We start from the raw sequence: 72,089 nt of genomic DNA on the forward strand, positions 1-72,089 counted from the left end.
GCACATTGCTGGCTTTGTCAAGCCTGACAGCAATGTGATACTTCTGATGGTTTGTCTCTTCCATCCTGTAGTTGTTGGTCACTGATAAATATCTTGAACCCCAAACTCCGTGCTAGTCCCTGATTCTGGAGAATCCGAATTGTCCAAGAAAATGTGGGTCTGATACTGCACAATATCATATTTTGCAAAATGTCATTGCTCACAGAGAATCGCAGCTGTAAGACATTTTTGATAGAATCCTGGCCAATATTTTTAACTAATGGAGAAAAGGGTGGAAAAAAAAGAACGGAAAAGAGTAAAAAGAGATCAAATGCAGTTTCCTAAGAGCTGGAAACACAGAAGCAATATTTTTAGACATAGTTTATTTTGTTTTATGACATAGTTCCATAGGTTCTGGGATTACCCTTGCCCTTCCCCGAGGTCATCCCCCTCCCCACATACACAGAAGAAATATTATTCCACCTGAGAAAATTTTTAAAGAAAGTTATTTGAGTCATAAATGTGAGTTTCAGTGAATGGTGTGAAGGAAGGTAAACAGCGAGCAAGTAATCGGAATTTCTTTGATTAGTCTGAGAAACAGGTAAAGAACTCCTACATAGTACTCTTCATGCGCCATTCTTCTGTTTGAGGTGATGAATGTGGGACTCCATGAGGCTACATCTTTTTGTTGTTGTTGTTCATTTCACACAACTAATAAGTGGCACTGCTAGGAGATTGATCTAACCTCAGTATCTAGATGCAAGTTCTTTCATTACATTATTCTATCACAAAAAAAAAAAAAAAAATACCGTGACACATTGGCCATGAACTAGGAAACGTATTTAATAATAAACCAAAATATGATGGTATTTTTGGAGTAAAATTTTAAATGAGTGTGTCCTGAAATACTATTCTCTAAGCCTGTGATGCAATGATTTCACAGAGATCACTAGAGACAGGGTTTGGAAAGCCATGTTGCCCCAGGGTGGTTGTAACATATCTGGCTAAAGCCAGGCAGCTCTTGTAGAAATTGATCTATTGGGTATTCTTGCCAGAGAGTTAGATCAAATCAAGTGATGGATTCTAGACACACTAACCCTGCCAAATTGCTTTAGCGATATGAGTGTCTTAGTGAGGTAACTGAAACGTGTAGAATAAAGACAACAATCAAAGGTAAATAATGTACTCCTGTTGTAGTAACAGGGGAAGTCCTCTCCTTTCCCTTTCAGGGCATATTATCTCAGCTGCCAATGTTGATGGCCATGATGTACAACTCACGTTATGCCCTTGGATGACTTTGAGACATGCTTCATACATGGGCTTTCATACTTGTCTTACAAGGTAGGTTGTACCTGGCGTCACAGTGCAACTTTTTGTTTTTCTTCCTTTTTCTCTCAGTTCCAAAACCTCTTTGTTCATAAAAACAAACAAACAAAAATACCCAAATACCTGCTGTCAAGATATGTATTTAAACATTCAAGACTAAAAACAGTGGAGGTTTTCTTTTAATATCTACATTAGAATACTTCAAACCATAGTGGGGAAATAAAATTAAAAGCTAAGTTAATGTTGACACAAGAAAACTCGGAAGTTCATATCTGTTTCTTTTTTTAGTAACATGCATTTTCCATGAACTTTTGGAGGACACCTTGTGTGAAGTTTGAATTTTTAAAAATTCTGTGTTTTTTTTTGTCCTGGTATTTTCTATATTTATTCTTCAGTCATCTGGAGTCAGATACACAGTATTGAGCCATCATCTCTATACAAAGTACTGTCCATGGTTTATTAAAAAGCCTTTTTTAGATCAAGTTTCCTACTTTTCTTTGATGGATCTCTATTTATAAAAATATTATTTTAGGTGCGGGTGTGATTTTTGTTTTCAGACTCCCACACTGTGGTGCTGTGCTGAGGAGCTATCTCATGGTGTCCATGCCTGTCACCACCTGTGACGTCTTGGAAGAGCACAATCTATCTGACCCCATGAATCTGCCATCTTGAAATACAGGAGTGAAATGGGACTTTCAATTGGATTTTTCAGAAGATACATTGAGATATCTGAATTCCTGGAAAGATTTGAAAGCAATATGAATGAGATCCATCTCTTTGGCTTCTGATCTGGGTTTCTGTTGTACACAATGTAGGAATAGCAGATGAAGACTCAAGTATTTATATCTGTGACCCATATGGGTGAGCTGGACTATCCTTGGCTCCTGGCATTAGCTTGGTCCAGTTCCCACAATTGTTGGTACTTGGTGAGTGAATTAACAGATGGAAGATTTGTTTAATACACAAATAAAATGAAAATAAATCATTTTCAAAAACAAAATATGAGCATGATATATCTTGTATTTCTCAAATTGTTGCTGCTAAATATTTCAGAAATGCAAACATATCAAGTGGACTCTTACCTACACACACACAAGGCATGACAAAAGGTTGTACAATCCTGGACATACAAATAGATAACACTTCATGACTTGTTAATTTCTAATTTAAGTGTTTTGTCTGGACTTCAAATTTAAGTTGCAGTATAATAATGTAGTCCAAAATATACTATTGACTCAATTTGGTAATTCCTTGTCTTGCTAATGAGCAGTAACATTTTGAATTCCTGTTTAAAAATCAGACTTCATAAATGCCTGAACCTCAATTGTATATGCAAATTCCACACATTTTCATACTGCTTGGAATAACTGCATATGTAAACAGGTAATTTGACAGTTAATGATTCATTTGTACTCGCAAACCTACAATTTTAACTTACAGATGCCAATGTGGAGATGTAAATAGTATTCCATGTGGATTCTCTTGGCTATATCCTTTTTTTTCTCTTCCTGAAGAAACTGTCCATTAAATAAATGCTTTTATTTTCATTACAGAAAATATATTCATGTTGAAGTAGAACAGTATTTTTAAAATGTGAATACTGGAAAAAATTCTCATATTTCCCTATTTTATCTTTGAGAAAAAAAAATTCAGTCATGTTTGCCCCAAACATACAGTTTATACTCTCTCTATACATAGAGCATATGACATCCATATATTTTGTATTAGAAATATAAAATCATGATGCAGCTGACTCTGTATTTGTCACTTAACACTTTTCTACCTGAAATAACATAAAAGCTTTTTTTCTTCAAAAGACCAATATTTAAAGGGTGTTGATTTATGTAAATCAATAATTTATCAACTTGCTGTCTATCCTTGCGGCCAGCCAGATGCTTCCCGCTTTGCTCGGCCAGACAGTGTCAGCTGCAACACATAATGGCCTGTGCTTCATGTAGAAATAAGAGCATAAATATTTTAAAAATCCTGCTACAGGAAGTAAGGAGGGTTGGGGTGGGGGGTGAAAGATTTTACTGGTTTATTGTGAGAGTAGAACAAGTCTACATATTTTATGGGTTGGTTTTATCAGAAGTGGAGGCAGGGAAGGCTCTTAGGCTGATTTTTATCTCCTAACAAGACTGACAGACCAAAGTCTTTTCATAGCAATTTGTTGAAGACATCTGGTGAAGCTTTCTAGGGGATGAACACACTGCAGAGTGTTCCTCTGGTATCAGTTGGCATGGCAACCAGTAAAAGACTATTCAACATCAGTAGGTTTCAAAAAGGTTGAGGCCTAGTTGAAAATCCATTTGGGCTCCTACCTGCAAAATTCTTTTGAAAATGCACTAAATCTTTTCTTAGGGCTCTGGAGACTGAACCAATATGTACAACTGTGGCACCTTCAATCTTAAATAATTTTCAAAACATGGGATTAATGATTCCAGTTACCCGTGGTATTACAAAAGATGAAGAATTCCTGGCACCATGCTGGAGAGGGCATTCGTGGAAATATGGCTATTGTTTTGCTTTGTGTCTTATACAGGAACAAAGTGTTAGTTTCAAATATTTACAAATTTTAAACTAGTGGGGTCAAATGAATGCAATAGAATTATTGTAGATTGTTTCAAGAATCAAACATATGTATCCTAAAGAGTCAAATGCAACATTAGTGCTATAAATAAAGTATTTTAAAACATTTATGTCAATATAGAGAGTTTTTTTCAAAGTATAATTTTTTATGCTAGGCTATTCCAGTTCAGGAATTTTTTTTTTACATTATTAAACTGCTTACTTAATTTTTTTGCCTTTCATTAAGCTACATCTTCAAATGTCAAGTAAAAATCATAAAAGGCTTTGTGACATAAACAACACTTTTAAAACCTGTAACTGTGCAAATGTAAATTTAACTAAAATTCCTATGATATTTTATCCAAATACTTGATTACTGTTTTGCAAATTCACAGCTGGAATTCTAAAATGGAATGGAATTAGTGCATGTTTTCAGGAAATTCCTGAAAGCACATCCTTAAAGTGCATAAGTTGAGAAAAAAATTCAGATTGTGACACTTCACTGCCCTAACTAGAAGTTGGGACTTAAATATTTCATTTAAAGTACCTACTCAACAGACTCATCAAACTTAATTAAACTAATAACAGTCTTAAATAATTGAGTTTCCAATATGCCATAAGATTTGGGCACTGGAGCACAACAATTACCACCAATCACTACCACATTATTCAGAAGATATCTAGGGACAGTTTATATAATATTTGTGCTGTTATTTCTCTACATCAGAAATAGTGTGAGTTAATGAGATGTTACAGGATACTCTGTAAACTGTTTGAAATAATGCCACAAAGGCATACTCAAAGAGGATTTTTTTTTCAAATTATGTACAATTATTTGTGTTTACACAATGTTATATATATTTGCAAGTGATGACTTAGCCTATTTGAGGAGACAGGAAGGAAAAATATTTAGGAGATTTTTCTGGATTTAACTCTGATCTTCAAGACAGAAATCCCTGCTTCTCTTTCCTGCTAAATTTTTCATAAAGACAATGGAGTAAACAAGGCTGCTCGGTTGCTCCCATGAAATATATCAAATAGGGTGATTTTTGAGTGCCACCATTTTTTAAAAAGAAACAACACCACCATAAGACTCAGAGCTTGACAATTCTCATCTTCAATGTACTCTACAAATGCCTGCGATATCTGAGGGCGGGGCCGCAGCCCTGTGCAGAATCCGAGAAGACGACCCCCTGAGACATCACCTGCTGCCGCTCAAGTTGGAAGGAAACTTGAGTTGAGACCCAGACTCAGAAACCAAAATAAAGCATTCTAAGATGGAACCTGGCCTGCCCCAAAGCATAAATCGTTATGGTTGCAACAGTGCAAGCATCTATGAATATGGAAATGCAGAATATAAATATTCAATATAGTAAAATAATACCAGTAATGTTTGAAGACATTTGGAAATTCAGTAGTTTTATAGCTTCCCCGGGAATCAATTTTTCCTCCAGGCTCAAGAAGCAAAAGGTGTTTCAATAGGACTCTGTATTGTCTCTCTAGCCTGTCATTGTCTCACTGCCTTGAAAATCTTCCAGGTAACTATTGGCTGTTTCCCGATGACCATGAAGTAGCTAAAAACTAAAGACTTCGCTTACTGCACCTTCCTTTACAGGGTACCAATAAGCAGCTTAATAATTACAGCAGTTTATAAAGCATTTATTTAAATTATCGCAGGGGGATGAGACGTGAGAATCTTCAAAAAGAGGTCATGGAAAACATATATTAATAAAAACTGAAAACATGAATATAGTCTTCAAAATAAACCTTTGCACTAAAATAAATGTATCTTTTAATTCCAAAAACTTTTAGAAATATTTTCAATTTACCTCATTGATTCCTCACAGTGACCCCAAATAGAGTAATTACTATGACATTTTTACAGATGAGAAAAAAAAATGAGGTTGTTAAAAGGAGCAAAAACTCTCATGTCAATCTTATACGTCTAAATGGCGGTCAGTCGGCTCCTGTGCTTAAAGCAACATATACTAGCACTGAATGACACAGAAAGTTATGCTTCTCCTCCCCTGTCCCAGTCCTCCATTATCAGTCTTAGGGAAATGTTCTCCCTCTCCTGCAGCAGACACATTCTTCCTCGTCCCTTAGATGCTAGACTTCAGGTCGATGGATTGAGGAACAAAGAATGGGAAGAAACAATCAGTATAGCATATGAACTTAATGTAAATGGACAAAAGTAAATTTTTAATTGGCACATATGTTGAATGCATTCCCCCAGGGGACTGAGGGTTGTGCTTTGTGTCTTGTTCAATGTGTTTCAAACAGAGCTTGCTGAATGTGTTTCAAGTCTTTCTTCAAAGTGGAAATTTCTCAAAAGCCAAGAGTCTTCAGATATATGTTCTTTCAGTCATTTTTCCAACAAGCCAGGACTATATTGTTACAAAACTATAGATGCATATCAACAACAAAAGTTTGAGTGTTGTTGTTGTTGTTTGAGAGAAATGTGCCACACAATCTGGTATCCACTTGGTCATGTTTAGTCTTCAGATGCATAGTCCCATTACACAGATTCATCCAGGGGCCAAATTTAACCTGAAGACTTATCTTACATCCAAACTCAGTTGTCTCTTTCCTAACATCTTATTCTAGAAAATAACAACCACATCAACAACATGGATGGCAGTTTTTGGGAACTTACCAGCCACACAGGTGACAAATACAGCCCATTTAAACATGCAAGAAAGAACACTGTGTTGGCATGTATCAAAAGTATCCTGGGATACAAACAAACTACACAATGTACAATATTGTATCATTCTACTTTCAGAATAACTGAGGCACCAGTTCTAGAAAACTCTATGATGTCAAAGGGATCACATAAGAAACTGAGAGCTAAGGGAGAGATATGTGATAAGGAATGCCACACACACACACACACTGCGGAGGGACACTGCAACACAGGAGACTGAATATGGTCACATTATCACTAGATAGTCTGCAGATATGTGGAAAGGTGGGGACATTATGTGTGCCACCTGTGATGGGTATACTGGCTAATAGCTCTAAGGTTTGAGAGGACTTCAACCTTTTCCTACTGGTTCTTTCATCTGAGATAAATGGAATGTATGGATCAGTTTTGCCCCCAGGCAGTAGAGAAAACGAATCACCCAGAGTGGATAGCAGGCAGCAAGCATAAGTGAAGAATCAGCACCAGAGAGTTTTTGCTGGAGCAAAACAATATATAGCTATATGATTTGAATCCAGAGAACACCCGAGAAAAGAAGTGAGATTTTTATGTAACTGTAATCAGCAAGTTGTATTTTTAGTACCAAGTATATTATCAGTGCATCAGGTGCTGGAGGTTTCAAAATAAATCGAACCATGAAAACTTCTGAGAGTGCTACGGAAGGTTGTGTGGAAGGGAACTACATTGACTGCATTGTATGGCATTGGTGGCAGCAATGTGTCCCGTGTGCATACAGGACATACAATAGGAAGTGGTCTGTTTTGTCTGAGAGGCCAGGGGAAGGGTACGCAGGGGAAGTGATGTTCGGTCTGCAGTTCGAAGGATGGATATGTCTGAGCAGGTTGGAAAAGGAGCAGAGGAAAGAAAATTCCAGGGAGGGAGAGGAAAAAACAATTTCCCTGAGATCTCAAGTCTCTTTTGGAAGAAACAGGAAATCATCTGAAGGTGTGTTCTAGAGAACAAACTTGGAAAGATGGTATGTGACCTTGTTGTCAAGGACCCTAGACTTTCTATGTGGAATGTGGGATTTATTCTCTGGAAGATAAGGTGAGCAGGTGAGAAGAACTGGCCTGACAGCGATGACCTTGAGGCAGAAATGTTGAATGCAGAGTCCATCTCTGCCCTTTCAGGAATACAGACAGAGAGGGTCAAGAAGTCTGCTTTCTCTTCCCACCTCCAAAACAAAAGAGAAATCACAAAGAGTGGAGCTTGTTTCTCTTGTATTCTTTTGCAAAATTAGTATTTATTGAGCATGGTGTTGTCTACTGGGAAAGAGGACAACAATGACTAAACTGATTGCCTCCACACGTAAGGGCCTGTCCCAACAGTGAGAAAGTAGAGCAAAAACACATGTCATGAGGTGTCATGTGCTGGATATGGTGCTGGATATGGTGGAAAGTATACCTTCCTTGAATCAACTGGAAGCGTTCGCAAGGAGAAGACATTCCTGGAATGATATCCAAACTGATGCACAAGAATTAGTCAAATAAAATTTGTGTGCCCCTGAGACACATTTAACATCTTTGGGTCTCAATTAGCTCATATGATAAGAGAGGGTACTAGCCTGCATCAGTGGTACCCCAACTTGGCTGCATGTCAAAATCACCTGGTGAGATTCTAAAGCTGCCAATGCCTGGAGCCTGCCGCAGGCCAATGAGTGTTTGGGGTGTGGTCCAAGGTTTTGGTAGCTATTTAAGGCTCCCCAGCTGATTCCAACCTGCAGGCATGGCTGAGAGTCACTCTATCAGATGATATCTGGGGTCATTCTCTTTTGTGAAGTAGTCGACTATAGCAGAGCTGGTGAAAAGCAATTAGGAGGTACGAAAATGGATAGCAGGTCCTATGTCTGAACCTGCACCCTTTGTCCACAGGTCCTCAAGAGGCACTGCTGAGGAGCTCACTTGGACCTGCGAAGTGGCAGCACTGAATGTTTATCTCCAACCCCGTGACTCACATTTGGTTTCTCAAGGGATGAACTCTGTTGAGAAATCATCGTTAAGGTTATATTTTACTAAGATAAATGATAACCCCTCAAACTTATAATTGCCATGACTGGGTGTATACATCAGTACTGTTGCCACCTAAACTTACTGAACATGAGAACTGAGATTCAGCACTTGAAGAGGCTTGTATAGCAATTTTGCATTGCTGAGAGCCTCATGCTGTGTTTTACAAATGTATCAATCTATAATAGAACGGAGAGAAGTCTTTTCCTTCACTATCAGGCTTTAGTGAGCTGATATACAACCTGCTGTAACTTGGCTTGGTTGGGAGCTTTTGTTTACAATTATCCCCCCTTCTGAAATAAGAAAAGAAGTATAGAAATGCTTATTTTCAAAGCCTCAATGAATTATTGTGCGATATATTCATCATTTATCCTTGGGAATGACAGCTGTGTGTATGATGCAAACCTCTGTTACAGTATATTTCTCTCGTCCCTTTTTCTGTTTAGCTAGGACAGCACTTACAAAAATGGAGTCCTATTTCCCTACTGCTTACTATTATGCATAAGCATTTACAGGCCATTAAATATCCTTTTAAAAAAAGACTTCTATGTGCTTAATCATTTAAGTGTGTCAATTTTTTTCCTTTACAACTTTATACAAACTATCTTATCTCTTACAATTTCCTTCACAATCCTTAGGTATTTATATATATATGTGTGTGTGTGTGTGTGTGTGTGTGTGTAGGTATATACCTATATATATATACCTATTGACAGGTTTTTTTTGGAAGGTCCTGGAAACAGACTTTTTCATTTCTATTGGAAATACCAAATAAATATGAAATAACATATCATGCATGTGTCTAAGTCTCTGTGTGCATGTAACACTGGGAGAAAGAGAGATTTGTCATGTGGTAATAACCGCAATTAAAATCCATAAAGTGTAGTAAAGACGTAACAAGGAAATGACTCCGCATGGCAGGGAGGCTGGGTGGAGTAGACTTCCTGGGACCACATGAGTACGTGGCCGGTTTAGTTGAGGTATTTACTTCAACGTTTACTGTGTATGATCCCCTTTCCTTATTCTAGGAAATAGTAACAAGATATTACTGCAATATATTCCTTTTCAGGATAAAAGCTAAATTGACTTATGATTATAGCAAAGAGTCAAGAAAGCAGGGAAACTCATTGTATTGGCTTTTAAATTGGCCGTTTCTATGCTATAAATATCTAGCTTTCTCCAACATTTTATAGGAAGAATTCTCTCACTTTTGATTAGTATTTTATTACAGGTCTTAAATTTATTCTTGAATGAGACATACATTAAATGCCTAATGTTTGTGGTAATTTTCGTCCATATATATACATATATATATGTAATATATACATACATGTGCATGGCTTGACTCAGTATTTTTAAAAGTGTCCTTAGTGAGGATCTCTAGCAAATGTTTCCTAGAAAAAACCCTCAATTTGAAGGTAATATCAAAAAGACTAAATTGAAAATACTTGTAGACACACGTAATAAGATTTAAAAATCAAGAATGATACTTCAGTTACTTCTCATAGTTTGATCATGTCTAAAGGAATCGGAAAGCAGTATAACAGATTGAAACTGTAAAATAAAATTGAAAAAAGGTCTACAAAGTTCCTTTCACACACACGGGCATAGTGTGACTGCAATGTGACGGAAAGCCACATGCCGGTTCTCACACATTCTACCTTCCACGGCTATTGCCGCTGCTGACAGGAAATGTCATTGCTTGGACACGAGGCAGCAAACGACCTTCTCCAAGGCGTCAGTGCCTCAGAGACAGATGAGGAGAAACAGCCCATGGGTAAACAAAAACTACCTGACTGAATGTGTGTGACTTCCTGGAGCCGGTTTGCGTCTTTGTTGGCTGGAACAGCATTGAAAGAATCTTCGGGAAAATGTCTTCCGCTGCTAAAAAAAAAAAAAAAAAAAACAGTGGAAAACTGTAAGAGAGGTGGTGATAAGGCAGGAAGTAAGGAGAGGAGAGAAAGCGTTCCAAGCCTTGTAGGAGAGCTCAAGCGGTGAGAACGCTTCAAATTCATGGATAGTGAAGGAGTAGCCAGGAGACACCATGCACAGTGGGTGAGCTTGAAACACACTTGACAAAAAAAAGGGTGTGTCTAAGTCCGATTGAAGGTCAGAATTCACACTATAAACATGTGAGTGTGTATATCTATCTATCTATGCATGTCTATCTATATATAATTTTGTCAGAAACAATTGGGGTGTTATATGTATGAGAAGAAACATAATCATTTCTGCATTGGATGAACAACAATGATGAGGATTTTTAAAATTTGCATGGTACGCTTTGGTAGCTGTAAAATACATACAACACAAGAATACGTGGGCTAGAACATTCCAGGTATGTGTTCTCATTTTGTTCAATTTTGAGACATATCAGTGATTAATTTATATTTCTCAGCCCTACCTAAGGATTTCTTCTTGGGCAAAAGGGGTTACAAAGTCCATTAGTGACTCTGAATTTACGACCATAAGTCCCTTGATGTTCAACTATGATAGGAATTACTCTCCTTAATGAGTAATAAATGTGGATAAGACATATGTCCCACCAGATTACTTGGCTAAAATCACATTTAGAAGATGACTAAGTGTATAAAATTTATCCAAATTCAATACAAATGTTATTGCCACTAATTGCCTTTTGCAGGTTTTAGAGCATTAAGCATATTTAAATGCAGCTGTCCTGGCACTCCTGTGCATATGTAAAGTGTGAATAACGTAGTCACTACTACCAAGCCTTTTCCTTATTTTGGTAATTTAACACTAGATCGTTATGATTTGAAATATAATTTACATTTTTAGGAGTGTGATGGTTTAAATTTTTAGCTTAAATATTTTGGACATGGACGAGTATATCCTTATTGTTTTGCAGTTTTGACAAGAGCTCATTGTAATAACAGCATCATCAACAAGTAGGAATATATTGCAACACCTGTTAGTATTATTATAGTTTTGTTCATATTGTCATCCTAAGCCAATGGAAATAACTTAATGCCAGTACATTAAATAGCTGTTTCCAAGTTTTTATTATCTCGCAAATAATCTCTTATTTGAAACAGCCTATATGATGTTAAAGGTGGCATAAATACATTTGAAAATCATATTCTTAATGTTAACATGTTAAATGAGAATTACCATAGCAGACTGTGTGAGAAAGTTTATGATATGCTCTCAAAAGATTTTCTGACAGCACTCTGGCACAGCACGTTAAGCTTTGGCTGCCCACATCCCCAAACAGAACACAGGAGTTCAAGTCCCACTTGTGCTTTCCAGCAGGCTACCTGCTATTGCTAACCCTGGTGGAGAGTAGATGCCCACTCAAGGACTTCACTGCTGCCACTTATGTGGGCAACCAAGGTTGAATCCCTGATTCCTGGCCTTACACTGACCTGGCCCCAAGGTTTTGGTGGTCATTTGGGGAATGAACTAGCAGGTGGAAAACCACTCCATCCCTCTTTGGCTCTGTCTATGGCTTGGTATTTTTAAACAAATAGATAACTAACTAAAAAAACTTTAAAAATAAATTAATCTAAAATTTTCTTTAGGAACATTAAAGATTCTCACTTTTTAAAAGTATTTATTTATCAGAAAGAGTTACAGAGAAAGATGGAAAGACAGAGAGAGCTTCCATCTCTTTGTTCATTCTCCAAATAGCCACAATGGCCTAGGTTGGTCCAGGACAAAGCCAATGTCAGAAGCTGCCTCTGTGTGTCTCCCATGTCAATAGCAGCAACCCAAACACTTGGGCCATCTTCTGCCATCTTTCTAGCACTTTAACGTGGCATTGAATCAAATATGGACCAGCCAGGACAGAAATCAGCCCCCAAATGGGATGCCAGAGTCTCAAGTTATCCACTGTAATGCAAGTTATCCACTGTAACTCCACATTGGCTCCTAAGACATTTCTTTCATTAGAACAGATATTAAAATAACATAGCACTAGATACCAAAAGGTTTCTGGTTGTGATGTATTTATATTAAAATAGAAGCCTCCCATTCTGTTAAATGACTTTAGAGTTGCAAGTTGCATCTTAGTTCCTGTGCCAAATGCTAGCCCCCTACTTTTTAAACATTCAAAAACACTTTTCAAATTCTAGGGAATAGGCTAGGTAGGGAATGAGAATGTTATTAGGTAATTTTTCAATTTCTCCCCTCAGTTCATGGTGTTTTTTATTTCTTGATTTGATAATATATTTCATTTTGTAGAAAGTGATACATTGCACTTCTTTCCCAGTTATTAGCATATAAATTCTGCCCTACATTTCTTAGTTTTCATTTTCCATTGCCATATATCCTTTAATTTCTAATTTTATTTTATAGTTCCTTTTAAAAATTGCCAACATTTCTTGGTATAGAAAACTTAAAAGCATAAAAGCAAGTATGTCATTTGAAATCCAGGACCTTAAACAAAAAGCCTCCTTTGTTATGAAAAATGCCTAAAGTAGAAATGAAAGGAAGAATAAAATCATACCCGTAAGGTTTCTTCTACGTTGACCTCTAAACCTACTGAGGTTTCAAGTACTTGATGTGAGATGCTGCCCATGATTGAGACTCAAGCTTAGGGCAATGTCAACATAAATCATGTTCTCAGATGTTCTGCTTTGCTGTTAATGCCCCATTTGTGCAGCACCTTTACTTGACAAAGGACCCAAGAGTTGGTGTCCCTTCCAATGTTTCTCTAAAACTTCCCTTGCTTCTCTGTCCCCAATAGAAGTTCTTTACCAGACTTCATATTTTGCATAAGATTCTCAGCTTCCTGCACTTGATACTGGCTTTGACTAAAGCCTGTTTTATCTTCTGGTCCTCCTTCCTGTTTGGTGCATATTAAATCTTCCCTCTAGAATTTACATTTGTAGCACCACACCAGAAATATTTTCTGTATTCATTCCACTTTTAATTAAGGCATGCCGTTAAAATGGAAGTGTGATCTCAAAAGTCATAGAATTTCTACTCCTTTTTTAAGATTTATTTATCTTTATTGGAAAGGCAGATATGCAGAGAGGAGGAGAGACAGAGAGGAAGATCTTCCATCCAATGGTTCACTCACCAAGAGGCCGCAATGGCTGGAGCTGAGCCAATCTGAAACCAGGAGCCAGGAGCTTCCTCGGGTCTCCCACGTGTGTTCAAGGTGCCAAAGCTTCGGGCTGTCCTTGACTGCTTTCCCAGGCCACACCGATGCCCATATGGAATCCCAGTGTGTTCAAGGCAAGGACTTTAAGCACTAGGCTATCGCACCAGCCCCAGGATATCTACTCTTTAATAGCAATTTTGGGTAGTCTTTGCAGAGTGTTAAAAAAGAAAAAAATATATACAGAATTCAAATTTAAGGACAACTCACTAAAAGTTAACACTGATTTGGTATGACACTAAACAGCATGAAGTGCCACGGTGGGAGATACAAGGAAGAAAACAGTAGCTAAAAACAGATTTTTCTTTTTTGCAGTCAATTAAAACAGGTTGAGTTGCTTAAAAGTACTTGTTACTATAGAAGTGAAAGGTCAAGTACGATGTGATAAAAGCTTTTCAAAATACACATATGAATTTCTCATACTGTGAAACAAAATACTGTTTATTGGCCAGCATAAATATTGTGGGTCGTTTAAGTAAATTCTGTCCAGAAAGCTATCAATTTGAAATTGCAAAGCAACTGATGAAAGTACCAAATGATGAAGTGGGCTCATTAGAAGATGAAAGTGTGGAAAGTGGAACTCCGTTAGGGAAGAACAGAACCTGGACATAGGCAAAACGTTGTGCAATGCTGAGTGGCCGAAAAATCAGTTTTGCTTTAGAGAAGAGAGTTGGTCTTAATCAGGACTCACTGGATACAAAACAAGTGGCAGTAGGGACAAGAAGTTAGATGCAATGCGAAATAAATACAGTATGCAATAAGCATACAGACCTATTATGTTTTCTCACAGAATGAAACACATTTCAAAAACTACAAATAGCTATTCACATAAAGAACAAAAGCAGTACCTCAAATAGAGCAAAATACTGAACATTGTAATAAAAGCCACTCCAGCGTCAAGAGCCAGGTGCTTCTTGCTGCACTTTGGTGTGGTGCAGAAACCCAAGGACTCGGGCCAGCTCCTGATTTTTACCAGGGCATTAGCAGGGAACAGCAGCAAGTGGAGCAAGTAACACAAATCTGCAGTCAAACAAAATTCTCGTATTGCAAGTGGTGGCTTAACGTGACGTGCCGTAATAATGACTCAACTTGTATCATTTTAAGAAACTTCAAGTCTGTGTTTCAGTGTCATTGTTTATAAAGTGTGAAAAAAATCCTCAGCAAGTAAAATGATTATTAAGGAGTATATTTTGAAAGTTAAAGCATGTAGACAGCTAGTAAATGCAGAACAATATGATGGATTTTGCAAACCTGAAAAATCTTTTCTGAGGTTTTTCCCATTAAATAGGAAATGTAAAAGTTCTAGAAAATGCACCATGTCACTGGTTTTTTTCAAGACATCTTACAAATGGAATCGTTATCTCCTGTGATCATTATCCACTCTGAGCTGGAGTTCTACTGCAACAGGAGTGGGAAAACTGCTAACTCAACCATTTTCTTCCTTTCTTCCCTCTGCCATGACCACCATCTCTCTCTGTCCCTTTCTCTTCCCATCTGCCTCCCTTCTTTTCTTCACATTTACAGCTTTTCCTTTTCGAAGTTAGAATTTTAAAATGTCTACAGTGATATTCAAGTGTTTTTGATGATTTTTTTTTAAAAAAATTTGATTTCTAATTTCATTTTGCCCCACAGAAAATTCTGTGTTATGAAAGTTCGGCACTTGTGTGATAACTAAAAAATGCTTTGCATTTCTGCTTTTGTTTTACTCACTTTTGCCCCTCCTTAATGGGTAAAAACAGGTATGTCCTGCCACAGCTCTTTGGACCTCAATTCTTGGATGCTGAAGACTAATTTATAATACTTCTGAAACACAGTTCCCAGACATAGTTTCAAGCTCTTTAGTTTTGCCAGTTGATAAATTGCTCCTCTACCAAAAACTAAAAACAAATGAATGGGAAGCCTTCCTTTGACCAGTCTGAAACTTCATACAGTTCGGCCAGTTCAAGAAAACCGGGCTGGAATGCCCTCACTCCCGCAGGAGAGATGTTTGCACATTGCAGAGTGCATATTTTCATGTTCTAGTCTCAACAAAACCTGTCTTTTCACTCTCCAGATTTCTTGCTCTTCCTTTTACAAACTGACCATGGTGCTGGCATTGTGGTGAAGCAAATGAAGCCACCACCCCAGACACCTGCAAGCCATATAAATACCAGGAGTCCTGCTTGGTCCAGCTCAGATCAGCTCACTGCTAAGGTGACTGGGAAGGCAGCAGGAGATGATCCGCTTGGGCTTTGCACCCTCGTGGGATACCCAGACAGACTTCTTGACTTCATACTGGCCCAGCCCCTGGGTATTGTGGCTTTCTGGAGAGTAAGTCTACAGATGGAAGATTTCTCTCTCACTGTTGCTCCATCTCGTTTCGAGTGTGTCTGTTCTCTTTTCAAGTGTATCTTCTCTGTAGCTTTCAAATGAGTAATTATTTCTTTAAAAGAAAAAGTGATCATAGCTGTATTAATTAATTTGCTTCTATTTTCAAAACTGGTTTTCAAAAGATAATAAAAGTAGTAAATTTAGAATGGATATTATTGGAAGTGAGTGAGAATTGCTTGATAATCAGAACAACGAAATACTGAACTAGACCCTGGGGAATGCCTTACAACGCAGGAGTGGGCTAAGACATATTAACTGAAGTCTAGACACTGAACAGAGTAACATTCTTCATTCCTACTATTTCATAATTCCTTTACCAGATACACCTCAATCCATAGCAGTACCCCCAAAATGAGTAGATGTCATTCAGTTTTTATAGTTTTTAAGCTAGTTCCAGAGATGGCATTTAGGATGTATGAGGAAGAATTCTCAAACAATAAAATGTGTTGTTTTTCGTTGTTTCTGATGTCATGTTAGTATTTTGAGTAATACAGATCTTTGTACTTAACTCAGCTTTCTTGTTATGTGACAAGGTGTTTTGGAGAATTTTATATTCTATTTTATTCTTATAAGAAATTTTGACTGAGGAAAGTTGCAAAGACAGCCACATGAGATTGGAGAAGTATGTGTTGGTTGATTTTACAATTGTATTTTAAAAATATTGTTCCCAAATTCATATACATATTTTGAAAAAATAACTGCAGATATTTACTTTGTATAATATAAAGGAGAAATACCATTAAAATGCAAGGAGTAAATATATAGTCATTTTGCCAATTATTTATCTGGAAATCTCAAGAGCTTTTTGCTACTGTTTCATCTGTCACTTAAATTTGTTTTAATGGTGTAAGTAATAGTTATGGGATACTACAGTATAAAATAGCCATGAAAATATGTACAATTTACTGGCAAAAATATAGTGAAATAAAAACAGGTGTAGGGTACCTCCTGTCTTGATCAATGTGTGTAACTGTAAGTGCAAATCAGTCTTTGGCTTTTCCCTCCATGTGAAAAGGAACATACTCATTTAACCAATTTTTTTCTTAAATTTTGAAAAAGTGCCTAGCACATTGCAATTTTAAATGTTCAGATTCATAGACTAGTAGAGTTGAATTTTTAAAAATTTGCAAGAGCTGAAGAGCAATTTTCAAAAAAAATCTCGTGAAAACAAAACAGTCTAATGATATTTCATCAGCACACCAAGTCAAATATATCTACAATCTGTGATACAAGACAAAGCATGCATCTGTGTCAGATGGACATGTTTTAGAATGATTACTAGCCCTTTTACTCATGGTACCTAACATTTAGCATTCCTTTTTACCATTTTCACCTCAAAGATCTAAAATTAGCAAGAGTGAATTAATGCTTTGCAGACTAATTTATGAAAAACTGTTATAAATAAGCCATGAAATGATGTGAGTTTAAGACCCAGGACTTAGGAAAACTGGAGAATATTTTTCTGTGAGAATAAGAAAAAACAGTTATTTCTCTCTTACCCATAACCTAATTTCTAGGCCAAGAAGAAAAATTGAACATCTCCATAAGCATCTGCACTCTAAATATGTTCAAATAATGAGGCTGATCTGTATAGCAACCTTAATATTTTACTTTAAAGATCTCCAAATTCATTGCACAAATTGTTAATACTAATTTGCCAGGTTGTTTTAAGAGTCTAGCTCAGGAATAGAAGGCAATTTAAAAGACACAAATTATAAAGTAGCTATCACATAGATGTTACTATCATCTATACAGCAGGAATAAATTCCACTGAAAGAAAACATACATGGCGAAGAAAACAGTGGCCAGAATCTATTCCATGTCTATGTTTCCCTACAGGAAAGAAGGTGTGAACAACAACAGTGGAATTAAAAAGGGCTATCCATTGAGCATACAGGAAGGCCTGAGAGTAAGGCACAAACACAACCAGAGTGTTTAAATAAACAGGGAGTGTGAGAAGTTGGACCGCTGTATGGAGAGAACAGAGACGTTGTGAGCAGCCCACATAGTCCGGTGTGCGGAATTCTTGGATCTTTTGTGGCTGATCTTCTCTGAGACTTTGTTGTTTTGCTGAGAATTAAGATGTGAGTTGGTTTTCCAGTCTACAGGTACAGAGAATGCTCTTATTCTTCATGTACTCCCTGAGTTTTTGACTCTTAAATTTTGAAATTCAAAAGGCTGGGGGAAATTGCCTAGTTTTTTTTTTCCAGTTGCTTTTTATATGACATTTCTTTCCCAAGCAGTGCTTAGGACTTATCAACTGCTTGGATGGAGAAGGAAAAACAGACTAAAGAACACTGGAGGGAAACGGTGCAAGTTGATATTTCAACTATACTATCTTCCTAATGTCGAGAAAATAAAAAGCACAAAACGGAGTCATCTTTGCCTATTACCCTCAAGCTAAATGGATCTTCAAAGGATTGAAAAGTATTTACTTAAATGGCTACGCTAAGTCTTCACATAAATGGTTACTCGAAGCCTTTGTAACATCTAATTGAAAGGAGGTCTAGATTTTCTTTGTATAACTGGCTTACTTCCTGTTATAGTCTTTCCGATGAGTTTGTATCGAGTTCATACTTAATTCATTTTCTGCAGAACTTCTCAAAGATATTTTCAATAATATCCTTTATTGATATAAATACCAATTGGATAGTTAATTCCAAGTAGAAATTGTTAGAAATTGGTGAAAATTTTTTTTGAAAGAGGCCTCGAAACCTCTAAGCCCTCTTGCTAGACACTGAATCTGTGCAAGGAATTGATGAACCGCTCTCCCTAGGAATTGGACCTACATGCCCTCCATGGTAAGATGTCTTCAGCACCTAGTACATCCAGTACATTAGACTCTCAATGTTTCTTTACTGGATTATTTTAGATACAAATTTGTGTGTGTGTGTGTGTGTTTATTTCTTTTTTTAATTTTTAATTTTTTTATTAATTATTTTGTATTATGTGACAGTTTCATAGACTCTGGGAATCCCCCCACCCCTCCCCACGCCCCTCCCCCCTGGTGGATTCCTCCACCTTGATGCAGTATTACAGTTCAAATTCAATCAAGATTCTTTCCTTGCAATCGTATACCAAGCATAGAGTCCAGCTACTTATTGTCCAGATGGGTTGAACAGTTTCGTGGGGAGACCATTTCTGGTCCGAAGTTAGAGCTGGTAGAATATCATCCCAGTCAATTAAGAGTCCCAATATAACATCAACAGCAATTTGCAACATTATGGAATTGACATGGTTTTGAGTAACCAGTATGTTTAAAAAAAAAAAAGCAAGTTCTTAACCACAACCTATGATGAGCTCATTGACATTTCAATTTTAGTTTATATACAGGACCGGCTGCTATATACCTTAAAATGGCTATAAGGTACCATTCAGCTGTCTCGTGTCTATTTCATTTTAGTAGCAAACAAACAATCATACAAACTAAAAAAACCTAAAATAAATAGACAAACAACAAAAAGTAGAGCTTGGAATCTGACAGGAAAGAGCTGGCGTGGATTGGCTCGTGCCTCGCTGGGTGGGACACAAAGATTAGTCCCTCCTCACCATGGTGTTGAGGATTTTCCTGCACACCCCCCCCCCAAAATGTTTTGCACCTTAATTGTCGACAAATGTCTAGTTAGAGTTACAAGCCAGTCTAGATTATCCTAAAATCTGCCTAGATACAAATTTAATTCCTCATATACTCTCTAAATCAAATTTCTGCCTTCAGGACATCATAGGATAGATTTTAAAGAAGTTTTTTTCTATAGCAATTGATTTCCAGAACTTTTGTTCTATTGGATTTTATTGGCACAATCTACTCAGTGCAAGTTGGCTCGTTCATGTGCCAGGATATTTTCTGATTCCCACAGTGGAGTAAAGTGATTCTCAGAACACAGAATTGGGCTATTATTCTTACTCCCTTTACTAATTCTGAAAGCAGCTCCAAATCTAGGCATTAAAGGAAAGCCCCCAATTTCTAAACACAAAAGTGACAAGAACTTCATTTTCTTGACATTTTCCTGGGGGAATAGTGGCTGTTATTAGGTTGGGCTTGACAGCATTGATTGATTGATAATTTGATAGATAGCACAATGCCCTCTTTTTATTTTATTCTTGCCAAGGTCCCTTTATGATTTGACTGATTTTCACCTAGTCTTCACTTCATCCACCCCCATGTATCCTTCCTTCACACTTACAGTCTAAGAAGGCGAATAGTTTAATAACATGCCAGTTTGTTGGAAGTCAATTTTTCTTTCCTTTTTCTTGTGTTCTGCAGTTGTCCAGCTCCTTGTGTGTGTGTGTCTGTGTGTGTTTCTTTTCCATCAAAGATAATCCAAGTTCAGCTGTTTCCAAGCTAAAGGGAAAAACACTGTAGTTTTCAACGTCTTTTTTCTTTTTCCAGTCCCTAGTGATATTTTAACTCCTGGATTATAGCTGATTTGAACACTACAGATTTTTTTGAAATTAATTTTATTGGAAAGTCAGATATACCGAAATGAGGAGAGACAGCTATGAAGATCTTTTGTCCGATGACTCAATCCCCTAGCAGTCGCAATGACTGGAACTGTGCCGATCCAGAGCCAGGAGCCAGGAGCCAGGAGCCAGGAGCCAGGAACCAGGAGACTATTCCAAATTTCCCATGCAGGTACAGGGTCCCAAGGGTTTGGGTCATCCTTGACTGCTCTCCCAGGCCATAAGCAGGGAGCTGGATGGGAAGTGGGGCTGCCAGGATTAGAACCGGGCCATATGGGATCCTGGCACATACAAAGCAAGATCTTTAGTCACTAAGCTATCATGCTGGGCCTGAACACTACAGATTTTCAGGTAGATGAAAGTAGTTAGAGCCAAATCACAGCTCCAAAATCCATTAAACCTATTCTATTGCAGGCAGCAAACTCACCTCTCCGTGTTTTTCCCTTCCTATCCTATTATAAGTCCAAGGTCTGGGTTTTGGGAACCCTGTCCCCAGCACCTGTGCCAGACTGAGTGAGGACAGAGGCGATGTTCGGTATTCACAATTGTTTCATACTTTCACGTGCTGTTGGCCTCGGAAGCTTTAGAATCTCCATTCAAGAGAAGACAGCCAGGAGTGGAGTTGGTTCTGGGGATGGGGGACACATGTTGCGTACTAAGCCACCTCCTCTGCTGTGTCCCTTGCAAAGGAAAGGAATTTACCCAGGTGCACAAGAAGGATATGTCCTCCTATTCCTGTGAACCAACTAAAGCCACAAATACCTCTTAAAAAGGCGAATGATATATAAAGCCTTTGTTCTCACCATTGCAAGGTGTTGAGCTTTAAGGCATTTTGTTTGTTTGTTTTCCTATCGCTGCTGTTGGTAGGAGAACTTCTTAGTGAGTTCTTCTCAGATTAGAAGATATTGGTATATCACATGACCTAATTTTCAAAACCTGATATTGCTTTAGGTAATTTGGTGTACACTTTAGAATATCTGCAAGAGCTCCTCAAGTCTGTGGACAACTAACAAGCCTCAGAATCTGCAGGTACAAACCAAGGAGGAGCCTGTTGGGTGACTAACAGAATCTCTCACCTCTCGTCCAACAAACAGAAAGTTGTATACAGAAGATATGATGAATCTGCAACCTTCAGCAATCATTGGTAATAAGGGTTGGGATTCTCCCCAAGTCGGGGGATGAAATGAGACAGACAGGTGGCTAGCTTAGAGTCACGAGTTGAAAGCTCCACCGCCCCAGCTCTATGTAATACTATACACCTACCTGTCAATCAGATGACCGCTTTTCCAGGAGGTATTTCCCCTCACCCAGGACCGTGGGTGGTATTGTGTAATCGGTCCCGTTTGCAGCTTCCTGAGAAACCTGGTTACAAGAAGGAGTGCTCTGTCTCTGTGCCCACAAAGGGTGCAAGACAGGAGCATCTCTGTCTCTTGCACCTGTCTCTGTCTGGCCTACTCTCTTCCTGAATGTAGCACATGTGTATCTTTGATTTCTCCACCTTTTAAAAAAGCTTTATATAAAAAATTTCAAAGTTCAAAGTTATTTCACGTTTATGTAAGTCTATTTTCTCCCATTCTTTTATGTGTGACATTTTTAATCTACAGAAAATTCTACAATGTATACTGTGTCCTCTTTGCATTCACTCCTCTTATCAATACCCAGGCAAATGTGACTTCACACTCATGTTTTTCTTTCTCTACTGCATCAAATGTATCTTCTACTATCTAATTATCTATCTATCCATATACCATATCTGTAGTTACCATATCTGTAATTACCATATCTACCACTTTTTGTTTCATCTACCTTGATGAGCAATTTTCAAATTCGTTGCAATCATGATGATACTTCACTTTATAAAGGCTCGCACAAAGCAAAGTAGTCGAATCTAGTGACTAACAAACTTACTAAAAACCAGGAAGGGTTAACATTTGGCTTCTCATTTAAGACTCTGGCTAAGATATCCATGTTTTGTATCAAATGCTTAAATGAGTTCAATTTTCAAGTTCCAGAATGTGTTTGTGTGTGTGTGCTCACAGACCAGTAGTCTTGCCATTGACTCAGCAACACGTGGACTAGAAAATAGTTGTGAGAGACATTTACATGCATATAAAAAGATTGGCCATGTGAGTTTAGAGCATATATAAAGATTAAAATAGCAGAGGCCTAAGAGCGATACATTTCTGAGATTTGATATGCATCCCTTGCCAATTGCCACTGAACCCAAGAGAACTGTGTCGGAGTTGGACTGGCACTCTGCCATGACAACTAGGGCTCTGATGAATTTTGACATGGCAGTGCTTGCAACTCCTGAGAGATTGGCACAGACTGCTTCTCCTTCCTGAGGTAATAGGCAGAACGCTGCATTAAGTTAGATTTTTCTGCCCCCATCTTCCATACAGGGAAAATGTAGTTCAATGGCATAGCAGCCCAGGAGGGAGGAGGGGCAGGAAAGGAGAGCTACTGACTCAGGCATACCTGTCAAAGCGAAATAGGATCAGAAAGCCAACTTCAGACCCACAAAAGGGAATGGGTCTTTTCTTTTTCTGACATTTGCTGAAGGTAGAATTCTTTTCTCTGATAACTTATACAAAGCTAGAATCATTCATACCCACAGCAGCTTTCTGACTTGGGATTAATTCCCCTAAAAATAACTGAGAGAAAGAATGAATCTCAGACAGGTGTGCACCAGTAATATGTCTTAGGCAGCCACTCTAAGAGAGGCTGTGTGTCTGACCCGAAGGAACTCACAAACACCTTCTCAGTAATAGCACAGCGTCCTTCTACAACAACTGGGATGTCCAGGAACATCCTAGGGAAAATGCCTGGTTCCTCGTGCTGGTTTTGTAAAGGATGGCTAGGAACATGTGATGGAAACAGAGGGAAGAGTTGCAGTGGCTTGTGACCCTAGACCCCATCCCCTGATAGGTTTGTCAAGGTGTCTGTTGCTCTGCATTTTGTATAATGAAGTGTTTCATTGCTGTTCTCGTCTCTTGTCCCTCTCCTCTTCTCCCCTTCTCTTCCTTTTTGTCTCCTCTCTCTTCCTTCTCCTCCTCTCCTTCAATTCCAGTTCCCCTAAAGGCTTCAGTTGATACTCAACTAAAAGAAGTTTCAAATAAAAATATATATTGCATCTCAAAAGTGAAAGAGAGTGCACAAGCATGGCATCCTTTGTCCTGACTGGTTCAACCACGGAGCACTGAGTTACGTAGTCATTGTTTCAGTGGGTGAAAGCAAATAATCATTATCACCACACATCTCAACAGTAAGCATTATGTGAAGCCCTTGTGTTAAGCAGTCTTAAGGCCTTATTTATTCAAATACAACAGCAGTTAAAATACACAAAAAAGTAGCACCCTAAATTATAATGACTGGTTTATTTGCCTGTTTTCATTTCTATTTGCTCTCCAAAATGTGGTTTTCTAAAGGGTAGGAACAATGTATGGTTTCCATTTATGTTTTGTGAAAATGTCAGTAATGTTAGTCTCTCTATAAAGACTATGCTTTTCATGAACTGTGTCTATGATATGTGTTGTGTAATAGCATTAATTAAAATATCCTATTGCTGTTCAAAAGAGACAAGCACTAAGTTTGGGACAGACTTCCCAAAGAAGGTTAGACTTTAAATAAGAACATCATTCTGAAAGATGTTTGCTACTAAGAGCTCTCGCAGATGAAGATCCAAACAGAATATAGGGGATTTGGAAATTTCCTAAGATACATATTTCTATAGCAATTTCAGGGTTTTTTTAATGTTTGTGTTACTTTGCACTTTTTTTTTTTTGGCAAGTCAGAATGAGAGAGAGAGAGAGAGAGAGAGAGAGAGAGAGAGAGAGAGAGAATGTTCCATCTGCTGGTTTACTCTCCAGGTGGGCACAACCACCAGTCACTTTCCGAGTTTTATTAGTTTGAATTTAAATTTACAGATTTGGCCTCTCTTCTTTCCAATAGGGTATTTTATGATATAGACAAAAATTCTAGATCCTCTTGTGTAAATTGCAATATTAAAAACTGATCTGTTTAAAGAATTGGAAAGAAATGCAAAACCTTTTAACATATCCAAATATATTGTCGGTATGCTTATGCTTTTTTGATATCTACGTGAACAGAGAAGTAATGGGAATGTGATCTATTTCCAATAAGGAAACGATAACAAGTGTCACACTGGAGGGAAGACTTTCCTTTTTTGTTATTCACGTATGATTCTTGAGCAGCACTAGTGTGTCTATCGTTGCATCCAGCACAACACATTTTCTCTGCTTAGGGACAAAATATTCATAGCACAATACCTTCTTCTATTGGGGCGATTCACTGAAGTTTTACTGGTGAAGTAGGTTACAGTATATTCTGGCTATTTTATAAATTCTTTCATGCACTAAGAGTTTATTTTTTGAACGGCTGAAACCCTGGGAATTTTGAAGACACTCTTTGAAAATATGAACTTCCTAGCTTCCTCTTGTGTCAAGTTGAAATTAAAATCCAAATGGCACAAAGTTTTACAATAAACTCTTGATAAGCAAAAGAATAAGAGAATCAACTGTTAAGATGCAAATAATCAGAACTTTAATGATTTTTCCATACAGTGACGTTCTCCACCCCCAAGGCCTGCCTTTTCTACTATGTCATTTTACCTCCATGGTTTCCTATTCATGTTAAATGGAAGTACACTATAGCTAATATTTTATTTCCGCAAAGGCTACTTATTCTTTAATAAGGACAGGTAGTAGTTTCTTTGTGGAGCTAATTGACTTTCTTGCTGTGCACATAGAACCTTATAGCCAAAGTAATGAGCTTTGGATAAAGAATGGAAGTTTCTTAACTTTATAAAAAGTATACTTTCAAAAGATGCTGATATTTAATCTCCTAAAATAGAAACCATTCTAAATAATTCCAAAATAGAAACCATTTTAAAATAACTTAAATATTAGAATATTGTAGCACATTTATTTGTGTTTCTGTTCTTCGATATTCTAAAATGCACCTTCTGTAGGAAATATGAATAAAAGTAGGAAAATATATGAAAATATGTTAATAATATTAGTACTAGTTTCATATCCTGGAAAAAATGTTGGATGGTTTAGAAAATAAAATCATTCGTGGTAAATAAAATTAGTGCAGGGAAATAGAAATATTAACACGTCTAAGATTGTGCAACTCCCAATTTGAATATACCCTAGACAAAATCCTTGTCACTAGAGGTGTATAATGTGGGGGTTTTTTTTGGATTTTCTTTTTGGATTTTGGAATACTTACATATACATAATGAAATATATTATAGATTGACTCTAGTCTAAGCACAAGTTGATTTTTCTTTCTTAGGCACTTCATACACACAGCCTAAGGGTACTTTTATATTGTATTTTTAGTGCACCTAACTTTTAAAATTTTTATTTACTATATTTTTATTAATTTTCTAATTTTTATTTTATGATACAGTTTAATAAGCTTTGAAATTTGCTGTCCCCATCCCCATTGATTTCTCCTCTAGTTTTACAATGGGTGTGCTTCATGAAGAGCTGTAAGTCCATCATGCTGTTATTGAAATATTTCCCAACAATGTAAGCATGGACAATGTCGGAGAGTCCAGCATCCTACTGTCAGGACATCTTCAGCTGTTTCACTGGGAGTCCATCTTTGGTCTGATGCATGGAGACATACTGCACTTTTTGTCCAAATCTGAACATATCAGTCTCTGCTAGAGTTCCATTATGCATCCCCTTAAAGGCAGACCCAGTGAACACAATGCACAACAAGAAGAAAAGTAGCAAACTTTCATCTACATGAAGTTAACGAACAATGAGACAAAAACACCAATGCATCACTAGAGTGATGAAAAAGAAAATCAGAAACTTTCTTGTAGGAATAAATGTCTGTGAGAGACCCATGTGGCACTATGGAAATTACAATAAAAGCTAGAGCATCATTATTAATCAGATGTAGCAAAAACAGTGTTGAAAGAGACATTAACAATCTCAGGTATTTACAAGCAACCAGTCTTTTATGGATAATCAATTAATACAACACAAGAACTTATTAAGAAAGATAAAAATAACTAGGAAGAGTACACCTAACTTTTGACTACAACTCATCACACTAGGTTAGGTGCAGAGTTGTCTGGTTCTGGCACTATGCTAGTACTCACAAAGTTTCAGATTTTTAAGTGTTAGGTATTCTTGATCTCCTCCTTCAAGCAGTTGTGTGGATGATTTATGCAAGCAGAGTGAGTTACAAAGGAGTGAGAATATTCATGAAACTGGAACTTGCTTTGGATAATAAATTAATGGAACATATTGGGATGAAGAACACATTTTAAAAAGTATTTTATAAACGAGGTGTAATGACAAGCTTAATACAAGCTAAATTTGAAATATCTAATAAACCAAAATCCTCAAGAGAAAAGTAATTGCTACCGCTGAGAACGTTTAGCACAAATGCTGTGGGGGCTTTGAGCACAGCATCCATCCACTTACACAGGAACAAAAATAGAAGTCAGAATGCAATTGGGACTGAAAAATCATCTATTTAAATGAGTCTGTAACGTTTCTAAATTACTTTTCTTAATGGCAATGTTGATAAAGGCAGCTTTTTACACATCCTAGATTACTATCTGCAAAATGTTAACTTGAACTTCTCCTAGTATGTTTACCATAAATTCCCCACTTTATCTATGTAGACCTCATACTTTGGGATCATGTGATATACTTTCAATGATAATTAATTATATTTAGATTTCTGATAAAATGACTGTCTTTTCTGTGCATCCTGCTACTAAATATGAGGAGGAAAAACACCTAAGAAAATGTTAAGACAAAGTGGAATTTTACCAAAACTTGATGATGCACATACTGAAAAGTCAGCATGCAGAGCATGTGTTATTGACATGCAACTCAGACAGCTTTCATTTTTTGTTTTATTTTCAGTGTACCCCTACAAGTGCAAGTTATGACAAGTTTCATGTAAAATTTTTAAATGAGCTATTTATATTTGTTGAAGCTTTGTTGGATTTCAGTCATTCCCATTGAAATCATATCATTTAACTTTGGCCCATGAAATATACTGTGTTATGTATATGCATATATTATGCATACATATATAATTATTATATATATTGTGCACCTATATGTATATGCGCATCAACATCTCTTTCACAATGGCATGCTTGAGAATGACAATGCAATCTACGTATTTCCTGATCTGCATAGTTCTATGTTTAAAGCTTTAAAAAGGGTTATTTTTCACTGGAAACATTCAACAAGTAAACCTCCTCAAATGAAAGACCTCTACATGCTTAAAGACTTGGTTGCTACTGTGGTAGCCTTATAAATCAATCAAGAATGTATTACGTATTTGAGATGTAGTTTTGTTAAAATGACCTAATTCTGTGACATAAAAAATAACATTAAGTCCTGAATTTACATATAAGTATATGTTTTTAGATATATAAAAATCTAAATAAAAAATATAGAATTCACAGGTGAAAATCTAAAAAGTGATTTACTTTTTCTTAGAGAAATAACACACTACCATAAAGAAAGAAAAACACCTTGATAAAATTAATTATGTCAACAAATTTTATTTCATAAGATTTTATGAACGAAGTTGAAAATCAAAATGATGCAAATGTGCATGTGTTAATTTAATTTTTCATGCACTGATATTTTAATCAATAAAATTTGTTTTATATAGTATCAATATTTATTTCGTTCTGAATTTCATCTTTTGAATGGCCATGTATTAGGTAAGGATTATGAGACACTCTCAGATTCTAATCAAGTGTTCAGAGAGTGGAACATGAAAAAAAATATGGGATAAGAGGAGAGAATGGACCTTTTAAAAAAAAAAACCCAAAATATGAATGCAAAAAGAACAGGCTCCATGTCTTTCATAGGTATAAATTTTAGAAGATAAACGGACCTGTTGACAGAGGCACTTGGTACCTCTAACTCCCTTTGCATGCCCCAAGCCAAGTTTCTGGAGGAAACACAGGATATTTTTTTCTTAAGGAATGACACATTATAATGTGTATTTGCACTTTAAAACAGTAGACCTATCAGCTACCTTTATTTTATTGGCAGAATTCAACAAATCCTTAACAGTACCCCAGTAATTAGCTCAGGTTGAGGGGACACAATGGGGAGGGGATGCAGAATGGTTTTTAAGTCCTCACCAAGCAGGAAGTAACACTGGCCAGCTAGACAGGGAGAACCACATTGTCGGATGTGTAGTTTCCCGAGAATGGGATAAAAACCTATGTCCTTGGATAATGCCAAGCTTTTTATCCTATCTTTCCTTTCACTGGCACAGGAATGTTGTCTTTGTTCCAACTGCTATCTCGATAATTATGAATGAAATTTGGTACAAAAATGCCTGTGGAATTTTTGATTTATTGCATTCTAAAGCATCCAATATTCTGTCATAATAATGAATAGGAAAGAAATTAATTCTTTGATGAATAGAATTGCTATTTAGCTGCTTTGCTTCTCTTTATGGTATAAGCTAAATTGGAGTAATTATCAGGGGAAGTCAGGAACCTAAAGTGGCCCGAATAATTTTTCTTGTTCAATTCAGTAATTGTGCTCACATTAATAACAGTATTTGTCTATAAAGTCCCAGACATTTCGGTTTGTTAGGAACTGTTTAAGTCAAATCAAATTTTATTAATGCATGCAACAAAACAAAGGGATAAAAAAAAGATTTCAAACAAGAGATTTAGAAGGAAAAAGGAGAGAAAAAGCTTTATACAGATTACACCTTTGGGTGAAAGTGTCGCAGGCATAATGAGTTTAACATTTTTGGTTTTAACCTTATTTTGGCTTCATTGTAACTCTCAAAAACTACCAACATGAATCTTTCACTGATCCTTAATGTTGCAAAATTTCAGACACAATTCCTTTCAAACCCTGAAAATGGAGTGTTTCTTCCTATCAGCTAATGCATGTGTGACCCATAACAATGTTTGGCAGCCTCTTAGCTGATTTGCATAATGAAAAAAATAATGTAGTGCCTTAAATTCCGAATGTGTCCTTCCTCTTGTACTGGGAAATTCTTAGCATCACCCTTTATTACTTCATTGATCACCCACATTTCAAGGTGCTTGTTTACAAACATTTTGTTGTGTTTCTCATGCTATTAGCATGCTGAAGCTTTCTCTTTCCAGGTTTCTATAGCAACAAGGGTACGGCATATTCATTAAAAAGAAGTTCTGTTTAATTGATCTACTAATGTATTGCTTAATAGTAACTGTTAAGCAGTCTTTTGTTTCCAGGTCATATTTAAGGTTCACATATTTGCATAAAAACATTTCATTAGCTGAAACCAATGATTAATAGTAATTTTCTTTCTTTAGTTTTAAATAACTAAACCCTCATTGAGGTTTTCTGAAAAGCAAATATTTGTAGCCTTCACGACACATTTGTTACAAGCGCTTGGCTTGCTTTGTTTCTGTGAGCAACAACAGAATTACAGATGTTGAAATTTTTGATCAAAGACAGAAAATAAGATATCTTTACAATTGACAGTTCAATATCCAGAAAGCTAACTCTGGGTCACATTTTGCATGTTTTAATGATACATGCTATGTCCATTTCAGCATGAAAACATCAGAATATGAAAACCAAGTTTGTAGTAGAGTTTTTTGTGATAATCAAGAATAATTGCCACATTTTATCTATTTTAGAAACTACAACATATATTCAAGTTAATGTCTGTCAGTAAAAGGTTTTTATATGAAAGGGAAGTGGTGTATGAGTCTGGCTGGAGTAATAAACAAGCTACCTTCATGCAAGCCAGAGCCTTTTGATAGTTATCTTCCTGTAGAGTAAGATTAAAGTGTAACTGTACATGAACCTGTATGTATATCAGGGCATATGCCTTTGTATGGATTTGGGGGGAATAGTCTATGACTTGGCATAGAGTTCTATGTATATATTGTATGCCTACACAGAATGTTAATTCTATTCACTTGGACAGATAGACTCATCCTTGATTATACAGTACCACTATAAAAGTAAAGGATTTTATTTTTTTAAAAAAATCAGCTAATAAAAACTGAATGCCAAATGTTCACATTATTGACAAGATTTCTTCTTCTTTAATATAGTAATTCAATGTCTTCATTGTTTTTTCAAAAATATTAATCCAAGTTCCATTTCTTTTACTTCTGGCTTCTTGTTCAGCTAGTCTGTTGAATTTTCATAGACAAGGAATTATAATAAAATCGGTTCATATTCTGTAAATACAGCATTAGTATAGTTTACTAAGGCAGTCACAACATCTTTTTTAACTCCCAGAAAATGCAATTAATAACACATTCTCGTCATTTCACTCTTTGTCTCTCTCTGTGCGTCCTTGACCTCTGTGAGTCTTTGTAGAAACATTAATAGCATTAACAGTTTGTTATGAGTAAAAGCTAGACATACAATAATGCTGCTTGACAAGGTATTTTTGTGATTCTTATTAATGTCACTCAGTTAAGAATGGATATCCTTTGAACTCTTGCATAAAGTCAATATTCAATGGACATATTTATGGAATTCTCCGAAATATCTGATAAACGTGACTATTTTATAAGGTGAAGAAGCATTAGTTTCAACTTAAATTTCAGTACCTATAATTTTGCTAAACTTTGTATATACACACACACACACACATAAATATGTATGAATATATGTGTAACACAGGCTTTGAACCTGAAGTAAACTGAAAATATTTATGAAGTTCATTAAAGTTCCATCTTTTTTTCCAGTTTATATAGTCAGCAGATTGATAAGTAACAAAATCTTTTCCTTCTGCTTGATTTAAAATATTTCTAGGGGTGTGCCTTTGGAACAGCAGTTGGGATGCCATTGGGATATCTGTACCCCATAACAGAGTTCCTATCCCAGATGAAATACTGGGAGGCAGCAGGTGACTAAGATACCCGCAGGTAGCTGCTGCCTATGAAGAAGAGGCGCATTGAGTTCTAGCCTGCTGACTTCAGCTGAGCCCCGCCATGGCTGTGAGGCAAGAAATCACTGGATCAGCAGATGAAATTCTTTGTCTCTTCCCCGTGTTTCCTTTCACATTCAGAATTTTCATACACAGCCATTAAAATGTCCCAGCATAAAGAATTGCAAATCTCAGTTACCATGTAACCCTTATTTCAATTTGATAATGCCCACCCCCCCTAAAGGTGTGGAATTTGGTTTTTGCTGCTCTCATAATATAGGTGCCTTTTGTCTCGGTGTTCAAATATTGACCCTATTTCCCACACCTTTTGTCCTTGCTCTGCTTCTAACTGCTTTGAATTATCAGCTGCTTTTGGTTGGTGAAAATGTTCTGCGTATTAGTTAAGAAAATACATACATTAATTTTGGGGCAGATATTGAGGTGTAGCAGGTCAATTCTGTGTCTGTTGGACCAGAATCCCAATTTGGAGCCAGTTGGTGTCTCCTGCTCCACTTTTGATCCAGGTCCCTACTTATGGCCTGGGAAAGCAACCGAGGATGCCTCCAGTCCTTGGGCTCCACGCCACATGGGAGATGAAGAAGAAGCTCCTAGACCCTGGTTTTGGATAGGCTCAGCATTAACCATTGTGACCATTTGCAGAGTGAACCGCAGATGGAAGATTTTTCTCTTTGTGTTTCTTTTTCTCTCTGTAAAATTGCCTTCCAAATAGAAATAAATCTTTAAAAACATAAAAGAAAACGAGGAAAATAATGCATGACATGTCCTTAATGTTATTTGACAAACACAAGTAGGAAAGCTTTTGTCAAGCCCAACAGTTCCTGCTTTTGAAGTGAGTCTTACATCTATTCCGTACATAATCAGACATGGTTGGAAATTCAAATATTTGACCTCATTAATCTGTACCGCATGCCTGCTGTTCCTGCAAGGAGTAGGTGGTCTGAATGCTTGACTCCAGGGATGCCCCCACATAATCAACACTTCATTATTGCCAATAAAATTTCTCCTCTTTTGACCCTCTTTACATTCCCTTCTTTCTAATCCCTGCTTCTTAACCACAAATGCTTCTTTTGCACAGTTTGTTCTGTGAACTGCATTATCTAATTCCATCCTCTGACAGGGCCTCGGGCCGAAAGGAGAGAAGGTAGACAGGAAGAATTCTGGTATCTGAGCCTCAGGTCAAATTTTTACACACCCAAGATTAGCTCCTTCTTGGAATCCCTTGGATGGTTTTTTCACAAATGAAATTTATTGATGTTTATTAGCCTTGCCTTGCATTACCAAGCCTTCTCCTGTCATTTTATGTGTTCAAAGAATTCTGTGTAAGAATGTCAGAACCAAGAACAAAATACATGCAAGTTAGTTGTTAGAAACATTCTAGAGAAGAAAGCATCTGAAGAGTCTTTTTGAAGAAGAACTAATCCAGTATAGGTGGCTTGGAACGAACGGTGGAAGCAGCTTTTCACTCACCTGCCTCTGTGGGGAGAGGTAACACCGTATCTCTACTTAGGATGAAGAAGAAACCTGTTAAAATGGCAAAAGCAACAAAGTTTAAAATGATAGCCAGAGCAGAGAAAAAAAGAACAGTGAGATAACCTTCAGTGATGATATTTAAAGAAAGTGTGCATCCTTGTAAGGTATTTGAAACATTTTGCTCTTTACTGTAAAGATAACTATAACATACCACTGAGCATTTTTCTCCATTTTTATTTTGACTGAGACATAACTTTGATATCATAAATTCACATATTTCAAGCCCACTGTTAAATGAACTTTGACATATAAAATCACAGAACTACTACCAGAACCAGAATATACCTCTTCAAAGCTTCGTGTCAATAATAATTTCAATTTTGGAATCTCACTCAAATTTGATCATACAGTATGGGGTCTATTGATCTGACTTAATTCCCTCATCCAGTGTTTCTGAGATTCTCCAATGCTGTCACTTGTATCATAGTTCTATCCCATCGGATTACGGTAATACGCAGACTACTGGAAATCTGAGTGAGTCTTCACTGGTATGCTTTATTTAAATTTGATAACTTTTTCTACAATTTGACCTCAAATTTAAACACTGTTTCTTCAGAAGACTTAAACTTTTATTTTCAAAAGTTCCTAAAATTTGTGAGATACAGCATCTAAATGGTCAATGGCTCAAAACACAAATCATTTCCAGAATACTGAAAGACAATCCACGTAAATCCTCCACAAAGATGTCAAGTATTACTTTCATTTAAATTACATGCAAGTATTCCTTTCATTTATTTTAATTATCTTATGAAATTTGTTTCCCAATCATTTTCTAAAAAAGTTTCACAGTTATTCTTTAAAGATTTAAAGCATTACAAATTGTTCTGTTGAAGGGAAGATCCAAAGAGAAGTATGATTTGCTCCCATTGGATTTATAATTTACAAACAATAGCATTAATATTAAATCCATATTATTTATTCCAGGTCTTTGAGGTTGGAATCTTTATGACTATATTTTTGTACGAAAGAGGATTAAAGACAGAATGGTTGAACTGCTCTATGACAACACAATGGCAATCATTTGCAATGAAAGGATATTATTATTTAGAGGATAAAATTAGCCAGTGTGTGATATGACACGAGAATCCAATTTTGGCATTGGTTAGACTCCTAGCTGCTCCACTTGCAATCTAACTCCCTTCTTGGGTGCCCAGAAAAGTAGTGGAAGATGGCCCAATTACTTGAACCCCTATTCCCAGGTCGGGGAACTAAGAGAAATTTCATGCTCCTGGTTTCAGCCTGGCACAGCCCTAGCGTTGTGATAATCTGGGGAGTAAAATAGCAGATGGAAGACCTTTTTCTGTCTTCACTCTTTCTCCGTAGTTCTGACTTTCAGATAAATAAAAGCTTAAAAAATGGCTAGTGTGCCAAAGTGAGAAATTGAAGTCTAAAATATTTATTGTTTTGTGTATAAATATCACATATAATAATCAGAAATATCAAAAATCAAAGTGTATCTTCATTTAAGTTACAAAACCTTCCTCGAACACATAGTATTGAATTCTTAAGCGGACAAGGTTTCTGATGCATTTCAAAGATAAACATGTTACCTCATGATGCCTAGCAAGCACTACTAATCAGCCTCCATGACCATTCTTAAAATCCTATTTAAATGTCAAGAGAAATACAAAATAGGAAGGAAACCATATCTTTCTGAAAAGTCAAACAGTGCCAGAAGCAAACTAGAATATTAAAGAGTTTCAGGAAAATTTAGTGTTAATGGGATCTGACCGGTGTTGAAACTTCACAGAACTTAAGGAGTGACAGGTTTATATGGAGAATGGATAAAACTTCCAAATCAGTGGATTTTCACAGGAAACAGAATGTGAGTGCGTGTCAAGGCTCAGCCAGCACGCGATGAGATGGGATCAGTGGTGCAGTATCAGTTCAGACTGACCTCAAGGCAAGAACAGTCACCACGCATTTTCCCTAGCACCACATTCAGCAAAGTTCTTCCAAGATAAGCAGCCATGGGCTGCAGGAGCCTCACAGACTGCCAGCGGAAGGAGCAGAACAGAAGCAGCTCCCAGTCCAAGTCCAGCTCTTCTGCGTCCTGCTCATCTAAACGTGCCTCTTGTCCGAACACTGGAGTTGAGAGCCAGCATTGACCATCATGGTATCAGCTCCTGCCAAGGAACCATTCCCCACCTACCCAGCGTGATAAATTCAGGCCAGCATCAAGAATCGCTAAGTTATGTAAATGTTTCAATAGCTCTTTAACACAGTGAACGGAAAACATTTATTAGGCCTAACAAATAGAATTAATCTTCTAGATAAGAAGAAGGGTCTTCATGATACAGACGTACGATGAAAATTATGGATCTATTTAAAAAGTATTTCCCTCAAAATGTTTTTATATTTTTAAATTTCATTTTTAAGACTTCATAGTTAAGAAAAACAGCTATATGCTTGAAAAATTCAGATATATAACCTTCTTTATGGAAGAATAAATAACAATCGAAATCATTACATTTATGTTACTAATAAAAGAATAATATTCAAGGAAACAGAAGTGATAAGAAATTTCAATAATGGTAAAATGAGAGTGGTACATTAAGGACTGGCATAACACACACGAAACGTGCTTAAACAACAGCTGAGGTTAAAATCTCAGGAGGAAAGCTGAATGACAGAATGAACACGATAAAACGTATTACTGAATTGATATTTGATGTTCAAAAATTTCCTAAAATCTAATAGAAAACAAAAAAAAAAATCAAAAAAATTAAAAATACTAAGGCCTGGTGCAGAAAACTCAGCAAACCAAGTTTAGTATTCCCAGAGCCCACTAAAAGAAGAGGTAATCAGAGGAATAATAAGAGGCAGTTACCACAGTGACCTTAGCTTTTAATTTAAAAGTCCACCAACTCCTTCCCAGAAATACCTAAAAGCATGTACTCCAAGGAGCATGCACTGGTTTTTAAATGTAGAATAGTAAACAGAGGCAGATGAGAAGTTCTCCATATATTTTGTTGTTCTACCTCATTTGCCTTTCTTTCCAGCAGTAGCCTTCTATTTATGTTTGCCCAGCCAGAATTTTGTGTTCCTTGAAAGCGGTAATGAGGCTGGACAGAAAACCAACACATCGGATGAAATGGCTCAGTCCAACATTAGGCATGAATGAGAGCAAGGGGCCACAAAACATCTCTGATTTTAAAGAAAAAAAATAACTGGTTGTCAAGAATGATAATTACTGCACAGAGTCCTTGTCTGATATACTGCACTCAATTATTTGACTTTCAGATTCCACTCTCCAGCCTTCTGTTTGCTGTTTTGAATATACCGCCATGAGAATCACGTAGCACCCACACATTCCAGGAGCCACACAGGGAAGGTTTGGTTGTTTCTTTAAAGGAGGATGTTTGAGTTCTGTGGGCACTATGTACAGCAGAGGGGAAGAAAATGACATTGCAGGAACACCACTATTGTGTCCCGCACCTCAACCATTGGTGCTGTAGCTCAGGATACTCTGTAACCCAGTCAATACCCATCCCATATATGTCAAGCAGTACCCAGCTGTAGGCGGAGAGCAAGAGTGCTTTAGAAATTCTTCACCAGGACCTCACCCTATACAAGTGCAAGGCAAAACAGTGTCCTGCAGGTCCCCTAAATGTCAACTCTGGCATCTGGAAGTAAAAACCAGAAGCAGCATGCTGATTTTGTCAGTACAAATAGGCCCTGTGGATGCCTTCAATGACATCTAGGAAAATGACCACACAGAGTGCTGTGAGGATCAAAGGTTGATTGAAAGATGAAGTCAGACACAGAGCTTCACCTTCGGCATAAGTAGGGGCTTCAGTCAAGGGGTCCTGCCTCACTTGTTTTTCAGGAGGGAGCAAAACCTTTCGAATGATTCAGAGACAAGCAAAATCCTTTCTGTGTAGTCTCTGAAAGGAATCTGTGAAAACGTTTTCCAGAAGAAAACAAAATTGACCAAGAGCCAAAGTGATATTTTTGCGTTTAAAATGTAGCACTTCCAATGCTTATATTGGGATATAATGCTGATAACTCCAGGATCTGAAAACCCAAGAATTTGCCTGGCATCAGATATGACTGGTCATATTCATTACAAAGTTTTGTTGGGAATCTCTCTCCCCTCTCATATGCTACTAATTCCCCATCCCTCTGCTTTGTTGTTTGTTTAGATCCTTGTAAGAACTCAAAAAAAAAATCTAAAATAATACAGTGACTAAAGCAATCTCTCACAAATGGGAGTGGAAGAAAGCAGAAGCTTAAATTCATTGCAACAACTTTTTTCCTATGCCCCCACTGGTAAACACACTATGAGACAAAAGTTGATTTTAGAGTTTTCACTTAAACTTAATTTTATTGTGTCTACTTGTGTTTGCAAACATTTCTGAGAATCTCTCTGTAACTACTGCTTTCCATCAGATTTACCGATGAAATCAGTGTGAAAACTCTGAATTATGGGATCTGATTGAATCATCATGTAGCAAGCTGGTGCTAATTGATTTGACTGCAGATTAGAGTCTGAACATTTTTTTGAAATGTATTGTTCTCTGTGTAGATGCAGCCTTAGTTTTAACTGACACTATCTGTCAAGGCCCACCAGACACACAGAATACGGGATGATCACAAAATAGCAAACTAAGTTTGTGATAGATGAAACACCTAAATATATTCATGCTCTTTAAAAAAAAATAAACCCTCTGGATGGGTCATTAAAAACAATACTTCAAAATGGAAACTGACAAGCCAAGAAAGGGTAAGTGTAGCTCCATTGTTAGAACTTAATATAGCCCCCATACCATTAAAAATGGGAATTTTTATCTGCTAACGAAAGTGACATTTTGATTTCACTGTCTGTTCTCACACCCTTCTCACATTGACAATTTGTAGTCAGAAAAGAACAAATCATGCAGATAATTTGAATATTGGCTTTTGTCTTCTCTTCTGTCTAACTTTTCCAAATAGGTGAACTGACAAGCGATGTCTAGGTTTATCTAATCTCAACAAATCTTATTTTTTGCTATGTTCAATAATATCACTTGACATCTTTCACAAGCAGATTGTGTCTCCATACAGATTTTACACAAGATGAATAAATTACTGGTATGGAATTAAAGCATATTAAGATAAAGCAGTGTGTTTCTTAATAACTTTTGATCAAATAAAAGAGCATATAGCAATATAATTATATGGACGATATTTCTAAACTATCGTTTTGTTTAACATTTCTTCTGGATTTTATTCCCAATAAAGTTTGAATACATTATATTCTATCAGAAATTTAAGTAGAGACATCTGCTCACATGTGTGAGAATATGCATATTTTTCAAAGCAAATATGTTTATATGGTATCAGTGAGGTAAATTTTGACTTTAAAATTATATGTGAGTATTTCAATGCTTGATTATGCTGTTATATATAAATTAACGTCTACAAAAACTTTCGCTCAAAATTTTGGCACAGTTGAACTTGTAGGTGCATATTAAGAGAAAAAGAATAAAATGTGTATTTATTTCAAAACCAGAGTTAGAGAGAGAACAGGCAGATTACTTAATTACTTGAAAATCAGACTTACAAAGAGAGAGGGGGAATAAGACTTTCCAGCCACTGGTCCATTCCCCAGTTAGTCTCCATGCCAGGTCTGAGCCAGATCAAAATCAGGAGCCAGGAACATTATAGGTGTCTGCAAATACATTTCATGGTCATCTATGTTTATCGTTATCTTCTGCCTTTGTGGTTTTTCTCACATAATATCTTTTTTCCTTTTTCAATATTTATTGATTTATTTGAAAGGTGGAGTAACAGACAGATAATAGAAAAATGGAAGGGGGAAGATCATGATCCACTGCTTCAATCCCCACATGGCCTCAGTGGCCATTGTTGCACCAAGTCAAAGTAGGTGAAAGTGGAATGAAGAGTATTTACTACCAGCAACTCTTACACTTTCAGTTGTAACGATATCTCTGAAGCCACACCCCACTGAGAAGGGGCGGCATCCCACAGCGCTATCATCATTCTCTGAGAAACAGAATCACTTGATGAGAAGAGAGCAAAGAAAATCGACAAGGTTCTAGTAACTTTGTTCTGGAGCTCGTTGTACTTCAACAATCATCAAAACCTTACAAGTGAAGGCTAAATCTTGGCTGTGCTATAGCGTCGTAACTAGCCAAAGGCCCACTGAGCTGGGGAAAATGCTTGTAGAGTTACCAACCAACCAAACATGCAGAACCACAACCGTCATGAAGGAGAATCAGCAGAATATGACACATACAACTCTGGATAAACCAGAATTGCTTGAAAAGATAAATTATGAATGTATTAAATATATAAATATGATATATAATATATTCATGCAACTGTCAATAATTGAAGACAGCAAAGAGATAAAGAAGTTACATAGTAGGAAAAATTATATTAGTTGAAATAACAAACACTACATATGAGCTAACTGGAAACATGATGGAATTAAAGGATGATTCGGAAAATTACAAAAGCAATTTCAGAAAGCAATTAGGCTGTTGATTCCACAGTCCAAAGATGATGTCATCTTCCCAATGTCCATTGGCCGATACAGTAAGACTCAAGTCCCCATTCACTGCATTTCAGAACTACCCAAACCACTGGGGCAGAACCTTCAGAACGTGTACACATTGAGACTCTGGGTTGATAGGAGGTGATGGTTCCTCATCCCTGTGTACTGGGACGTTTGGAAAGTTGTGAGTGGTTTCCCTCTTTTTCTCTCCGCTTCCCCCAGAAACAACAAGAAGAAGCAGCAAATTTTGAAACAATGAGTTCACCCAATTTTCCCTAAACCTACCTTGATCAACCATGAAATCATTATAAAAACTTAAGTTAAAAAAGAAAGCAATTAGGAAGAAAAAGACATAAAATACAGCAAAAAAATACTATAACAAATAGGGAAAATAGGATCAGAAGTAGTAATAGTTATCAAACACCCAGAAAAAAAGAAAGAAAAAAATCAGATGCAATGTTTGAATAAATATTAAGATTGTCAAAGTGAAAGGTCCTGGCACAGTGGCCTAGTGGCTAATGTCCTCACCTTGAACGCGTCGGGATCCCATTTGGGTGCCAGTGGCCCTGTTTCCCATTCAGCTCTCTGCTTGTGACCTAGGAAAGCAATTGAGGATGTCCCAGAGCAATGGGACCCTGTACCCATGTGGGAGACCCGAAAGAAGCTCCTGGCTTCGGATTGGCTCAGCTGTGACCACTGGGGTCACTTGGGGAGTGAATCATCAGATGGAAGATCTTCCTGTCTGTCTTTGCTCTTTTCTGTATATCTGCCTTTGAAATAAAAATAAATAAATTTTTAGAAAACAAAAGAATTAAAGTGAAGAAGATTATACAAATTCAATGCAGCATCCATTGGAACTGAAGAAAAAACCCACAACCACACAGAGTGAAATGTAAATGAGGCAAAGAGAAAGAGAAATTCTAGAATTTGCAGTAAGAGATTATGCACAAAGAAATCACGTTGACTGATAACCACCTTCTCAGCAGAAGCATCAGAACCAAGGGACTTGGAGGACTAACCGCAAAGGTTTCAGAAAAATATTTTTCTTTGGACCTAGGATTCTATGTAAAAATAATTATTTAAAAAAATTTGATGGTTCATCAATGTGATGCTATGAGAAGCTTAAAGCTTTATTCTTGAAAACATCTTTGCAGGAATGGTTAGAACTAAGCTGTGACAAGCGTTAGAATATTATGAGACATAGCAATGTGTAGAGGGTACCATTTCCTCCAAACCTACTGGTCCTCCACACACATCCAGCCTAGCATAGTCTATGCACAACAGCTCTGTTTTATGCCAAACAGTGCTAGGGTTATGTACATAGAGCTGAAACTGGAAAAAACAGATTAATTTACTGAAGATACGATGCAGTCATCTTCAACTGATCAAGTTTTTGGGTGGAGTCAGAGGTTTAGAAACCGAAATCATTATCAATATTTTATTCCAGGAACTCTGATAGGATGTTCCAAAAGTTGGCTTAACCTGCTGTACCACATACCTACTTTAGATTTCATTTTTTTTTCAGATTTATTATTATTGGAAAGCCGGATATACAGAGAGGAGGAGATACAGAGAGGAAGATCTTCCATCCGATGATTCACTCCCCAAGTGGCTGCAACAGGCCGGTGCTATGCCGATCCGATGCCAGGAACCAGGAATCTCTTCCGGGTCTCCCACGCGGGTGCAGGGTCCCAAGGCTTTGGGCCATCCTCGACTACTTTCCCAGGCCACAAGCAGGGAGCTGGATGGGAAGTGGAGCTGCTGGGATTAGAACTGGCACCCATATGGGATCCTAGTAGGTTCAAGGCAAGGACTTTAGCCGCTAGGCCACGCCGGGCCCTAGATTTCATTTTTAATATAATATGATGCTACTGAATTTCTTGGGAGTTAATTTAATCTTAAGCCATTAGATGTATTGTGATCACTGAAATTTTGAGATTTTACTGAAATTTTAATTCATGTTGCTTTGTAGCTTATTTTTATTGTGTGTTCTTTGTAGATTTTTTTTTCCTTTAATCAATTGGTATCATTCATTTGCGATCTTTGTTTTTGTTTTCCTAAGATTTAAAGTTATATATACACTGGCTTTATTTGAAATTTAGGCAATAGTATATTGACAAAACATAAATGTCAATCACTGCCTTTATTTAATTCCCTGGCAAACACAAGCTAGTACCACTGGGAGCCCAGCTTTGATCTAGTTCTTAATGAAGTCTTTTAACCGGCTTCCCAGGTTGAAACTTCGCTCCAAGCAGGGCGGTCGGGCTTACTACACTATTTCCTACTTGAATGTCCTCCGTACTTAGAGTTGACAAATATTTCCTCTTTGTTTTGGAAAATGGTCAGACATTTTGAAAGGGATCTATGATTCTTTAACTATTTCTTTCCTTTCGATTAGAAATGGGTAATTTTAGTGAATGCCCTTTTCACCAGAGATTTGAAGAATTAACATGTTCAGTATGTGCAGCTTTCCCATGCAAGGAGATAGTAAATATTTTGTTTACCTATCAAGTATTTTGCAGCTTTATTAAATGAAGGGTTTCATCATAAGTAAGAAGTCAAAAAAATAAAAATATAGGATAAGAGGTTTTGTGCTAAACTATTCATACATTCTATATGTGTATGATGTATTTACTCACATGTATATATAGTTTGGTAGTCACATTATAAATGAACCAGCACCATATATTTTTTAAAAAAGAATTTTTAAAAAGACATTATACTGCACGCATTAGTTTATACATTTTTTTATGGACAGAAGGAAAATGCAAGTGTGGGTTGTTGATCTTCTGCAAAAGATGGAAAAAAGATAGGAATTATGGATAGAATGTGCCTCAATGCTTTTATCTGATCCATATATGTATATTTGTATACACATAAATAAACTAATACATTTATGACGCTCATATGCAAGAACGCCTACATAAATGCATATTTGCTCAAAGGCCGATTGACAGAGATAGGGAAAGACATGAGAGGTTTTCAAGAAGTTTATCAAGTGTGTATTTTGAAAAGTTTTGCATAAATTTCAAAAACTTTATACCATGGCCTAGCAGCAAAAAGTCCTCGCCTTGAACGTACCAGGATCCCTTATGGGCCAGTTCTATTCCCGGCAGCTCCACTTCCCATCCAGCTCCCTGCTTGTGGTCTGGGAAAGCAGTCGAGGATGGCCCAAAGCCTTGGGACCCTGCACCAACGTGGGAGACCCAGAAGTTGTTCCTGGATCCTGGTTTCGAATTGGCACAGCACTGGCTGTTGCGGTGTGAACTTGGGGAGTGAATCACTGGACAGAAGCTCTTCCTCTCTGTATCTCCTCCTCTGTGTATATCTGTCTTTCCAATAAAAATAAATCTTTAAAAAAATAGACCTATATTATTTATTTCAAATGTATACATTCTTACTGGAAATATCATTGCAAACGTATGTCTGGGTCTCGTGTATAGCTAAAAAGCTGTCTCAGTGTTAGCCCTGTGTTGGATAGCTGGAAGGCAGATGTTTTGGTAGTATTTCAGTAATTTGGGTGGAAGATTATTACTTGTGGGTATGCGGGACGTGCCTCATCATTGGCAGGAACGCTACACTGTGAAGCAGATAGGGCTGGTTACTCAAAATTTATGAAAGAACCGCATACAGGAGCGGCAAAGGAAGGTTTTCTATAGGATGTTTTAATGAGGATGGGCCTTGTGTGTGAAAGTGCCCCTGAGAATAAGATGCCATATAAAATTCGCATAAAATAGAGAGGTTGAGTGCTCAATTCATCTTCAGATAAGTTTCATTCATGAATTAAATTTTGTTTTACTATGCATAAATCTTGCAGTTTTAATGCAAATAAATATGAGGATTTTTTTTTTTTAGCTTGGTTTGTATGAATGGATTTTTCTACTTGGCTGGCTAATTGGGGCCATGTATGCAACTTCTCTGAACAATGGTAATTAACAGAAACTGGCAAAAGGTCAAGAGCCACTTTAAGGAAAGACATCCTAATATTCAGGAGTTCAGTGAAAAGGAATTGGGAAAAATAAACGTCAGGTCACAGTAATAGTCAAAAGAAATTTTTTTGAACATGGGCATCATAGAGTTGCTTCTATTCATTTTGGTTTTGAAGACAAAATCTGTTCATGTGAAAATTTTCTGTAGATAGCTGAAGCTATGAGATGAAGTACAAGTCAAGATTATGTATGTAATTAAAGTATGAAAAATGATCTTTTTTCTGTGAAAATTAAAAATTAAAAATTTAATGTGCTGAATCCAGGTCAGGGGGAAGGGGAAGGACGAAGACTCAGGACACTTCCTGAGCTAAATTGTCCCAGAGGCTGAAATTGTGGCACTCCTGGGCATCCTGTGATTTCCACCTGACTTTCTCTCTTTGGTGCTTTGAACAAGTGACTTTCTGTATTGTCCATAGCACCTCTCCACCTAAAACGCATGTGCGCACACACACACACACACACACACACCCCGCACACACACACACACACCCCGCACACACATACACACACACACCCCGCACACACACACACACACACCCTGCACACACACACACACACACACACACCCCGCACACACACACACACACACACCCCCCGCACACACACACACACCCCGCACACACACACACACACACACCCCCCACACACACACCCCCCACACACACACCCTGCACACACACACACACACCCCACACACACACACCCCGCACACACACACACACACCACACACACACACACACACACACACACACACCCCGCACACACACACACACACACCCCTCCTTCATCTAACTGCCATCTCATTCCTGATCAAACTGAGGTTAAGTGTTAGGTGAAAAGAGATTAGTGTGCAAACTTTCCCACTTTACGTTTTGACAAAGTTCTCCTAAAAATCAAACACCCACTATCGAATCCAATGAATGGTGCTCTACTGCTGAAGGTGTTCACTGTGGACATGGGATCTTCTCCCAGACTATCTCATACGAGGGCAATTGTCTTAGTTCAGAAGGTCAGCAGCCTGGACGGTTCAATGTCCACATCCCTGTCACTGTCAGGTTTATCTTCTTAAGCCTTTAACATAAAGGCACAAATTCCCTTAGGGTTGAAAAAAACAATTGAAGGGTTCACTCAACAAATATTTATTAAGTGACTCCTGAGTGCCTGGCTTTGAACAACAACAACATAAAAAGAGGCTTTCTGTACACTCTGCGCTTACATTCTACTGGAAGAGATAAATCAGGAAAGTGAATATATTAATACAACTTAATTAACTGATAGATTACACAGTGCAGCTAGGGGGCATCAAGGCAAAAAATCTTAAATCCATGCCAAGATGAAAAAGAGAGAGCAGTGCCCAGATTTTAAACTGACATAATCACAAAATTTCTGTCCACAGCTGTCATTAGTAGCTTTAACTCACGGAATGAACAATGCAAAGCTGCAACGTGACTCACCTTGATTTTCAACAGACTTATCTTCTGCTAGTGCCAGCATCCCAAGCGGAGTCCCAGCTGATCCATTTCCCGTCCAGCTCCCTATTTATGGCATGGGGGGTGCAAGGGAGGGTGGCTTAAGTCCTGGGGCCCCTGCTTCCACATAAGACATCCAGAAAAGGCTGCTGATTCCTTGGCTTTGTGTTGGTTCGGCTTTGGTCACTGCAATCCTTGAGGAGTGGGTCAAGAGATAAAGGATCTCTCCCCTCTATGTGAGTCTACCTTTCAAATAAAAATAAATGATTTTTTAAAAATGTAACAAATAGCATTGGATCACCATCCCTGATTTCTCCCACCTTTTCATGCAATTAAGCCCTCACTGCTGGTTTCAGCTGTATGTCTACTTCTTTAAGATCTAATTTCCCTGAATATTTTGCATAGCAGTGAAATTCTTGGCATTCACTGCTTCTAACCAGCCCTGTCATTTTATCAGTAACATCCAAGGCTAAAAGAAACTTCAAACTTATTTATTTTATTTGTATTTAATATGTTTGCTAACTATTTGATAAGATGCATAATTAATTATCTAGCCAAAGTTGGAGCATTCGAAATATTTTGGTGCTATCAGCTTATGTATAAAAACTTTTTTAAGTAAAATAAAAAATTTAGTTTAACAATAAAGTTAATCCTCAGGAGAATCAAGATGGTGAAATACGATAAGGACATGTTTAAACAGATGGAGAATCATTAAGCAGGGTGAAGCAGAGAGCAGATTCCAGGAAATGGAAGAGAACACTCCAACAGTAGGGGGGCACCTGGAGATCTGGAGACCTGTGGACACAGGGAAGCGGTGGAGACAAAGGAGTGGTGCTGCAGTGACTAAAAATTCTACTGGAGGTTCTAAAAGTGGTGATCCTAGCCCCACCAGCAGTCAGGTGGGAAGAGGACTTTACCAGAAGTTCAGGAAGTGAACTCAAACAAAGAACTGCCCAACTTGATCCAACCAGGAACAGACACAGAGCAGAGGAACCCAAGCAGGCCATGCAGAACGGGCGAATTTTTTATCCTAGAACCCTACCAGAGCAGCATCAGGCACCATTTTGTGTAGTGTGAGACCAGAAGGACAACAGCAAGTTGTTCATGCACTAAGTTGTTCTTGCTCAATGGGTTGCTCTAGCCCCACAGGGAAAATAGTATCGACATGGCATCCTACAGGTTCCACCCAACATAGATTCAGATAGCCTCCCAGACTTAATGACCAGCAGATCCAGAACTCCAGCAGTGCCACGTCAGATGCCATTTTATACACTGTGGCAAAGACTGTGAGATTAAAGGGACAACAGTGAGCTATGCATACACTAAGCTGAGAGCGAACTCACTTCCAGGGAAGCCACAGCAAGGAATCACAGAAAGTGGAGAGTGGTAAGCCAGGAAGGGGCTACAGAGACTGTAGTGGAAGCTTAACACAAGAGCCCAAGTCTGAAACTCAATGGAGGGAATGGCACAATGGACTACAAAGAACTGGGTACTAACCACAATCAGTAAAATCAAACTATAAAACTGTGGGTAACATAGCTTAGAAATGTGACCGAAGAAGACAAATCTACTAAACAGAAATGCAAAGACCAACAGCAAAAGAAGATACGAAGGATATTTAGTAATATTCAGTAATGAATATTATCCAAGCAAAAGCCTTTGCCAACCTAAGAGTTAACTGAGAATATATTGAGAAAATGGGGGATAAAGAATAACAACAACAACAACAAAATATTGCTATAAAGCTTCTTATCAACAATGAAAAGCACATGCAGGAATTTAAGGAATATATCATACAGGAAATAGCACCCCTAAAGCAAAATCAAGCCAAATTATTGGAAATGAAGGATGCAATAGAGCAAATTGAAAACTCAGTGGAAAGTCTAAATAATATTATGAATGAGGCAGAAGAAATAATCTCAAAATTGAAAGATAATTTTTTTGTCACAATGGGGAAAAATTAGAAAGCTGGGTATAGACCTGACTCAAGCCAAAAAAAAAAAACCAAAAAACCAGCATGATAGCATAATGGCTAAAGTTCTAGCCTTGAATGTGCTGGGATCCCAAATGGGTGCCAGTCTAACTCCGGTGGCCCCGCTTCCCATCCAGCTCCCTGCTTGTGGCCTGGGAAAGCAGTCTAAGACGGCCCAAGTGTTTGGAACCCTGCACCTGTGTGGGAGAACTTGAAGAGGCTTCTGACTGTTTTCTTTCCCTAAATATAAATGCCAGTGGTAGAAGTTTCAAACCATTTTCTTGTGAGGGCTTGTAATATCTGTTTCCCTTAGAAGATGCTCCATATACTTCTGCTCTATGTGGTGGGAAGCCAAAGTGCGTCATTTCAGGCAATGCAGTAGTTCAAGGCCGCATGGTAATTAAACTATTTGTACCTCCACAATTGCCATCTGTTAGGAGATATTATCAAGCCATTTCTTAAGGAAAACATTACTTATATTAGGGCAAGCTCCAGGACAAAGATGGGCACATAAGAAGATGTTTGGGGACATTGTGGGTTCAATTGTACTATTGTATGACTTTAGCTGTGTGTCACTGCCTTTCGTTGCTAAAGATGCTTTTGCCATAACATGATTGATCAGTTTGAGGTGTTACACCAGTTAGATGAATCATTTCACATTTGCAGAAAAACAACACCACCCTCTGGAAAATTTTGTGAAACATCAGAGAGGTGACTGAGTGTCCAAACCATGGAGTGAGGTAAGCAGAAACATTGTGCTGGGCCTTGCCACAGAACCAGAAACTCCTCGTAGCCTTGCTAACCGAGGAGTGGTGCTAGTTACACCCTCGCTCCATCAGTCTCAACTGCCTGGCTTCCTGCACAATAGGATGTTGAACTCTCTGCCATTGTCTGTACCTGAAGTATTAGGAAACCCTGAAATAGCAGAATAGTGAGATTATTGTGCCTGATTATGAAGAACTGTACTATTATAGTAATACAAGGGAAAGCAGTGGTAGGGGGAGGGAATTTGGAAAAGGAGTAAAGAAAATCCCAGAGCCTATGGAACTGTACCATTAAATAATAATAAAATGAAAAATATTAAATATTTCAAAAAAAATGAAGTTGATCATCTATTGGCTTTTCTTCACCTTTACCTTGCAGTAGACAGATTAATCAGTTTTATCGTAAGTGATTACACTTTCTGTGGATTTACTCTGTGCCAAGCATTATTACCACTTCATGGGTTTAGCTCATGTCATCACCATAGCAATCATCATGGTGCTACCACATTAGTCCCATTTTACAGGTGAGGAAATTGAGTTATAATAAAGTCACATTACTTGTCATTTATTGGTTCAGTAAATGAGTGTGACCGGCTTTCTTTCCTGACCATCTGACTGGAGGAATCATACTCTCGACAAAAATTACCCTGTCTCCTTTCATTCAATCCTGATCATTCACAGAAGAGAAAGAATAATGTTAGAAAAGCATCTACAAATGAGGTAAGGATTTAAGATTTTTCCATTCGAATTTAATTTTCCAAAATGTATCATTCCATTATAATATTATAAAATATCAAGAATAGTTTCCAAAATATTAACAGCATATGCAGATTCTCATATGTGGCTGAAGGGTGTTTCTGAGATGGTATATTTTAAAAATAACATCAGTGACATCCCTTTTTTTTGCCAGAACAAGTGTAATATAAAGCAACAGTTCAAAGTGTCAGGTTGTTAGTGGCAATTATCATTTCTGACTGGTAGTTAAGATTTCAAATCAAGATAAAGGAAAAAAAAGATGAGCATGTGGCAGGCAGCTGCTTTCAAAATCTCAGATATATGTATACATATATAAAAGTAAAGGTAATGCTAGGAGCAGTTGGAATGTTTGATATAATAAGTAAACTGATACAAATTACTATACATCTTGGCAGAAAAACAAACCTCAGTAGATTTTCATAGTAAGCTCCAATACTAAAAACTATTTAAAATATTTCAAATGATTGCTTATATATTCATGCAGATAGAATATGACATAAGAAACATATTTTAAAATATTGATTTAATTTTAAAGCAGAGAGACCAAGACAGAAAATTGAACAAGGTTATCCATTAGTCCAAATGAGCATAAAAACTGGGTCTTGACAAAGCCAGGAGCCTCAAAGTTAGCCCAGGTGTACCTGCTGGGTTACAGGTAACCAATTGTTCAGACCATCTACCGGCTGCTTCCTAGGTTGCTCTAAAAGGAAGTGAAATTGAGAGCTGAGCTGGGACTTAGATTCAGACATTCCAAATGGCATGCCACCTCAGGAGCAGTACACCAAAGGTTTACTCTGAAATAACTTGTGTAGAAGATTCCAACCATGATATAATTCCCATCACCCCAGAAAGTCCACTACACAAAAGCAACAAACAAGGAGGCAAATGTTTTGGCACAGGAAGTTAAACTATCAATTATTTGGGAAGCTTCATTCTTTATTGGAGTGCTGATTCAAGTCCCAGTTACCCTGTTTCTATCTAGCTCCTTGCTGAAAAGCCTGAACAGCCACCCTTCAAAACTGTGCTGTCTTGGTGTCATTTTGAATGCTGCATTCCACATATTTATTCATAAGTAGATCTGAATAATTATAATTTGCTGTACATGATGAATTCTGGATCAGAGCTTTTTTCCCAAACTGTCTGTGTGAACTCCAAATGGACTCATGAATAAGCAGCAATTAAATTCTTGAACAATCACTCCCACAACTGATACATATTACAAGAAAGATATCATCTATAATACCAACTTTTACAATATCAAATTATGTTGACCTAGTAAAATAAATAGCAGGAGGAGTAGACCACATAAGAGTGCCCATAAACTGGAACAATTTCTTTATCCAGGAGGCAAACTTTTCATTTAAAAAGCATCCTGTAGATTCAACACTTTTTACAGAAGTACAGCACATTTTTAAATGCATTAAAATGTACATCTTAGAGACGTACATTTCACCCCAGCATACGATTCTTATCTATTTGACTAGGGAAAAGACCTACAGAGAAATGATCCATCTGTATGTATTATAATTTGATTCTTTAAACTGTTTATAAGAGTCTTTTCAAACCAAATCTGATTGTTTGGACATGTGGGTAAATAAAGTCAAAGCTTAAATTGCCTTAAATATTTTATCTTGATTTGTTTTACCTCCAATACCACTTTATATTGAACTATAATTTATATGCAATAAAATACACAGATTTTAAGGGAACAGCTTGATAAATTGTAAAGTTCACTCATGCAACTGGCACTGTAATCATTCCAGATTTCTATCGCTTTGAAATTTTCTTCCGGCTTTCTTTCCTGCAGTCCTGCGTATTACGCACACTGAATGGCAATTTTCGGATATTTATTTCCATAGATGAACTTATATTCTTTAATTGAATATTTTACCAATAGAATAAACAAGCCCATTTTTTTTTTTTTCGGTCAACACAATACTTTTATTTATAGTAGTGAGTCTATGAATGATTCTTTTTTTTCTTTATGGCTGAGTAATATTCCATTGTATTAATATACAATTACTTGTGGTTAATATCTTCTGTATATTTTTCTCAGTTCTTAGCTCTTATAAATAAAGGAACTATGCATATTTACGAACAGATTCACTAGGGATGCTGGAGTAGGGTACCCCAAGCTGCTCTGGAGTTAGAAAGCCTGATAACCATGTATGGGCCAGGTGGATTCCTGCGGAGGGCTGGAGGAGGGTTAGCTTAATCCCTCCTAGCACTTGTCTTCTCCAAGGATCTTTCCCTTGGGTTCCCTCTGCACACATCCATAGGCAGACATTGTCTTCCTAAAAGAACACTAGCCTTGTGGGATTAGGACACAATTTAAAATCATCCTTTTCATATAATTACATGTGTAAAGAATCTGTCTTCAAAATCAACCAGATTCCTGTTGGAACGAGTTTGAGGAATTTAACACATGAAATCTGAGTCGAACATGATTTAGCCTGTAACTGCTGAGATAGGAAATTGGAAAAGAATGAATCAGATATTGACTATGAGAAAAGTGAGTCTTTTGTATCAGGAGTAAGAAATGCTTTGGCTTTAGTATAATTGTATCTTACCAGGATGAGTTTAAAAACTAGTTATTCAGGATGACCTGCAACTATTATTAGATTTAGATGTTCAGATTCTTAGTGAAACCCACCAAATTCCCGCAGCTACACTAAATCTCAGTGTAAGAAATAAATGCAAGAATATAAATGACATGGCTAAATTCCTTAATGTGCTATTCAGCTCATTTTGTAATATTTGATGAAAATTCTAAATATAAGCCAAATGGAAAATGAGAGAACATATTTAGGATCATATTTTAAAAATCTGGAACACTGAATAGGTGGCGCAAAAATAAATTTTGAACAACAAAAGTGACTTTTTTTTCTAAAATTGTGTCTTAACACCATGGCTCATTAACAGGGTTCTTTTTGGGGAGCACTTACCTGTTTTCACAGGAAAAATAACCCCTGTGTAACAGAGAATCCTTTAGTGCTGCTAATTAGAACACATTAAGATTTGAATCCCTGTTTCTCATTTTTTACTTGGAGAAAAGAAAAACGCTGAGGCCATTTGATAAAGATTTAGCAATATTTCACCTTCAATTACCTAAGGCATACATCACACATGACATGTCCATACCCATGACTTTTTTTGTTTTATGTCACACATAACTTGCCAATAGCAATGCTCATGGAAAGACAAGGAAATGTTTCAAGAGGCAAGAAATCATTTACATCACAACAAAGACAATGACATTGCAAGGGAAAGACTTTCTCAAGCACTTCCCACAATCTCATTTTTAAGCAATAAGTGCTGTGGATTGAATCCACTAGAATTTTTAATAAAATAGATTTAATGAAATTCTTCATATCATACTTCACAACTCGAACTTCTCCTATTTTATGATTTTTTTCAAGTCAAGGGATAGACCATATACATCTACATATACAATATACATATTGGCTTATATGTTATTGAACCTGAGAAAATGTACAGAATGGTACATTATATAAATATTTCTCATATCATTTCAATGAGGACTTATTTCAGGCTACCAGATGTTGACATTTCTTCTGGTGTTTCTTAATATGTTTATCACATGATTCATTATCTACCTGTCTATTACGCCTTTCTTAATTAAGACCAAGAGTTCTTATTTTTCTCTGTATACTACAAATGTGTGGTTAGAATTAACTGAATAAAAATGCTGAATGAATAAAAGGACACATACAATTAAAATAATTAGAGTAATTATGCTAACGGTTTTACTTTCCTGAGACCGTACTGTATGACAGGCAGCATGCTGGCCTGGTTACATGTATTGCTTTTCACCATAATCTTAATGTTGCTGTTAATATGCTGTTTTTAATAAATGAGGATGTTGAGACTTACAACAATTAGTCAACAGCGCTCTGCTTTAGATCCTGAGATTTAATAGTTTGGTGGTTACATGTCTGTCCTGCAGAGCCATGTTGCCTGAGTTAGACTCCCAGCCATACATGACTCTTCCAAGCTGTATAGTCACGGGCAATTTATGCAACAGATCTGAGTCTCGGAATCTTTTTAATTCTGTACCGTAGTTTCAAATTTGTAAATTACAGATAGTAAATAGGATCTATTCATGTGATGGAGCTGTGTGGTCAATGAATTACTACATCCAAAGCACTTAAAATCATTCCTGGGCTCATTTTAAGTATTACCTGTCATATTTCTGTAACAATAGAATTTATTCACAGTATACCATGCATTTAACATTGTAACTTTTATTGTCAGATTTGCCACTTTGCATTCTGTTCTGGAATGCACTGCAAACCTTAGCTATACTGCTCATTTCTGGTACGGTTTGCATAGGCCTTGTTCACTCTTCTTACAACCAGATTCTTTCTAATACAAAACTTGGGTTAAATCCAAGCAAGACCTTGCAGGTGTAACTTTGTGCTACCTAAACAGAAGAGATGAATAGAGGAGGTGGCTGAGAACTTCCAGGCGGAAACAGATTCAAAGCTGTGAATGATCTTAGGCATCGTATGTCATCCTATTACAAGGCCGATTTGTTAGCCTACTATAGTTGGTGGGATATTGGGTTTTGAGCAAAGAAAGGAACATCAGCTAATTCACTGAAAGCATTGCATGTATTGGATGTAACAGAAATTTAAATAAGAATAGCACACAAGGGAAAACAAAGGAATAGAGCTACATTTCAATGATATTGAAGAGTAGCTCTGTTTGGGGCAGGTTATTTTATCTTTTAATGGTGCCAGGTGTGACACCAGCAAGGGATTTCTGAAGGACACTGCAAGAAACAATGGGAATTTTAACACAGAGGTACCTCTTAAACATTAGAAAGATTTGGGATGATTTGTTGTGTTCCTATATACAATACACATTTCTGAGCTATAGGCAGGAGTTATTAACAGAAGTAATTAGTGTGTCTTCCTCTCATTTATTGCAATCTACATTTTTCTCTTAATATTAAGTAAAATATTAAAACGTGTGACTGTTTTTTATATCGTCAGCCTTAAAGATCTCGCTGTTATTTTAATCAATATACTTGTTTTAAGTAAAAGCCATTTAATCTCCTGACTTAAACATTAACCTTCCATTAAGTATTAGTGAAGAAGTTAAATGTACCTTAGTCAATAATGCTAATGCAGGAACTGTTGTATTACCTATGGAGAAATGTGTATTCATATTATGTTAAAGTGGCTATCCTTAACGATTAGCCATTACGTGTCAGGAAACTGATCATAAATTTGAAATATTTCATGAGAAAATGAATTATAATGTTGAAACTGAGTTCTCTGTACTGTAATAATTTTGAAATGAGGTCACCCGCTCCTTCTGGTCAGTGCCTTTTAAGGCAATGATACTGAAGTGATGAAGATACCCTCAGTGACACTGTAACCTCACCTCACCATTTCACATCTTGGTGGGTAATAAATGAGGCTGCTAATTGAAACTGAGATGTATGAATCTATGGGAGTGTTTTAACAAGCACTCTTTTTTGTTTGAATAATGTGACTGTATCTATCAAGGGCTAACAGTAACATAGAATTTCTTTTGCTTAAAAACCCCAAAAACTTTATAGTTTTATTCATCCTTTGCCCATCTCCCTAACTATACAGGATTTTATTTTCCTAACATTCTTTTGGCAAATTTCTCCCCATCAAAAGTCTAATGTTACAGTAATATTAGCAATGTTAATTTGCAAGAACACATGAATATATTTAAGATTAGTAAGGAAAATGAAAGAATAAATATTTTACTGTTGTAATTAAAATTGTAAATGCTTATTTATTATCATGATTCTGCATCCACTATTTTCCGACTATATACATATATGTATATAAAATGATTTACAAAAAAAATCATTAAGCATAAATCCTTATGCTTTTTAAAAATTTGTTTCAAAAAGAGGGGGAGGAAGAAATAAACTGACATGAAGAAAGAGGGGGAGACAAATGCATTGATTCACTACCCAGCTGGCTAGAACAGCCAAATCTAATCCAGACAAGAAGCCGGGACTGTGAACTCCATCTTGGTACCTCCAATGAGTGGCAAGAACCCAAGTACCGGACACATCTTCTGCTGCCTTTCCAAGCACCTGAACACCAGGCTGGCTTGAAAGCCCAACAGCCAGAACTGGCACTTTGATAGTGGATACCAGTATTCGAAGTGGAGGTTTAACCCACTGCCCCAAAATGCCCTCCGCCACAATAATGAATTATTGTAATATCAAATTAAATGGCTTATTGCTCATTACTTTCCCAACTGAAGAATCTTAACCGTACTTATGAAAAATGCTAACATGTTAAATATGGTTATTAACATATACAATTGTCTTAGCGTTTCTAAAGCAATAATAACCTTCTGATTTGTTAGTGTGAAGGTACCTCAAACAGAAAATAATTTTTTTCTTTAACAGAATATTTCAACTCCAATTTATTATTTTTCCAATAGACAACTTGTTTAAAACTGGTCTAAGGCTGTTGTTCCCTTCTTATGCATTGCAATTATCTAAATGTTTTTCCCTAATATCAGTATTATGCAATGAGGATAATAAGTTAAATAAAATCCCTTACATTTGAAGTTAAATATTAAATGCTTAAACTGCTTTTTTTAAATGTACCATTATACTTCAAAATTTTGCACTAAGAATTTTATTGTGTGATGATGTTAGCAACATCTATGAATGAATAAGCTTTTTTACAGACACAAAGTTCATAACTATCACAATATAATTTTTATTACAGCTCAAGCTGGGCTATATTATTTCATTCCCTTATATTTTTGTCAATAAAAATATCCTGAAACTTGGACTTTAAAGCTATGAACCATGCTTTTCTTTAAAGAAGCTATAAGTCACCAAGCAGGAGAGTAAAACCATTCATAACCACCTTTTTCAGAATTTGTGTAGTTATCCCTTCGCTCTCCTGAGTGACATACATAGTGTCACACCGAGATTTCCAGTATTTCCAATTTTCAATGCACTTTAGTGAAACAGCTTCCCTTGTCACGTGTCCTGTTTCTGCTCTTACCATTAGGGAGGTGGACTTGCGGAGAAGTTAGTCAGCGTCCCTACAGTGCAGCCAGGATAGTTATTTTTAATTGAAGTTGATTTTTTAAATATTTCATGTGTGCAATTTTAAGAGCATAATGATACTTCCCAATCTATCCTCACTCTCCCATCCTCCCTCACTCTCGCTCTACCTTTTTTTCTTTTCTTTTCTTCCTTTTTCTTTGTTTTTAGATTGCCATGCTTTCAATTGAAAGAGGCCAGCATTTTGAAGCTGGGAAGTTGATTCATGCCCACTCTTACATAAATATATTACACACTCTTAATACATTGTAATGAAGTACAAAGGAGAGAGAGATGAAATTAAGTGAATCATTTCTCTGTCATACATTTTTAAATGCAGAATCAATTTAATAAAGGATAAAATCATCAAACGTCACTACCTTTTCATTCTTACAGAGCAAACCTACCCTCCCAAAATGGGAGACTAAAAGCAGAGACTTTGTAGCATTGTCTTCATCACAGTTTTTTAGTCAACACTCTGCTCTGAAAATCTGGATAAAAATTCAACTTACTGTGAATTGTTATCATTGCATACATTTCTGGAAAAAGTCTCTGCAAATTACAAGAGAGCAGAAAATCAGACCGACATGGGTAAAATTTACGATACGTTTTGGAGGAATTGAATACGAGCCTCATGTGATGTGGACCAAGTAACCGGTTACCTGCAAGGAAACAATGAGGACTGGCTCCTCTCAGAAACACCAGACTGCGTGAATGAGAGAATGAAGGACTTGGCAGCTGGGCGGTAGCAGGAAGGATGACAGAATTACAAGACAACACATTATCTTCCTTTAACACATCTGCACCCAGAAGAACTGCGCATTTCCAGCAGAAAAGCAACCCACATGACCCCAGATTGGCCAACCATCCATTCAAGGGTGAAACGTATCACATCAGGACTCAGAAGTGGGGAGAAACGAGAGAGGGCATCCCCAGTGCTGTAACTCCATGACAGAGGAAGCAGGATTATGCACACAGTCTGCTCTGAGGGGAAGAAGGGAGTTCAGTAAGGAGACATTCCAACAGCCTCAAAACAGAGAGTTGACAAAGAAAACAACAAGAAGAAGTTAACACTTTTTTGTGTGGAAGGCAAGTTTCTACCACACTCCGTACTGTGAGACAACAAGCATGTTATATGTAGTTTGGACAATAGTCATTGATAAAAAAGTAGATTTAATTTGGATAAATACTAACAATTATGTTATTCCTCGTGAATATCCTACAGGAATTTCTACAAATAGAATATCAAGTTGGATGGACCATGTTGTTTCAGCAAGACTTTGAGCTTTGAGCAACTTGGCTTTCCTGTGTTACTCCATTAACGGTTAGATTTGTTCACACTCAGAAATTCTCTAAGATTTTAAGCAAATTTATAGTTACTCTGGTCAGATGAATCACACATCTGACGAATAAATAGGTAAATCTGTTCAATGTGATAGATAATTACAAATGACAAATATGGTTAATTAAGAGGCATGCATCTTTTTGAGTAATAAGCTTTTCATATTATATTTAAAGTGAGTAAATGAGCAAACTGATGCATATTTTGATTTTCAGTGATCCTTATGCTTTAGAAATGATTTAATTTTCCTTCTCACTTCTTTTAATACATATATTGCAACCATGGGCTAGCAAATTCTTCTAGGTACTTTCTGGTTGTAAGTTAAGTACGTTTGCAGGGTAGATTAATTTTCTCTCAGGCCACCAGGGTACTATTTAACAAATGGAAACTTGTTCCATAATATTCTAAATGGATTTAAGCACTATACATTTGGTGATGATTTAAAGGTATAAAAGGAATAATGTTTTATATATGTGTGTCTGTGTGTATAATCTCCATTAGCATTCATCTACATAAGAAGCAGATCTAAATCAAAGGAAGATTCCACATGAACATATATTAGGCAGATTTTTTTTTTCATATTGTCTGTGAGGACTATTAATCTTGACCCATACTTTTATTAGTGATAACTGTTAATATGAAGTTACATCACTTTACAGTATCATTGAATTGATGATGGGTATTTATAATGAAATGCTGCCTCCCTATTTTTTCCCCTTAGTCTTCCCTGGATGCCTTCCTGCTTACTGTGTATTCTGAACTCACATTTAATTAAAAATAATATTTCCGTGATTCCCACTGTCTTCCCACCTCTTCTTCATCTGCCTAAAAACTCACTCGGGTCACTCCCTTCCCCTCAAGTAGGTGTCTTCCCAGCTTCTCATTGTACACTTTGTCTTTTACTGGTATTTATTATTTGCTTATTTATTTATTTAAAACCTTTTTCTGCTTTACCATGTAGTCCCCTATTTTGATGAATATGAAAGTTGACCAGTCTTTGCCTCCATTTCAAGATTTACCATTGTGTAATATTGATCAGGAAGGAAGCACTTTACAGCTGGGACTGAAAGAATTTTTTGGAAACATCATAAAACCCTTGCAAGTGAGCCAAACTCAGGGAAGAGGTATTATTTTGACTCAAATAAAGACTATTACCCTTTGAGGGCTTCTTCCCATAGGTTAAACTAATGCCAGAAGAGCAAAATTTGTGTTTCATGAAACAGCTTAAATGGCAGTATCAAAGCCTGAGTTCCCATATTGCCTGACTACCGCACTAATTTAGAACTTGACAGTATCAATACTTGAAAATAAATCATACACATGGACACTCACTCAATTTGTTGCCGGTTCTGTGTCTCTATGGAGAACCATACTTTGAGAAACATAATAGCGATTTTTAACTGTTTTCAATCTTCCTTTCTCTTCTGGTCTTACTCCACGTTTAGATATCGAACAGTCTACTGTTCTTCACCACAGAGATAACTCAGAAGAAAGTTAAACTCACATACATGTTCCAGGTGGTCACAGTGGTTGGAACTGGGCCAGACCAAAGTCAGAAGGCAGGAGCTTCCTTGAGATCTCCCAGATGGAAATTAGAAGCCTAAGTACTTGGGCCATCCTCTACTTCCTTCCCAAGAACTTTAGAAACCAGATCATCATTGTGGCAGCTCGGACACAAACCAGCACCCAATGGGAAACCAGCATCACAGGCTGTAACTTTTCATATTATACCACAACTCTTGCCCTAGAAAGATCATTACATTCCTTATAACTATTTGTATAGGTTTTATATCCACATTAAAGGTAAAAAACAAGAATAGTTATCAAAATAGTTTGTAAGAACAAGCTAATTTTTAAATGTTAAAATAACACATGTGTCTAATTATAAATGGTTCCAGGGAAAATATGAATCAAATAAAAGATTTAAGAAAAAAAAATGTGAATTAAGGCGTTTCTACATTCTTTGTAGCAACCCAACCAGGGCCTGATAAAATAGTCCAATACATCTTCAAAGATTTTTTTAATGCCAAAAAAATTAGAAAGCTAGTTCAAGTTTGCTTCTTTGAATGAATCGAAAATGGGCTTTTTTTCCTTCCAAGTCATGATGGCTTGATTTACATGCCAAAGTATAAGGTAATTTTTAATGGAGGGCCATCTGGAATTATTTTATATATTTTGACTAAAACTACCAGAAATGTCCTGATAATGGAGTACCAGAAACTCCGTATTCTACAAAAATCTTACTTGTCTCCTAATCATTTTGTGGTGGGAGCCAGAGTGGTGATCATGACAGACGTAGACAGCTAGCTAATATATTGGTGTGGGACAGGCCAGTGATCCCATGCTTTACCTTGTTTCCATTGAATTTAAAAGATATCATGGATGTAAATCCTTGAAAACTGTTCTGGCAGAGTAAGCATCCCATTCTGGAAGAGATCATATATCACAACGTGTGAGTGCACAGGCATTGGAGCCAGGCTGCCTGGGTGTGAGTCCCAGCTCTACTTCATCTCCCCATGTGCCTGGAAGCAAGATCTTAACCTCTTGGTGTCTCAGCTTTTTCTTTTTCTATTTGTGAAAGTGAGAATAAAAAAAAAATCAAGCAACCACACAAGATGGCTTTGAGGATTAAAAGAATAAGCATTATTTAGAGTAGGATCTTTCTTATAGTAAGGTTTAATATCATAAGCTATGACTATTTTGTGCATCCCAGGTTTGTAATAAAGGTTAGTTCCTTCCTTCCTACTCCGTCTTTCTTCTTTACATATTCCAAAGATGTGTCTCTTATTAATTATGAATGCAAATCCTTGATTTTTAACAACATTTTAGTACACTCAAATGTCATTTTTATTTGGATAATTTTCACTGGTCTATTGTTGCTTTTCTACACAAAACTATTTATGCAATCTTCCATTCATCTAAAAGAAATAATTCCTATTCTGGATTTTAAGAAATGGTTCATTAAGTTTACTTTGGAAATTACATTACATTTGCAAAGCAGATCACTTCTGTTCAGGATGATGATATAGGGAACTCATTTTGAGCCTTAAAAGTATAAACAAAGACACTATTCAAGTTTCATAAATTCTTTTAACATGCCAGATGTAAAATCAATTAGCTTGTAGTAGAAATATGGCCTCATATTTTAAGGGCTGCAACATTCTAATTGCTTTGTCTGCAAGTTTTTTAAACAGTAATATTGCAGAGATTTGAACTTCAACATTTTTCATTTCTAGAATGTTCCAGGTTGACCTTGGAAAGTGCACCACCATGAAGCAACTGAGCATCTTCTGGGTAAACGTAAAAACACATTTATATTTTCAAAGCAATGTCTTTGGCATTTCCTGCGCTGTATAGAGAATAAAAGACCATGAGCGGGATTCTTTCAAGACCCTTAAATATTTCCTATGTGTGTTCACACTTGAAATTGTCTGTCTTGACATGCTCTGAAATTTATGATTAAAAAGTTTAATAGAGTGAGATTTTAGTTACTAGTTGCCCAAGAAAGGATAAAATTAATAACTACTTAAAAATACAGTCAGTAATGTTAACCTTAAAAAAGTAGTGCAATGGGTGTCAAATTCAGACTGAAGACATCAAATACTAGTGAGTACTCAAGGCATAGTTAATAGTGAACACATAAAAAATGGTACTTCACTGGGTGGGAAACTAATGACTTTAAATTAAAAACCTCAAGAGGCTTTGTTGAATTAAATTCGATCTACCTAGTCTATGATCCCAGATCATGCGAACAAAATATGAATTGTAGACAAATTACCTAAATAAATGAATAATCCATAATTAATTCCACTAACGAAGACTATTTTCCTGGGCAGGTCTGTTAACACTAGCTTTCTACTATTTTATAATTGTTTCTTTTAAGATCAATTAATTACTGATTTTTGGATAACACTAAAATACTTTCTACCACATTAATTTTATCTCTGTGTCAAATCTAGATAAAAAGCAGAACATTTACTTTTATTTATTTATTTTTTTTTATTTTTACTGGAAAGTCAGAGAGAAGAAAAGACAGAGAGGAAGATCTTTGGTCTGCTGGTTCATTCCCCAAGTGGCCACAATGACCAGAGCAGCGCTGATCTGAAGCCAGGAGCTTCTAGGAAAGCTTCTGGATTTCCCACATGGACACAGTATCCCAGGGTTTGGGCCATCCTCAATTGCTTTCCCAGGCAACAAGCAGGGAACAGGATGGAAGGTGGGGCTGTCAGGACATGAACCAGCGCCCTAATGGGACCCCAGCATGTGCAAGGAAAGAACTTTAGCTGCTAGGTTACCGGGCTGAGCCCAAAATAATTGCTTTTTTTTTTTTTCATTACCTTAGGATCCAGTTTATTCCTTGACTCTGCCTTGATCACACATGTGTAGGAAATCTGATTCAGCAAATACACAGTTACAAATGATCATTGTATTTCTTTCTTTTTTTTAAATTCCATTTTATGACACAGTTTCATAGGCTCTGGGATTCCCCCAACCCCTCCTCATGCCTTCCCCCCATGTTGGATTCCTCCACATTGTTGCAATATTACAGTTCATATCCAGTCATTATTCCTTCGTTATGAGCATGTACCATGCATAAAGTCCAGCTTCTTATTGTCCAGATAAATTCAACAGTTTCCTTGGGAGACCATCCCTGGTCTGAAAGTAGAGCTGGCAGAATAACATCCCCTCCAATGAAAACCCACAACACAACATCAACAACAATTTACAACATTATGGAGTTGAGATGGTATTGATGCCCAATATGTCATATGGGAAGTCAGCCAGCAGATGGAAGATGTCTCTCTGTGTCTCTCTTCTCTCTGTGTTTCTCTTCTCTCTTCTTCTCTCTCCTTCTCTCTAAATCTACCTTTCCAATATAAATAAGTAAACCTAAAAATAAAACTTATCTCTACTTAGGATAAGAAGACATAGGAGAGTTTTCAGTATGACAGGAAGGACCATGGCATATTTGCCAAGTTATTCTACTTATGACATGTTTTTAAAAGGCCATTACAAAATAGCATAAGTCACAAGGAGTTAAAAAAAAAAAGAAGAAAGCAAAGCACACAGAGTAAAGGATGACAACTGCAAAGGAAAGCCAGAGGGCTGGCTTTGCACAGAGAAACTGGTAAGCACAAGATAGACAGAACTAGGAGGTGACGAGCTTTGGATGGAAATGACCAGTTTTCCTTGAACACGTTCATTTTACTTTTCTTGCAGAAATCCAAGAGAGAACGCCAAGTTGGTAGCTGTGAATACAAGGATAAACTCAGGGAAAAGGTCAGGCCTGTATTTATAAATCATAGAGTCCATGAAGTAGAGGTGGTTAAATTAAAATCCATAAATCTAGATGAGATTATTCTAAGAGAAACTACGGATAAGGAAGAGAACCAGCTAGTCACTGCATTCTAGGGCTGTGAAAAATTGTGAAATAACTGAGAAACAAGACCTGTGATGCCCAAAGCCTCTATATATATATCCAAAAGAAGTGTTCAAAAGATATCCTTTCATTCAGTCAGCTAAAAACTCCAATTCCTTCAGATGTTACAGTTTATTAGAAGATGGATGCAGACAATAAAGTAGTAAATGCAATAAATTGAAAAGCATATTGTGGAGGATTTTGGTTTTTGCTATGGAAAATATTCTTAAAAGTGAACTATATTAACATAGGGAATGCAGCATTCTGCGAGTTGTGGAGGGTTTGATTTTTAACTTAAATAGTTCAGTCAGAATAGAAATTAATAAGCCTTATCAAAGTTGCTAAAAGATTAAAGTAAAATATAAGAGGCAACTTAGAGCTTAAACTTTGTATTCAATGGTCAAAGCCTTGAACTTCAACAAAATCAAGTCAAACCATACCATACGGCACTTAAGCAGAAATCTATAAACAGAAAGCAAGGTGAAACTCGGATTTCAATTGCAAGCAGACGAAAAAAGATGGGATATACTACCAAGTAGTCAGAACAGTTAGCATCTTAAAATCCAGTATACATACCCATTACATCAGACATGCAGGAAAAGTTATCTAACGCAAGAAGAGATGGGTAAACAGCAGTAAAAATGCCATTAGTAATGTTAGTTAGCCTGGAAAGTTTGGATGAATGTATCTAAACCTGGATCTTAGTGAACTGAGGATTGAAAGAAGGGAAGAAAACCCGAGGATACTGAAGTTGTCCACTAGTTTAAGAATTTTGACCACAATGGGAAAGAGCAAAATGAGAGCAACTACAGGGTGGGAAGCTTTTGTTTTATCAATGCCATAGGCTGTCAGTGATAGAGATGTCAGCATATTGATTTGATAAGAGCGATATAGCAAGTGGGGGATTATAGACATAGGAGAAGGAAATTAATGAAACAAACAGAAGACCTCCAGGAGGAAAGAGGCTTGAAGGCATTTGTAGAAAAAGACCAAGTGCCTCTCAGACAGGTTCCAGGTCAACAGGTTCCAGGCACCGAGAGAAAGCGTTGAGTTTCCAACTGAAACTCTTGGTTTCTGAGTAGAAAAGGAAGCAGTGAGAAGCAGAACAGGTTAACAGAAAGAAAATTGAATAGGATCCTTTCCCCCAGTGATCTACCCTGGCCTGGACAAATCCCAAGGTGAACAGAACAAAGAAACAAATATATGAATCGATGAAAGAGACACACTTTTAAAAGAGCTTCATAAAGTAAGTAGATCTTCAAGAAGAAAATGATCACTATAAAGTGCAAAATCTTAGCCCTTCTCCACTTGGACAAGAAGAGAATGCCTGGAAGACACTGGAATGAATTGAGATTTGTCTTAATAAAGCATGGGTGGATAGCACAAGTCAAAGGATCAACTAAAAGAAAGCAGGAATCAAAAACTTATGCATATAAAAGATTTGATTAATATAATATTTAAAAATGAAAAATATCTATGACCCCACGGCCTCAATACATGGTGTGTTTATGGTGGGAAGGGAAAACTAGCAAAATGTATGTTAAGAACCTATGATTAAAAAACAAAAGAGACAGATGGGCTTGGTGCAGTAGCCTAGCGGCTAAAGCATTTGCCTTGAACTCGCCAGGATCCCATACAGGTTCCGATTTTAATCCTGGCAGCCCTGCTTCCCATCCAGCTCCCAGCTTGTGGCCTAGCAAAGCAGTTGAGTATGGCCCAAAGCCTGGGAACCTGCACCCGCATGGCAGACCTGGAATAAGATCCTGGCTCCTGGCTTTGGATCAGCTCAGCACTGGCCATTGCAGTTGCGTGGGAAATGAGTTATGGGACAGAAGATCTTCCTCTCCGTCTCTCGTCCTCTCTGTGTATCTGACTTTGTAATTAAAGTAAATAAATATTTTGAGAGAGAGAGAGAGAGAGAGAGAGAGAGATTGATGGAGCAAGAGAGACATGCAGGGAGGGAGGAAAGAAAATGGACAGAAGAAGTGTAAGAGTAAGCTCTAAGTCATCTTCTACTTCATACCTGTTCCTAGCAGACTGATGGCAGTCATGGTAGCTCTGGCCTGAACCACACAACCAGCATCCTGACCATTTTCCTACTTCCCTTGAATGGTTCCTAAACAAGAGAGAAAGAGGAAATTCAGAAAACAAATAGGAAAGGGATGGTGGTGAAGGGTGAGTGAGGAATCTCGTGCAGATGTTGACCCCTGAAGCTGGACAGATGTGGCCTTCCTGAATTTTTACTCTCCAGCTTCTTCAGTTCCCTAAACTATTTTGTCTTCATTTTTCTTCTTGACTAAAAATGTGCCTATCACAGATATCATAATGAGTGGTCATTGAAATTACATAGCTTCAACATAAAAGTAGATAATTTGTTCCTATTCCATTGACAAATAATCCACCAATGCTTACACAACTGGCAGTGGCTGGTTTTCAACACAAAAGGTGGTCAGGAAAAAATATTCATTATCGAACACTTGAATATTCGTCAAGTATGCTTCAATAGTCAGTGCTACAAATTAAATATTTTAAGATACACAGATTTAGAATTTTTACTTGTGTAAATACAATAGCCTACAGAAGAAAGGATAATCTATCACAAAATGGAAATGTACACTCAATATTAGCAAATATCATTTAACATATATGTATTCACATTATATATATATTAACATATATATATATACATATCACAGTCATACAGTAACATTGCAAGTATCAAAGATGTCCCAGTGAAAGGTGGAAGGTGACCTGCATCTGCTTCTATAGGCTATGAAACAGTATAAGATCTTTGTATATTCACTTTTATAAATTCATTTATTGTTGAATAATTCTACCAAATGAAATTTGCTTTTGGAAATCCAATTTCCATATCTAAATTCAAAGTTAATTTTGTTCCTCAAATTGTGTGCATCACCATGAATAAAAGCATGTGGTTGTATCGTAGGTCCATCTAGTATTCAGCTAACACATTTTAATACATTGAGATTTTTATCCTTAATTCACCATATACACATATTTACACCTAGACATACTGAAGTGACTATTTGGACCAGGTTTATTACGAGTTTCTCTCTTTCAAAAGACTCTTACAATAATGGTAAAACAATAAGTAGTTCAGGGGTCCAGTTTTATATTCACTAAATCTTAGCATAGATGATTAGCAAACTACCTATCTTTAGTCTGAGCTCACAATGTTGTGCTTAAAACCTTCAAACACATATATGCAAGAGATTGGAAATGAAGAAAGATCTACTGCTTCCTTGTACATTTCTTTTTTATTTTTAAAAATTGCTAATCTGAGAGACAGGAAAAAAGTCACTGCTATGCTTGGCATTTGTGCTTATTGACCCATGAAAGGAAATTGTCTAAATTTTTGCAGTCGGCAGAATAGCAAATCTATGATTGTTTTTCTTCTTCTGTTTACCCCTCTTTTGTGACCAGAATGAAGATAATGACCGAAATATATGCAATACTTAAATGTTGTCAGATGTGCGTCATATTTCTATCCTTCACGGACTCTGCTGTCTACAATGATTTAATAGTACATTAAAGTCAACCCCGGGAGGACATCATAAACAGCTCTTGTTTAAAGGGCATTGTGAAGGAGAGCCTTTAATCTGATTGATGAAATAAATGGAAAGTAATCTATCCTCTATTCAACAGCTTGTTGATGATATGAAAGAATTCCTACTCAGGCAAGCAGGGCTTAAAGAGAAAGACCTCTTTCATCCTGTCAGCCTCTCATTTTTAGAAAAAAGTTAAGTTTTTCATCATGGTTCAGGGGAGTCCTTGTAAAACGTTCATTGAAAATTTAAGAGCAATTACAGTGTCAGACAGCTAGAAAAATTGCTTTTACTGAGTGAGAGTTCTCTGACAGATGCATTGTGGGAGAATTGATTCTTTCTAAGGGATAAGTGAATTGTCATTGTTAGGCTCTACTCATGACATCTAGCTAGATGTCATCTGCTTTGTAACAGAAGATTTGACTCACACAACTGTACTCAACACTAGACAGTGTCGAGATTAGTTCTGCAAAGAAAAAAGGCTTTGCTCTGCTTGGCATCAACTGAGCTTTTAAAGATTACAGATGAGCAAGGGTTTAAAAAAAAGTTAGAAAAAAAAAAAAAGCTTTATAGCCACTTTCAGAAAGCCTGGATGTTTAACCTGTAAGGAAGTCTGTCAAATCCTTGTGGAAACCATACAGAGAAAAAGATCAATGGGATACCTGCCGGCTCCATTGGCTTGGTGTAAAAGGGAGAGGGAGGCTGCTCTTCCACAAGAGAAACTACATTTTTTTTTTCCCAGGGATTATACGGGATCAGCTCACTTTGCAGAGAAGAAGAGAAAATGAATGAAGAATCTTGGTGGGCCAGGACTGGAGAGAAAGGGCTTGGCAGGTAATCTAACTGGTGATAAGAAAGTGGCTTATTGATTGGGAGGTGTCTGTAATTACATGTTCATTTGCATAGGCACAAGTGCCAGTTCTAATCTGGAGTGACACAAGATGGGAGAGAGTCAGAGAAACTGCTGTCACTCAAATCTACTCGAAGATACTGCTAGCAGAATTAGTGAATTTAGAACTAGCTTTCTATATATGTACATTGGCTTTTTCAGTGAAGAAATAAATGAGCTGTGGGGGGGAAATGTGTATTTGATCCAATAATGCAACTTTCCCGCTCTTATAAATATGCACAACCTTACGCACATAAACGCTTAGGACTAAGATCGTCACTAACTATACATAAGCTGATGATAGAAATGTGGGGAGAAAAGGAAAAAACTCATCGTATTTTAGAAAGACTACTTCTCAAGTGATTGATATGTTTTATTTTATTTTACATGTATTACTTATTGTAAAAAAGTCTTAAAATGTCTTTTGAGAAACACTTTTCTCAAAATTGACTTTTGGTTATTTTTTGTTAAATTTAGTCTGGAGTGACCAATAATATTGCATGAATAAGTGATGGATAATGTTAATTTAGGGGAGATGTTTAAAATTTACAAAAACACATCTGACTATTCACAGAATGCTTAAAATTCTCTTTTATTATTGCATAATTATATTTCTAGTCCCTGGTAACAGTTACTCAGTCCTGTACTCTTAAGTTGATAATGTTTTGTATAATTATTATCTCAACTGAATAAGCAATATAATAGCTGCCTCTCGTTTTAAAAATTAACTTAATTGATCTTTTTTTTTTTTGCTTAAATGCCATTAGTACATTCTTATGATTTTGTAGGAACACCAGGAATCAACATCCACACAATCTTTACAGGAAAGTCTTTGCTTTTCTAGAACAGTGATGTGAGTCTATTGCCTTTTTGAACATTCTTGCTGTTTGTGTCTCCCTGGAGTCCTTTATCATTGTTTATATGAGTCCTCAAATGAATTGATAATGTTCCAAAGTGTAAACTGAAATTCTACTCTTAGAATGCAGTGAAAATTAAACAACACACAAATCTGACTGCTTGCTGTTCTGGTATTTTACTTTTAATATCCCTACGCATTTATTTCACTCAAGTTGGCAAACTGCATTTAAGTAGTTTACTAACAACTGAGTTATTTCATGTGTCTACACCCTAAGCAGCAATACATTATCCAGTAAATTACCTGTGGAGAACAGCAAGCATTTCATCTAGTCAATAGTGTTGCAATTCAAAATATCTGATGTGATCAATATCACAATATACAATAGGTTTAAAAGAACTTACTTGATTGCATAGAATTATATAAGTGTAAATCTGACATTGAGATAATTCAGTTAAGCTGAATGCCACAAACATACGGGCATTGTTATCTATCAGATATTTAGAAACTAAAAGGCAAAGAAAATTAGTTTTCCATTTTCATATAGAGCATTCCTAAAGGCTGCTTGTGTAATATTATTATTTACAAGTAGCAAATGACAGGCATGGGCTTCATATAGTTTTTTATTTTATATTACAAATTGATAAAATCAATTCGATGCTGCATAAATAGAAAAGAAATTCTTAAACATAACAGGCTTTTGAGTCACTGGAAAATACTGCAAACCATTTTAATGCCAAGGAAAAGGACTCTAGAGGAATAGGAAAGTGCTTAGTCATGTGACCTAGGTAGTCCTAACTCAACAAGGAAGTAACATACAACACTTCAGGTCGGCTCATGTGAAAAACAAATGAATACATCTATGAACTCTATTTTATCAATCTTCTTGATAGTCTGCATGAAATACTTCATAAGCATGCACTCGATTGAATATCACCAGATTATTTCTCAGTGGAAAATAGATTTCACTTCTCTCTTTGGTTTAGAAGCTCATTTAACCCCATATTAACTGTATCTGATTGTAGATGTCAATAATACAGAGCAGCATTTTCCCCTTTTGGGTTTATTTGAGCATACGTCATCGTATGAAATCCATTATTTTTTTCTTAATTGAAACTTTAACTCACATTAATTTTTTGAAATTCAAATTTCAACTAAGAAAAAAATGCAATAATATAATGACTTGAACAGTTTCAAGAAAATGAGAAAAAGTTACCGATTACTCCTGCCATGGAGTTGGTACGTATCAATGATGCTTTCCTTTTCTTGACCGATGGATGTCATTATTGCAAGACTTGCCCCTGAGATCACACTTGCTGCAAATGATCCTCCCATCGTCACTGACAACCCCTGTGCTGGGGAGAAAGCTCTGTGCTTTCTCAAAGACGTGCAAGATAAAATAAAACTTCCTCACTGTATTATGAGATTTTTATGGTGAATCTATGTTGATGACGAAATAGACATAAAAGCTGTATTGTATTTATGATAGGAATGAATGGCTTTCCTCTAGTCTTCAGCTGCTCTCGTTGAATGTACAATAACTCATTTGTATCTGTGTTTATGTAACTTTTCCATCTGTGGCAAAGTGTATTATCTGGTGTCACATTATGAAAGTCTCAGTGGAGCACGCCGTGTTCTCCCCAATATATGCAGAATTACTTACTCTTTCTCTCCTATGAGAAAAGATCAACGTTATCTGCTGTATATACCTGATGAAATGCTTATCTATTTTGATAATTAATGAATCCATTTTAAGCATGCATTATACTATCCATCTTTTGTGATTCAAAAATGGATGACAGTCTGATTATGTCTTTGTGAGATAAGTAAATGTGTGTATTCTTAGATCATCTGGCTTTTAAAATAGCAGCAAAGTAAAACTGGAAATCTATTTGTTTTTCTTACTCCTAACTTGAAACATGGTCATCCTTTCTTTATTACTGAGAAGGGCACAATTAATTTCTAAAAAATTTGACACCTTTGAAGTGTAATATTTTAATAAATAAGTACTCTTTATGCAATTACTTGGCAAAAATGTGCAATAATAAAACATTTCTCTGGGCAACATAGATGTGAATATGAGCAAAACCTGGCATCAACATTCTATCATCTGGGAATAGAGGGTTGGGAATGGAAGACACACAGGCTTCCGGAGAGGGCCACTCACGCCAATGGCGTTAATGAACCGACAGTTGGAAAAACTGTCGAGCAATGTGGACTGGTAGCGCAGCTGAAACTGCCAGTACAGCCGTGACCTCTGCTTCAGGTTGCATGAGGAACGTTCAAGTTGGCTTGAAAATTGAAGATCTTTTTGTTCTTAACCTTATAAAATTTGAAGATGTTATTTTATGCTCTTTTACTTGCCACATTTCCAAGTGTCTAGAATCCTAATTTGTATAGTAAAGTAATAAAGCCATAAAAATAAGCATTGTCACATCCAGAATCTCAAAACCTAAGACCATAGCGACATCTTGCTCCCTTAGCACAGTTCTCTGCCCTTAAAGTTAAACATATACATATCATTGGAATGCATAATGACAATGACAGAAAATGCAGTGCAAGAAGGGTATATAAAAGCTCAAAATACATCAAGCCAAAACTATACTGAAAAAAGCAAATATTACGATATAAATAGGTTTAAATTAAATATACTTCTTAAAATACTTTTTTTTTCTTTTTCTTGTGTTTCTTATTGAGTATTCTGGGAAATTAATGCGACAGAGCCACACTGGCAATGAAACCTCATGTCCACATATACTTAAAAAAAGCATTCACGGCAGGGGCCCGGCGCCATGGACTAGCGGCTAAAGTCCTCGCCTTGAATGCACCAGGATCCCATACGGGCACCAGTTCTAATGCCAGCAGCCCTGCTTCCTCTTCAGCTCCCTGCCTGTGGCCTAAGAAAGCAACAGAGAATGGTCCAAAGCCTTGGAACCCTGCACCCGTGTGGGAGACCTGGAAGAGGCTCTCAGCTGCTCTCCTTGAATGTACAATAACTCATTTGTATCTGTCTTTGTTTTGATTGGTAAATAAAACACAGGGAGACAGAAAAAGAGTAGGGGGTCAGGGACAAGCAAAGAGGGGATATTCACAACTCACAATGCAGATGCCCAAAACTGCTGAGGTTGGGATGGGTGAAGCCAGAAGCCTGTCGCTGCTGAGACTGGGATGGGTGAAGCCAGGAGCCTGTCACTGCTGAGGCTAGGACAGAAGCAGCCAGGAGCCTGTCACTGCCATGAGAGTAGCAGACACCTGTGTATGTATCCTGCTACCTCACAGGATGCCCTTGAGCAGGAAACTTTGTCAGAACCAGAGACTGGGTTTATCCCTGGGACTCTGGTGTGGGATGCACAAGCCATAAGCAGCAAAAAAAAAAAAACCCAGTGCACCTCAGTACCCACTTATCTCTACCCTTTGTATTAAAATCTTTTTTTCAATTCATCTAAGGAGATAATAGATCTTGTTACTAAGGAAATCTTACTACTCTGACCTTTAATTTATGATAGGAACAAGATATCCAATGGAAAAGATTCTTTGTCTCTCTCTCTTTAAAAATATTTATTTGTTTTTATTGCAAAATCAGATGTACAGAAAGGGAAAGAGACAGAGAGGAAGAACTTCCATGTGTTGATTCGCTCCCCAAGAGGCTGCAATGGCTGGAGCTGAGCCGAGCTGAACCCAGGAGCCAGGAGCTTCTTCTGGGTCTTCCATGCAGGTGCAGGGTCCCAAGGCTTTGGGCCATCCTTGACTGCTTTCCCAGGCCACAAGCAGGAAGCTAGATGGAAAGTGGGGCCACTGAGACTAGAACCAGCACCCATATGGGATCCCAGCGCGTGCAAGGCGAGGAGTTTTAGCTGCTAGGCTACCGCACCAGGCCCCAATTCTTTGTTAATCAGCAAGCTCCTATGTTTAGATTTGATCTATATTTTTTCCATATCCCTACCTATTTGTGCCCCTGGAATTATGTAAAAAAATGTATAATAACATTTGCCTGGCTTTTTACCTTAGGAGACATGGTTAGAGTGCCTCGGCTCTCAGGAGGAGAATAGCATCTGGAGTGAAAACTCTCTCAAGGAATACTCTACCACCCATAAGAGAGATTTCTCTGCTTATTTGTTGTGCCACACGCTGAAATGTTCCTCATTCTCCACTGCACACAGCCAGTTAGACCTTGAAATGTGGTGAACTAGTTCAGATTTACCTACAAATTGTGTTGTAATCAGAGTCATTGTATGGACTCTTAGCAAATAAATTTTATATAAGTGAACCATATAAATGAAGGTAACAAATAGTGCCATCGGATTTACTCAATTCCATTAATTAGAACCACTTTCGGCTTTAGCTTTGAATTACTAAATTTCATCTTTCTGCTGCTGCTGTGCCCCTACAACACACACACACACACACACACACACACACACACACACCCCTGCTGTTGATAAACTCTTCAGATTCCAGAACTAGTCT

This window comes from Ochotona princeps, chromosome 23 (genome assembly GCF_030435755.1).
Source record: "Ochotona princeps isolate mOchPri1 chromosome 23, mOchPri1.hap1, whole genome shotgun sequence".
NCBI classification, from domain to species: domain Eukaryota; kingdom Metazoa; phylum Chordata; class Mammalia; order Lagomorpha; family Ochotonidae; genus Ochotona; species Ochotona princeps.